General features: G+C 45.1%; 1 protein-coding gene across 1 annotated transcript; it reads right to left on the bottom strand.

The window, feature by feature from the left end:
• Positions 1-11,666: 11,666 nt before the first annotated feature.
• Positions 11,667-63,099, bottom strand: LOC8035109 (sterol regulatory element-binding protein cleavage-activating protein). Its single transcript, XM_042293784.1, has 29 exons — positions 63,083-63,099; positions 62,853-62,914; positions 60,933-61,083; positions 55,388-55,502; positions 49,885-50,042; positions 48,790-48,927; positions 42,668-42,744; positions 42,456-42,570; positions 40,611-40,798; positions 40,030-40,156; positions 39,388-39,536; positions 39,208-39,302; positions 37,109-37,207; positions 36,876-36,988; positions 36,545-36,698; positions 33,819-33,921; positions 32,670-32,865; positions 31,565-31,704; positions 28,004-28,251; positions 26,437-26,552; positions 25,642-25,875; positions 24,062-24,266; positions 23,422-23,510; positions 22,100-22,185; positions 21,878-22,008; positions 21,245-21,322; positions 17,835-18,047; positions 16,919-16,981; positions 11,667-16,019 (listed from the first exon to the last, which is right to left on the bottom strand). Exons 3-29 carry the CDS (start codon positions 61,079-61,081, stop codon positions 15,840-15,842), a joined length of 3,759 nt encoding a protein of 1,252 aa, XP_042149718.1. The 5' UTR covers positions 61,082-61,083; positions 62,853-62,914; positions 63,083-63,099; the 3' UTR covers positions 11,667-15,839.
• Between the last annotated feature and the right edge of the window lie 8,990 nt (positions 63,100-72,089).

Genomic DNA, 72,089 nt, shown 5'->3' with positions numbered 1-72,089 from the left:
GCGGCTACCATCCAGGCATTTCCAACTTCGCAGTGTAGAAACTGCTGTCGAGCGAAAATAATCAAAATAAACGAACAGCTGCACTGCGCGAAAAACCGTCTCTCACGACTCCTCAAAGCCCGCGTTTAGATTTTTTTTTTTTTTTTTTTTTTTTTTTTTTTGTGGTGGTGCTTACATGTTTAGTGTCCACTAGGGAGCCTTGTCATAGCCCGTTCATTGGACCTAAATCATAAAATTTATTGTGGTATATATATATATATATATATGTGCGTGCGTGCGTGCGTGCGTGCGTGCGTGCGTGCGTGCGTGTGTGTGTGCGTGCGTGTGCGTGTGCGTGTGTGTGTGTGTGTGTGTGTGTGTGTGTGTGTGTGTGTGTGTGTGTGTGTGTGTGTGTGTGTGTGTGTGTGTGTGTGTGTGCAACACAGGCACTTCCCACCATCGTACGTGGTCTCCGAGGAGGATATAAACGAACGTATGCAGATGAATGAACCGTACTTAATCCAATAAGTCAAAGAATTAAAGTTTTCAGAAACTCGCCGAAAGGCAAAATAACGAAGGAGCCAGGATCCTGGCTCCGTCGTTATTTTGGCTTTCGGCGGGTTCCTGAAAACTTTAATTCTTCGGTTTATTGGATTACGTGCGGTTCATTCATCTGCATATGTTCGTTTATATATATATATATATAGGGTGGTTCAAGTCACCAGGCTCGATCTAAAATGGACCGTAAAAATCAACGCCTGCACGTAGCGATCTAAACTTTTCTTCAAAGGTGTCTTCACAGGTCGGTTTTTTCTTGTAAAATTACAAAGCGTAGTTCTCTTTCTGTAAAAAATAAGGCCAAGAAACTTGCCAGGATCTACGACGGGCAGCGACGCAGACGACAGGGGTTCAGTAGCCGGGTGTGTTTGACGTTCCTAATGATAGATGGCGCTACATCCTTATCGCGACGGCTTGCGACCACCGTGGTTTATTAAAATGAACATAATCTTTTTGAAATGTGCTTTCAGTTAAAAAATAAATGCGGACAATTAAAAAAAAAAAAAAAAAAGAACGCGTCTGCCTAACGGCAGTGCTTTCGCTGCCAACGGATTTCGTCTGCGTGTCGTCTGCTTTCTTTCGCTGGTCGGCTGCACCTTCAGACGCTGCTTCCGACGCCATCTATCAATACGAACGCCAAACACGACCCGCTACTGAGCCCCTGTCGTCTGCGTCGCTGCCCACCGTAGACCCTGGCAAGTTGCTTCGCCTTATTTTTTACAGAAAGAGAACTACGCTTTGTAATTTTACAAGAAAAAACCGACCTGTGAAATACACCTTTGACGAAAAGTCTAGATTGCTACGTGCAGGCGTCGATTTTTACGGTCCATTTTAGATCGAGCCTTGTGACTTAATTGAACCACCCTATATATATATATATATATATCAGGGTGTAGAACCGGAACCGAACCGAACCGAAAACCGCAACCGAACCGGTATTTTTTCCGGAACTGAACCCGAACCCGAACCGTTATATTGTTATCGCGATGAACCCGAACCGGAACTGAACCGAACGGTTACCGGCTCATGTCAAAACGGTTCGGCAACGCGCTGTTGACAATGAATGTGCTATCAATGCCATTTGTTTAATAAGTGCCGTCAACTGACACACACCTCGCTTACATATTTTTCTTCTGCACTCAGTCTTAGGAATATAAACGCTGCATCCAGTGGCGTACCAACTTGTTTTTGAGTGGGGGGCAAACCAGACCCTCTCCCCCCCCCCCCCCCCCCCCCAAATCGAAAATTCGGCGCAACTTTTGTCCAACTTTTCTAAAGATTTGGCAATGATTCGGCAAAATTACAACGTTACCAGACTTAACATTGATATTTTGTTTTTTCTCACGAAAAAAATTTTGCTTCTTCTTAAAATAAATACAACTTGTAGTGCCTATTGAAAGAGTTATGACTAAATAAGGTGATATTCTAGAAGATAATTGTATCGATGTCGCTTTTGTGTGTTTACTTGTAATTTTGGTGTATGCTTCCAGAAAGTGGCGTGACAACGAGGTTGGGTGGTAGCCGGCACAGTCACGAATCACACTACGAGAGCTTTGATTTTGAGGCTTCATCAGCGCACGCCTGCAAGTGTGTTTACATTGTTAAAATAAAGGCAATCACTGCGTTCTTACTTTCTCTGGTAGTCGCCGTTTCGTGCGCGAAAACGGATGCAACGGTTGCTGAGCCTTCACCAGAAGAGATAACAATATTGTAAATATGCATGTTTTTCGATTTGAGTCACTTGACGTCAGCTTTGCATGAAAGTGCGCGTTCCATATTCGCAACGTGCCGTTTTTAACCTTTAAAATTCCGGTTTCTGGTGTTCGGACACACACGGACGTTTAGGAAGATGGGGAGAGTTAGGAATGGTCGGATGTGCAACGTCGACCACGTGTTTAACGAATATTTTTCATCAGTGTTTACTAACGAGTGCTTGGACTCCGTCCCCACTCTCCCTGAAGAGCTTTACGAGCGCATGCATCCTATTAACGTTAACTCCGCCGGTATTATAACATTGATTGATAAACTAAAACTTACTTCGTCCGCTGGAACCGATAACATCAACTCTAAAATTTAAAAGAAACACCAGTGTTATTTCGAGTGAGTACTTAAAACTTATCTTTATTCAGTCCTTATCTCAAAGGTGCCTTCCATCTGACCAAAAGGTGGGAAGGGTAATTCCCAGTCTTTAAACAGGGCAGCCGCTCTTCCGCATCTAATTATCGCCCTAATTCATTGACTTCAATTTCTTGCAAACTACTTGAGCATATCCTCTACTCCAATATCATGAGGCACCTATCATCCCATTTCTTTTCTTTAAACAGCAGCACGGTTTTCAAAAAGGTACACTCTCCGGCAATATGAAAGACCCACTGGGAGCGCGTGGCCGAGGCGGTGGCTGGCGGGGGCGCTGCGAGCCCTCCGGGCAATTCCATTCTGCTTCGAGGGGAGGACGCTCACTCGGGCTCAGATAAAGCGAAACGCGCTTATCAGTTTGTACCGAGTGCCGAATGAGCGTCCTCCCCTCGAAGCAGAATGGAACTGCCCGGAGCGCTCGCAGCGCCCCCACCAGCCACCGCCTCGGCCACGAGCTCCCAGTGGGTCTTTCATATCGCCGGAGGCTGTACTTTCCTGCGAAACACAACTCTGCGACTTCATCCATGACTTGCACACTAACCTTGAACCTTGAAATGTAAAAACTGACGCAGTTTTTTTTTTTTTCCAGAGCGTTCGGCCGTGTTTTTTTATCAACGCCTTCTTTCTAAGCTATCATCTTTTTGCCTCGACCAAATAACCGCTTGCATAGATTCGTGACTTTCTTTTTTCCCGTGTACAGGTCACGTCCATGAGGATCATGAATCTTCCTTAATAAATGTATCTCCTGGTGTTCCCCTGGGGTTCGTACTTGGGCCCTTACTCTTTTTAATATTTATTAATGACATCCCCATTGGGATTTCTTCAAAAAACCGCTTTTTCGCCGACGACTGCGTCATCCATAACAAAGTAACTTGTGTGCAAAATAATAACCAGCTTCAGGAAGATCTAAAGAAAATTAACAATTGGTGCAAAGAGTGGATTATGTCATTAAACAAGTATAAACGCAAACTAATCCACTTCACCAAGAAAAAAAAAAAAAACACTGTCATTTAATTACTTCTTGTACTCCGATCTGATTGAGACCGCTACTGTGTATAAATACCTTGGTGTAAGACTAACATCTGACCTTCCCTAAAATAACCACATTGAAGTCATTACTGCCGATTCATCTGGAACTCTTGGACTAAGCAGACGTAACTTAAAAAGGGCTCCACCCTTTGTTCGTAAGCTAACCTTGGACACGTACGTCAGACCAAAAATAGAATATGCTTCAACCATCTGGAATACCCATCGACTGTACCTCATCAATACCCTGTAGAGGCAGTTCAGAACAGAGCTGCTCGCTTCATTCCATCCACTTATGACTTTTTTTTTCAGTGTCTCAGCGCTAAAAACTGAACTAACCATGTCCTCTTTGCAGCTTCGCAGAAAAGTCTCTCAGCTGTGCTTTATTCACAAAATCTACTACCACATTCCCGACCTCAAAACCACTTTGTTATTACCCCCCCACCGAACATCTTCTCGCCTCAACAACGTCTGCACCATCAAGCACATTTCTGACTCTACTAACGCTTTCAATTGGTCATTCCTTTCTCAAGCCATCAGCCACTGGAACAGTCCCCCATCCTCCATTGTCACCATCTTGGACCCTGCTGATTTCTCCTCTGCAGTAAAACTACACCTTTCTTGGCCCATGTGATGGTGTGCGGGGCTAGGCAGATAGGTGAAAACCCTTACGCAGAGCGCCTGCCGGGCCAGACTTGTACGTAGTTCAACTACTTTACTCAAGTTACTGTAGTTTAACTACTTTTCTGGGTAGTTTAGTAACTTTTAATTACATTTATATTCTAGTAATTCGTAGTTTACTTTAACTACTTTTCCGAGTGACTTCCACTCAAATTACAAATTACTTTCTAATTTTAGTGGTTGTTTTGCCTATCAACACAGAAAAGATGTCGGAAGGTCAGCTGATATTTGCAGAGGGGGAAGCATGCGGAGTAGAAAAGGGGGGGATGGGAAGGAAGAAAGTGATTTAGATAGTCCAAAAAAAACCAAAATTTTAACGAGCCCCCCCACTGCAACAACACTGCTACGAGGCGCGGGGAGCGAACAGACACGACGCAAGAGAGGTCGAGTAACTGTGGGATTAGCTCCGAATAGTGGCGTTTCTTTGTATTCCGAAGCTCAAGGAGACTTGACGCATTTGAAGAAAGGGCTTGTCCCCGCTTCTCTCCAATGTAGGAATTCTTGCCCACTACAGGAGGTGCACACACTGCTCCTTTTACGGTGCAGGCGATAGAACCCCTAACAACGACGCTCACGCCGGATGGGCTGCTCGTGTATCACTCGAAGCGCGTTAACCCACCCCCGCGCCTGCGTTCACGCCGCTTCGCAGTGACGGTGTGCGGCTGCTAATTACAAATCTATTAACCCACCTAGCCCCCCCACCCCCCGTACACGCCGCTTTGCGGCGTCCGGTCGGCAACCCAAGCCCCGCTGCCCCCCATGCACTTCCGTAAATAGAGTCGATACGATTTAGTTTAGCGATGTTTCGTCAACAACATTCGTTTTTTTAGTGTTAATGGTAAAAAAGAAATGTAAATATCGCCAAATGCCTCGACAAAACAAAATGTTCAAGAAAAAAAATAAAAAGAAGTAAGCCGGCCCACACCATAAATAGAACCCCGGTCTGACACGTATGAGGCAGACATCTCACCACTAAGTTACGCTACCTCTTCGGAAACTCGCATTGCATCCGCTGCCTATGTTGACGGCGGCAGCGCCTATCTCCAAGCAAGCAAGCAAAACTTTATTTTGTGTAAGGGCCTACGTCCTGGTCTGGACGGCCCGTCCGGCCCATGTCTCGCGGATGGATTCCGTTAGGTTACCGTGTAGCCTTGTTCGTGGGGCAAGGCTCCACAAACCAGCCAATCCGGCGTGCGTGAGCACCGTTGCTAGGGTTTGTATCGCCTGCGCGTTAAAAATATGCCCGCGCGGGTCGGGGGGCAGTGCCCTTGGTATTCCTTGGGCGCCGCCGGCCTGTGTCTGCTCTGCCCAGTGGCGGCCGTTTCAGGGGGGGCAAAACGCATGCCTTGCTTCCCCACTCTGAGAACTGGGGGGGCAAGTGCCCCATTTGCCCCCCCCGGTTGGTACGCCCATGGCTGCATCCATGAATCTGGACAAACGCTGCATCCATGAATCTTGACATAGGAACCAGTATTGCGCCGGTCGCGGCTTGCACGGAAGAAAGAGAATTGGAAGGCTGTGCAAAAAAAAATAAAAAATCGCGTCACGGGATTTCATTTTCCTACAATCTCGTAAATCCTAAATGCTGCTGTGTGCTCATTTCATAACACGTTTCTAGAACGCGCGAGTTCTTGAAGCTTGCTTCCATCGGAATGAGAAAAGAAAAGGCTGTGGAGTTTGATAATAATGCATCCGGTTTCGTATAGGCACTTAGAAGCTAACATATTTGTGAGAAAGCGAACTCTTCTATTTTAATATTTATCCTATTACGTCCTTCTGGCGTTGCATTCGGTGAAGTGTTTTTCATATTCCGTATCTTGTTTAATGAAAACTTCTTTAAGGGTCTAATTTGAGTTACCGAAGGCGTTCAAATAAAGAAAGCTGTATTTTCTTCCCACTGTTCCTTCAATTGCTTACACGCCGAGGTGGCGGGATGGTTAGCGAGTTCTACTTGTAAGTGGGTTTGTAAGGAGGTCGCGGATTTTACAGCTACTGCGTCGGACCCAATTAGATGAAGTCCGAATGCGTAAACGTCGGTGAGGGAACCTTTGAGTGCACATAAAGAAACCATTCCTGGTAGAAATCCCTGAGCCTTACACTACGATGTATCCCGTTTCGTATGTGCTGATTTCAGATGTTTTATTTGTAATTTATTTTGATATGTTGCAATTTGTCATTTATATTTCCGAACCGGTTCGTGGATCGAATTAATTGAACCGGAACTGAACCGGAACAAAATAAATTTACCTGAACCTGAACCGTAACCGAACCCGTATTTTTTTCGGTTCGACACACCGATATATATATATATATATATATATATAGTGTGTGTGTGTGTTTTTTTTTTTATTTTTACACATTTGTTTAAAAAAAACGTGAAAGCTATACTAATGCGGTTTCTGCAGGTGGGTTATACCAACGGTGGGTTATACGGCCAGGCGGACATTATGTGGGTGGCTAATCTTTGCGATAAGTCGGCTAATGAATTAAAATTCGTTAATTAACTTTTTAATTACTGAAAATAAACATATGGTTTGAATTAGAAACTTGCTGGGCATCATCGAAAACCCCTAAATCAACTATTTTTAGGATATAACGCCGGGGCAGCATTTTACGGCGTTCTGTAAAAACCAGGGTGTAATAGCGAGTTCGTTTCACGGCACTCGTGCCCACGCGTGCCCACTCGCAGCGTGGAACGGGTTCGTTTCGGCCGGCACTCCACGAGTGGTTGCACTCTCCGAGTTCGTTTCAGCGCTGACACCCCACGCGTGCATGCACTCGCTGCACCGAGAAAATCGGGAGTGCGCCAAAATGCAATCCCGTCATGCCTCGCTCCGGCGGGGCCGGCGAGGAGCGGGAGCAGACGACGAGGGTTCGTCTGCTACGATGTGTCGCGGAACCGAACGGAAAAAAAGTAGATTTTCTGATAGAAATCGCGTCCCGCGGGCCACGAAATCAAAAGCGAGCTTGAATTGTGAGCGTCTGCTATTTCCCGAAGAAAGCAATTGACAACCCGTGATTTATTTGCAGGTTTTAAATCGCTCTGTTGCCGTACAAACGCTGAAATATACCAGTGTGTAAAGGAATGCTCAGAACAAACGTAACAGCGGCCCCCGAGATATCTATCACCATCCGTGTGCGGGGGAAAAATTTAACATTTGTCGACAAAACTCCCCCAGCAGAAAACTCTGACTGCCCAATAAGCACCAGAGAAAGCTAAAGATGGAGACTTTACCCGAGGATTGGGCAACATCATCATGTTTAACATTTACCTACGTCAGCTAACTTGCCCCGTCGTATTTTGTTCGAGAAAGCTCTCGTTCTCGACGCCCTCACCAAGGCTAATATCTAATCCACCTATAATGACGATCCAAATCGAAAGTCGCAGTTTTGCTGGATATTCCAACAGGCTAGTTTTAAGCCGTAACCTTTCAGTGGTTCACGCATAATACCATACTCAAACGGATCTAGCTTCTGTTCGGACAGCATCATCAGTCTTCTTCAGTGTAAACGGTTTTAAGAATTGAAAGATCGCAACCAGCTGCTTTGTAGACAGCTGGTTGCGGAAATTTACGCCGTCTGTAATTATCTCTACGGCAGCCGAGCTACTTGAAGTCATCGCAACTATAAACTACAGGTTGCAGCGACCAACGTTTATAGATGAACGTTGGTAGCGACTGCATTCTCGCATTCCCACGCATCACTCCGAACAGAAAGGCGCTAGTTTCGGTTTGAAGTCGGTACCTTTTCTACAAAATAGATGGCGGGAGCATTAGTCGTCTGCACTCGGTGCATTTGGCGAGTTCGTTTGAGTCCAGTTTTCCGTGCAACACTCCGTGAGTGCGATGCATTCTGGGAGAGAACTCGAACGGTGCCAGTGCGTGTGAAACGAACTCGCTAATAGAATGCTGTAAAATGCTTCCCTGGCGTTATATCCTTCCAAAAATGGTTGATTTAGTGGTTTTCGATGATGCTCTACAAGTTTCTAATTGAAACCGTATGTCTATTTCCACTCATTAAAAAGTTACTACTTCCATAAAGCCCTGCATGCAACACGGCGCGCGTTGCACTCTGGGAACTAGTTGGCCAGGGAAGAGGGTGGCATGGTTTCGGTTTCGATTGACACGTCGACAAGAGATGGTTTTCTAGTCCCGAGAGCGTCATTTGTGGTCTCTAAACTAACCTAAATGGCCAGGCCTCGAAGCTTTAGCACAAGCCTGAGACGTATAGCTTGTCTTAACACATGCTTGTTGTATTTTTGTACTTGAGCCTTCCTTTTAACGTTCCAATCGAGGTATGTGGACGAGCCTGTGCTGGGAATCTCGACGCTGCGAAGCTCGGGGATCTTGCTTGTATACGAATCAGCAAGCTGTAGCAACCAATAAGTATGCATACATCGAGCTCGCGCCTTTACATTAGTGTTGTTGATCAGGAAGTTTGTTTGTTTCGTGCGTCCATAGACGAAATATTACTTTTTGCAATTACTGTATGTCTTAATATGCCTGAGTGTGCGAGGTAAAACTCGGAGGCGCCATTGAAAAGCTCAATTTTGACACACTTCTTATCTCTTCTGTACTGACCCGCAGCACTGCACGAAGTGAAGTCCCCACCCGCTTGCATTTCATTAATGTTCAACATGCGAATGCACATAAAGTTATCCTGCAATCATATAGGCAAATTCGCACATACAGACCGTTTTGAAAAAGCGAAAGTCGAGCACTTGTGTGAAGAATGTCGCACCGTTCCCCAGAAGTGCGCCGGACGGGCATGAACCCCCATGCGCACCGCATAGGGGTTCATGCCCGTCCGGCGCACGGTGCGACATTCTTCACACAAGTGCTCGAACGAATTCAAAGCGCGTTTGACGGTTGCTAATAGACATAATATTTGTTTTGTGTTTGTTTTTTTTCCTGCCTAAGTATGCCGAGATAATTTCAGACACACCGTTCAGGCGCAGATCTTGGGCGTCAGTAAAAGCTCGTCCAAAAAGGCTTAGCGAGGAGTAGGGGACGCTTGTTAGGACCTGCGTCGTAGCTAGCCGGTCTCAGCATTTGCGAGAAATTAATCTTCTACCAGCATAAAATTCGAATGGGAGATATATGATGACACGAGGAAGACATCATAGTAACTTTTGTGCAGTAGTGAGGTCGAATTTATTGCGTTTCCTTAAAAGCTCATGCGTAAGCGCTGGGCGCAACTTTGATACCCCGTAAGGATGCGGCTTTCTTTTCGCCCGATGAAGTAACAAGAAACGGACGTTTGGCAAACAAAACATTTATAAGGCTCCTGATGAACAAATTTCAGTTCTAGTTCAGTAGTACTAGACGGGATTATTGAAATTGAGCTCAAAGATGCACTCGTAGGGTGAGGTGACTAAGCCACGTCTTACTACGTTGGCATACGCACGCACAATATCCGGTGTTTCGGGAACCAAGGAAAGTGCCCCGGTTTTCGTTTTGTATCGCTCGAGAGTGAGTCTATTGTACGTTCGTGAAAAGTCAGATAATCGAAAACGCAAGCAGCGCGTTCGGTCACGGAGTGATAGCATGAGGTGAAGCTGCTCAGTCGAAACCGAAACTGAGTGGCCAACTAGTTCCCAGAGCGCACTGCGTGGTATTTCGCCGCGATGGGGCGCGTCGGTTTTGGAAGTAGTCCAAAGATTAGCCACCCACATAATGTCCGCCTGGTCGTATAACCCACCTGCACAAACCGTATTAGTGTAGCTTTCAAGGTTTTTTTTTAAACAAATGTGTAAGAATAAAAAAAAAAAAAAAACACCCTGTATATACCGGGTGTTTTTGCGAAGACTTTCAAAAATCCTAAAAATTAGGGCGATTGAAAAAAGAAGAAACTCTCTTCGGGAACAAACTACCAGCCACGGCGGACGTCAGGAATTACCAAAAAGCTACTAATTAGCCAGATAAATAATTAAAACTTGTTAATTAACTTTTTAATTAGTGGAAATAGACATATGATTCCAATTAGAATGTTTCTGAGCGTTATCGAAAACCACTAAATCAGTCATTTTCAGAAAGACTTTAAGCGCTAGAGAAGAGTAGTAGCGCACTAAAATTACCACTCGTGAAGCAGGTACAAGGCTGGGACTAGATAAGAGGCGGAAAAATCGCGCGGGCGCCTTACCGCAACCGCTAGCCTTCTACCTGCTCCACGAGTGGTAACTTTAGTGCGCTACTACTCGTCTCACGCGCTCAAAGTCTTGCTGAAAATGACTGATTTAGTGGTTTTCGATAACACTCAGCAACTTTCTAATTAGAACCATATGTCTATTTTCCCAAATTAAAAAGTTAATTAACAAGTTTTAATTATCTGGCTAATTAGTAGGTTTTTGGCAATTCCTGACGTCCGCCGTGGCTGGTAGTTAGTTCCCGAAGAGAATTTCTTCTATTTTCAATCGCCCTAATTTTTAGGATTTTTTAAAGTCTTCGCAAAAACACCCAGTATATATATATATATATATATATATATATATATATATATATATATATATATATATATATATATATATTTTTTTTTTTTTTTTTTTTTTTAATTTGGGGCGTTGTTATCGCGTTTTAAAACACCCGACAGCGAGCTCCTGGCACTACTCGGCTGTGCGCAGAGCCGGGGATGTCGCGGAGATGTTCCGCTTGAGGAGCAGAGTATCGCAAGGACCTAAGATTTTTGACGCCGAGTATTGCCGGAAGCGAACGGTCGCTCTTGCACGAGACAAGGCGGGCGCAACATGAAGCCACTCAGAAGCGCGCGCTTGGGGGTTTGATTGACGTGGTGGTTGTGTCGTCTGCTTGCTCACGGCCACTTTGAAACTGCACTCTCATTATAAAAATAACACGATTACACGTGGCTAGGTGGCACACACAATCTCCCGAAATTCAAGAAGCTTTCTGGTCATCATACTACAGTGCAAGGTCCAAATTTCTCGAGCGCAAAGCGAAACATATGCCCAGTCTCAAACCCGGCGCTCCTCAAGGCGGCTTGCCCTCAAGATCGAAAGTCGAATTCGGCGCAGTGACCACTTCTCCGCCAATGATGAGCTCGCGGTGATAGGGCAACTGAAGAAGGTAGGGCGAGGGTAAGACAGGCCGGGGAGGAGGAAGCAGACGGAAAGCTAAAGAGAGGAGGTTTCCCCCTCTCTTCTCTAGCGTTCTGTCCGTTTCCTCCTCCCCGGCCCGTCCTACCTTCTTGAGTTAGTTTTTTAGTTACTCTAGCAGAACCCGAGCGGGGAAATCAAAATGCCTCCCCTTTCTCGGATGAAAGCGTATTGAAAAAAACTTTTCAGAAATTTATTCCGCAATTGAGAATCACATCACATTGTTTCGATACATACATACACAAACAACATAAACATTCAGTGTGAACCGTACCGCAGAAAGTGTTCCGTTAACGTGTTGAGCATCTTTATTCTTGCTATCACGAGGCAATATATGAATACCTGCTTACAATATGTGCAATCACAAAGGGCCTTCAACTTAAATTGCAGCTGTTCGAGAAATTGCGTGGTATGTATACCAAATGTGTAAAAAATATATGCTTTATGTATATTTACCACCGCTTACCATTATACAGATAGAGAACCCCTTCAACACCTCTATCGAGCAAAACTCAATTGGAATATAAATAAATTTCAACTCGATAACATGGTCGTCTTTCAATCACTTGTTATCATTTCCCTCTGGCAAAGGGATGTTCAACAGACGCCTCCTAATCTGCTGGAAAGTAAATAGATTACTTCAAAATGTGCAGACAAGTTAACCATCTAAAATTAAATATAATGGCAAACACACACATTTAGTGTTAGCATACCACCAGCAGTGGAGAGTTGTGGGTTCAAATCCCATGGAACTTACGTTTTTTTTTCTTTACAGGTCCATATCATTGCTTTTATTGATGTCTATTAATCTGCATGTTTGTAGCTTATCCTCATAAACATCAGTCAAGATAAAAAGTAATTAGTGAATACAATACTTTTTTAAAGGTCACTGTGCCTACATTGATAAATTAAAAAAGGGGGACATTGACAGGGTCCCTGAAATGCTTGTTACTTCATTTGACTCACGATAGTGGGTCGTTGCAAACATGCATGCTAATACCAAGAGAGTTCAATCAACACTGACATGGACATAAAATTTGTCCACGAAAATATTTTAATGTTTTTAAAAAAAGAGAATTGTCAGCCAGATGGAAAGATAACTTTGTAAGATGAGGGAAGATAAAATAACAATTAAGACAAATTAATCTTAGGAAAAAATTATTAAAATTTTAAGAAAACATTTTTAGCATGTGCTTGAGTCCAACTCCATCATTTCTTTCTATCCTTTTAGAAAAGCACACACAATAGCAAGGTTTGAAAACACGTACATGGATAGAGCATAAAGTTCACAAGTATGATGGCACTAGGCCTCTGGAGTCAGGCACATTCAGTTGATTTCATGCTCATTTTGCTTTGGTTACGAAAAAAAAAAAAAAAGATGAATATTTACAAAAACAAATTGTAGCTACATCGAGATTAGAACTAAATCAAACATTCTCATTTATGTACATTCAGCAAGGGGGAAGAAATACGAATAACCTACGATTGACAGCCAATGACAGCAGTGAGGTCGAGCAAATGTGCTGTGGTCTTTAGAGCCATAACTTAGACAAACTGCACACAGATCGTACATACAGATTAAATTATTAACTACAATCACGCATCAGCATGGAAAGAGACAATGCACTCTCAAGCTTCCTAAAGACGACAGCTAGGAAGATGTGGGGACAATCTTCTTGCAGGAGCTTCCAAGCTTTTGTACTGTCTTCAAGGAGTGTCGAAAATATATGCGGCATCAAGCTCTACCATACCTATATACAAATGAGCTAATTGCCTTCCCGGGATAGGACACTCGGAACTGACATCCAAGCGATCACACTCCTCTCTCAAGGCACTGTAGATCTTAGAGAAGTTGCAATGATCTGATGTTCTGGGAACCCTGTAGTGCAATGTAATTACTGTTGTGATCATGACCATTTGCCACAATTCTCTGTAGTCTCATAGGTCATAAGAGCCCAAATTTATATTCCACATTACTGGTGCAAATGAGGCTTAAAGAAAGAAGTGTATTTAAAAATGAATGCACAAAATCGTCTAACACCAATAAAGATAAAGGGGACACATACATAATTTTTGAAGTTTTTTTTTATACCGCAAATGTTGCGATGTGCAGTAGTTGTGCACCCAAGCTCATCAATGCTTTGGCCATGGCACTTCATAAATAAGACACAAATAAGTTCATCTAGCACAGTATCAGGTTCCAAGGTGATACCAATGGGGCACATTGAGAGCCATTTAAATATCTACATTCTGAATATGGAGTCACTCACTGTACATCAGTTTGTCCCCTAAAAAGTCTTCCATCCTCCATTGCTATGGGGTGTCAGCTTCGAAAATCACCCTTTTTGTAGTCTTTAGATGTTTGTCCTGGATGACATACGACAATCCCTAGGTAGTCCTACTTTTTTTTTTTGAGTACCTAGAAACAACAAAGCAATAGGCAAGAACAGATACTCTCTTCAAGACAATTAGAGGCAACAAACAAATGCCTCCAGACTGCCAAGTTTTGGGGATTTATTTCTTTCTCAAAAGGATGGTGACAATCTAAAGAAAATATAATTTATTATTTAGCAGAAAACACTAAAATATGGTGTCAAGCCACTACATAAAATATTTTTTTGCTGACGAGTGACATATTTGAGGACAAAAAAAGCAGTGAAATTGAAGTCACAGGACCAGTGCAGGGCACTGCAGCTTATGGTGAAAAGGTGTCGTACGATTTACTCTCCACAACTATACACTCAATTCATTTTTTGTGTTTTGGTGGCCATAATGATTACGTCCATAGATTCCATTACCTTTATTGATGAATATGTGCCTTAGATGGCCTAAGTGACAGAAAATATTTCATGCACTATGTTCTTACTGCTTGCGAAAGGAGGCGAGAGCAAATTTAAATATCCGATTCTCGACTGGCGGCTTTCACGTGCAAGAAAACCACAATTTGAAGCGCAATATTTTTTTTTTTTCTTCTGGGTAGTGGGCTTTTTGTGGTTTGTTTTAGTAAACGTCTCTCTAAGCTTCATTGCAAGTGACTGTTCTGCTCACATTCTAGCCATCTGTTCTGGTATATATGTAACTTCAGAAATTGTATGGAACCTCCATTAGAATACATATTACATTAAAGTTCATCACCATTCATATGTCATATGATACATCTTAGTGGTTACTGTTATCAGTATCACGGTGCCCAAAGTGAGGACAACATGTTACGGCTCATTTCAGCCAAGTTAAATGTTCATTTGTCTTCAGAACTAAAACTGGAGGACTTGTGAAACCAGACATTACAAATTCAACTGCAGCGATTCTGCAACACAAACCACTCATGATAAATTCCTGGTGTGCAAACTGCATTCGTTGTAAATTCCTGCACTGCAGCCCAGGTGTCTCGGTAATTTAGTATTAGGTTAGGGTTTGCCATTCACATTTGGAAAGTCCATTACAAAACCGTAACAGATTTTTTCATATGTCGCGATTATGATAGCCTGTTATGACGGAGCCATTATGAGTGGGCCACACTATCGTTTGAAAAGATTAAAATTCAGTTTACATCCATCAAATGGAGAAACAATATGAGTCAAACTTGCACACAGGGCTGTACATAGAAAAAGCATGCAGGTGAGCCAGCATTCACTCAAATGGTTCGCAACTAAGGACTACTGCAGTAGACAAGGGACCTTGTCCACACACTTTTCACCTAGCCTCCATACATTCATGCCCAAAGTTACCAACCCCATTAAAGCTGCACATTGTCACGTGTGACCGAGATCTCAGTCTTTTTCCAAGAAAACACATCACACCGATTCATCACAGGACCGACAGAAGGCAAAACAACAAGGCCATTAATTTATACAACGTCTCGCTAAAAACGTCCAAATCTAACACACTAGGAAGAGGGCAACTTTAAAACGGAAACAAATTGGAACTTAAAAACCACATTTTTTTTCTTAACACAAAGTGTATTTGTCGATCGACGTGATAGCAGTCGAAAGACCTGAAATGTCTCTTCACATGACTGGGCTCTGTACTCAACGGACGCTCTTGTTACGGAGATCTTTCGCTGGGAAATGCAAAACTCCCTTTGCTCGCAAGACGAAGTGGGGTCCATTCGGTGTCGCATTCTTGTCATGCTTTCTGCGACGTCAACCCGTCGGTCACGAGGGGTCCTGACCCCACTGCACCGTGGCCTCCAACCACTAATGCAGTAATAAGTTCCGGACCGGGCCACAAAGTGATTGAATCCACGGCCTTACAAGGTGCAATGCACAGCGTGACAGAGGTGTCTGTTCCACTCTTGCGCAGATACAAGCTGCTCTGGCCGACTCGGAAGATCTTTGGTGGGAAGGTGGGGCTAGTCAAACTTGGTGCTCAATGCTGGGAAGTACACCACACACAGACTGTGGCCATAGTCACACACTACCGCATCTGCGGTGCAGTGTACTTGGTGCACGGCAATGCCGGAGTCTCCGGGACCTAAAAGGACCATTTGGACGGCTTCGCCTTGATTCACGTCCCACAAGATCAAGTGGTCCTGCATCAGACAAAGAGATGGTACGATGAGTAAGATGAGGTAAGTAAGTAAACTTTGAGCGGTAAGGTTAGATATTAACCCCGCGATCCCTCCAGCCCAAGGAATTCTCCACTACGATCTGCAACGATTAGACCTAGGGTATAAAAAACTTTGCTTTTGAAAACCAAAAACAAAAAAAAACAAATATTACAAAATTTGATTGGGGCTAACTTGAACCAAGTTACCTCTGAACAAAAGATTTGTTCATCCAGAAAAATCCACAAATCGCCGCCTTGGCAAATCCGTGCTACGTACGGCCTCGACATAAACCCATCGTCGTTTGCAACGATTTATTTTCAACGTAACAACTGTGCAATGAACCGTCAATGTTAAATGACATAGTGCTTCTTACTAGTTACACTAAGCTAAGTTTACAGAAGAACCACTCTGCACTATAAAAAGTGACACCACGTTAAGCATGTGAAATAGTAAGTGAAGCACAAAAATACCTAATTCAAAACAGACACATAAGCTGCCAATAGATCGATAAGTTGAAAGCATCTGATCCAAGTGCCGTGCTATACTCCGCGACAACTTTTCTTGGCAATGCAGTGGAAGGTACGTCCCGCATCCCCTCTCCCATTTTGAGTGTATGCAGGCTTTCCTCTTCCCCCATTTCCGAGGAGAGGAGGAGAGCCCACACACACTCAAAATGGGAGAGGGGACGCGGGACGTACCTTTCACTGCATTGCCAAGAAAAGTTGTCGCCGAGTATAGTCATTGTGGAGAATCTTTTAAGCTGACCGTCTAGCTTGCTATCACCTTGAACATTGTTTGCTCAGACAACGTTCACTAGACTCTATATATTCCATGTACACACTGCTGGCACACCCACGGCGGACTAGATTGACGAAACTCACCTCCTTAGCCGTGACAACAATGTTGTCTGACAGAAGGGCCATGTTGTTGCACAATGTGTTTGCCTATTGGAGGAAAAGCGAAGAGTGATACATTAACTGCCACAAAACACAGCAATCAAGTAACATTAGAAATAACGTCTTGGAAGCCTCAAAGTAACAGTCGACATTTCTTTAAGAGACCTACACTCTTTGGGGGCCTGAAGAAGTTCTTAGCGAAACACCAGTTGCCACCCTGAAACTTCTAGATAATGCAATGGTTACAACAACACCTACCCTACTGTGCCATGTTAATTAGCCACACTTCAATTCAAAAAGGTCTCTTGATCCCTCACAGGTGCCTTCAACCTGGGCAATGGGCTCAACGTGGCACACAATGTCGACATGTTGTATCAAATGTGTTTCACAAGAGGACATGTTTTGTCATGTTTCCTAACAGGACATGTTGTGCCAACATGTTTTCACAACAGGAAAACATGTTGGTTATGAAACATGTTGGCACAACATGCTGTCTTCTTGTGAAACATGTTGGCACAGCATGTTGTTCTGTAATGAAACATGTTGGCCGAACATGTTTTCACCACAGGAAAACGTGTTGGGCCAACGTGCTTCATAAGAGGACAACATGCTATACCAACATGTTTCACAAGACAACATGCTGTGCTAAAATGTTTCATAACTGGACATGTTCCAAAACAAAAACATGTTTCACTAGAAAAACAACATGCCGTGTAAACATGTTTCCCAAGGGGACACTTCCCAAGAGGACAACACGTGCTTGCCAACACGTTTCACAACAGGACAACATGAAGTGCGTGAGCATGTTGTGCCAACATGACAACACAACCCAACATAGTCCTAATGTGACATCCGTGCTTTCTTGGCTGAGGTGTCGGCTAGCGTCACGCGGGGCGCCCACCTGGTAGAGCGTGTGCAGGAGGTGCCCCTGGCTCTTCTCCCAGATGCGCAGCCTCGAGTCCGAGCCGAGGGAGAGCATGTAGAGGCCCGTGGTGCGCAGGGCCAGCACGGCCCCTCTGTGCGCCGTCAGGCTGTAGGCACACGTGCCCGTCATCAGGTCCCAGACGCACACCACTCCATCCTGGCAACCGCTCACGGCCGCCGACGCCCCAGGCTAAGAAGACACGGTAGGGGAATGAAGCAGGAGCAAGATCTAATTGGTAATCCCATAAAAGGCGTTCCTAATCTCATTCAGTACACCGAAAATTCCCTACAGTTAACCTTTCTGCTATTTTAAAGCATGAAATGCTCTTTAACAGAATCTGTCCCCCAATCCCACAATTTGGTTTGTCCTCCGTGCATTTTCTGCTAAACTTAGCGGGGATATTGACGTCGCGTGACTTAAACACCAATTCAGTTTCCCTGTTAGATTTAGCGGGAAAATTGATGTGACGTGACCTATGGAGTAGTTCAGTTTCCCCGCTATATTTAGCGAGAAAATTGACCGCTTGTCCCATACACCAATTTAACTTCCCCTCTAAATCTGACTGGGAAATGGATGTCACGGGACCTATACACCAACTTAGTTTGCCGCTAAACTTGCCGGAAAAAATGACGTCGTGTGACCTTTGTACCAAGTTACTAGTTTCAGTGCTAAAGTTAGCGGGGAAATTAATAAAAATGTACGTTCTTCACTCCACAAAACAACTGTTTAACATCTTCTAAGCAAATTCAAATGATTACTCCTTAAATACTGTGTTTCATGCATTACAGGTCTTTGGGGCTAAATGTCACTGTGAATTTTTTTCACCTATTATTTATTGGCAGATACTGCTGAACCCATCTTTGGGATCGTGGCAGGGTGACAAAACATACCAATACAAAGCGTTCAAAATACAAAAGAGTTACACTTACTCAAAGCACAGTGTGGAAATAAATGTGCTTACAAATTCTTCGTTAGTAATATTTATCCACCCCACAACTACCCGAGGAAAAAAAATTGATAAATATTGATGTGCAGTTAGTAGGATGAAATGGTAATTTCCAGTACATAACATTTCCAGTAGGAAATGTTATGTACTTACCTACATTATTTTGATACTGCCCATTAATTAGACGGAATAAAAATCAAAGTCAGCATGTAAGGTTTTATATCTTGAATTAAACAAACCCAAACCGTTAAATACGCTCACAAACAACGTTGAAATATGCACTGAAATGTGCAAGCTGCATCTCTAAGAGTAGAATGGTTACTAATTAGATAGCCAAGCAAGCTTCATAGTGAACCTTGGAGTGTCATCCAAAGATAACATTCCACATAACTAGGGTTACTGGTTTAGTGCTATTTACTACTTGAAAGGACAAATAAATGCATGCTAAATATATGATTGGAGAAAAAACAAAACAAAAAAAACATCTGCTACAGTATAGACCACTTACAACGCAACCGCTTATAGTGCAGGACCGGGTATAACGCGGCTTTTTCAAACCACCGGTTCGCCTCCCATAGAACTCCATGTAATTGCATACCACTTAAAGGGGTACTCCACCGATTTTTTGAGCCGCCTCAACTAACTATATTTTCTGACTCCCCGGCCTTTACTCTCTCCGGTATGCTATTTAGAATCGCGAAATTCATAATAGTTATTGCGAAATCGGCAAATGAAAATGATGCAAAAACCAACATTCAAATATACGCGCGCTTTTCAGGGCCGTGACGTCAGTGGCAGGCAGGCTTGCCAGTCGAGCAAGCAGCCAAAAAATAGAATATGCCAATCATTTGTTCCGTGCTGGAGCGCGGGTACTGCAGCGAGCTTCCCAAGCATTCATTTGACACCATGAAACTGCTTCGAATCAGCTTAAAACAAAATCTACAGCCCAAAGAGTGAACCCCTGCCTTCCACTGACGTCACTTTTTCATTGTTGCCAGTAGAGACTTCGAGCTTGAAAAACACGGTGAGGACCAAAACTGTAAATTCAATAACTTCGCGAAAAAACAATATTTTGACCTAATATTTGGGATACTATTTTCCCGATGTTTGTTGGTTAGTTTAGCAAAATTTCAAGCAAATCGGAGACAATGAAAAAATCGGTGGAGTAGCCCTTTAAAATGCAGGCGCGCAAAGGGAAATACCGGTTATAGTGCGGTTTCAGGAGCAGCCCGCCGACCGCGCCGACTGATCCGCGCAGCGAGCACGCTTCCCTGTGCGACACCAGATAACGGCGCGAGCCGCAAGCGGCACTCGCGGGGCAAAGAGGCTGCTCGAAGAAGCGGGGAGAAGCGAAGAAAGAGGCTTCAGTTGCCATGGCGACGGAGGGACGCACGCACATGTCGTTCACGTGCGTGCTGTGCGTCCCTCCGCTTTATTGGAAACAACCGCAACGACAGACGAATTGCAGGTCGAGGAGAAGTGTTTGCGCGCGTTGCATGCCGGTCACGGGCCGGCTGCTTCTATCCGCAAACATGATGTCGGTGGTGAATCTTGTGATCGTTGGCGTAGACGGCGTGGTGGACGCTCATCGTTCCCCGTAAAAGCGCTATCCTTGGCTGTGAATTTTCGTTGTGTGTCGCTATGATAACCCAGCACGTACTAGAAGGAAAGATCCACCTATTCGTGCGGCGATGTCGGCGGCACTCTCAAGACAGCAGAAACGCCCGTGTCGTCGTGTTTGTTTACTTCGACTACAGTGGTGCTTTGTAAGCATTTGTGTTTTTGAACATCGCCCGGATTTCTTATTTGGAGCATTCCATGCCTGTGCTCAAGTTGAAGGTATTAATGGCGCGTACCGTATAAAGGATGCAAATTTTCACGCGTTTTCATCGCCGGAGAAAAGTGATTAGGGTTAGCAAACCTGAACGCTCGCAACGTCCGTCCGCAACCCACAACGCCGTTAAAAGGCTGCGCCAGGCAAAAGTCGCTCATTTCTTTTAAAATGTGTGACACACTTGAGAGAGAAGTGTACTAGTCTGGTGAAGTAAAGACTTTCCTCAAACTAAGCTTTATTTTTCATCTAACATAAAATAAATTCTTTTACAAAGGTAAGTTGTCTGATGGCATGTATTATGGCCTCAAAAATTGATGCTTTGGTTATAGCGCGGTACCTTTATAGTGTGGATTTTCGCGACTCCCGCGACATACGTTATATGCGGTCTACACTGTATTTAGCACTGTTTGCCTTAGCTTGCACTGGAAGTCGATAACGATGGAAAGCTATAATAATGCAGATGACAGTAATAGAACTGCTAGCTTTACTCAATGTAAACATCCTGGAAAGCTTATAGCAACCAAACGAGTTAAGCACCCCCTTACATGTCTACTAAACCTGATTTCAGTTCACCGCTCCTCATAGTCACAACAGTCAGGAACTCACCTCAACATGAATAGCAGAAATGCCACCGCTGTGCCCATGAAGAGTGTACACGCACATTGCTGTGTCGCAGCGGAAGACCTGTCAAACGGCAAACACGAGGCAATCAGCAATGTACATGAAGCAAAAATGCCACCTTCACTTAAAGGCCTGGCACACCTCTGACAGTTACACTGTTGCCACCAGGTACTATCATAATCACTCTAATGATAAAAGTATCTCTCTCTCGATAGTTACTTATTATTAATGTTACCAGTGTTACATTAAAAAACCAGACCGGAAGCAATGGTTACGACAAAACACCGCGACGCCCAGGCACCCATGTAACGAGCATCACGGGTCTCGAAACTCACAAGCATTCAAAACAACCCTGCTTTCCTTTTCCCCCAAACCGACAGTCAGAAACAAGATACGTACATTGCTTTTCGCATAAAGAACAAGTGCAGAATTCGCCCAACGGTGCTTCCCGTGGTGGCCATTCGCAAACGCAGAAGAAACAACTCTGCAGTTTCGTTACCCCAACATTTTTCGGAGTCCTTACAAAACTGGGATTATACGAGCCTCCGCTACGTGTTGACGGGGCACCGCAACGAAGATAATGAAGGCAACAAAATCAAGAAAACGAAAGACAACAACCTTGAGTAGCCGATCCAGACTGCCCGTGACTATCTGGCCCCCCTCGACGCACACTGCGGAGATTGGCTGCGTATGTGCCCGCACGCTGTTCACCCAGACGAGCTTGGCTTGGACGTCTCCGTTTTCCATCGCTTCGCATGAAGAGAAAAGGCAAAGTCAGACGTTGGAATCGAGACAAACCCGAGCCAAACAACGGTGGGCGAAAGAGGAGACCGCACATACCCGCTCCTCTGTCGGAGTGCCTGCGGTCGCAATGCATTTCCAGGTGCCAGCACTCGAGGACTCCATTTATTCGAGACGTGATGATCCTTCAAAACAATGGCATCGAACGACATGTGATGGGTTCTCGAATAAAACATATTCTGTCGATGAGTGAGGGCCCCAAGTTAGGCTAGGAAGTAGGCAAGACGTTCAAGATAATAAATTCTCCGATCGCCAAACTCGTAATCGTGTACATCAGGGGTTCTCAAACTTTTTGGTCTCACGGAACCCCAGGAAGCCTCAAAGACTGCCGCGGAACCCTCCCCGACATCCATATTTGCCGACCGAGAAGCAACAGATGCACAATTGTAGGCAATTTTGCTTGTGTTGCTTGCCATATATCCCCACCATATCAATCGCAATGTCAGTGCGAAGTGAGATGGAGGCGCTTTGCATGGTCCTGCTGCGCAGCCTGCGGCGTGGGGGGGGTGAGGAGAGGGGGTTGCAATTTGGGTGTTCACGGAACCCATGAGACCAGCTCGTGGAACCCCTGTGTTCCCCGGAACCCAGTTTGAGAACCCCTGGTGTACATAATGAATTCACTTCTCGCCGGTGTCCTTTCCACGTGACCCTGGGTGCACTTCCTTCAAATTACGATGTCACGAAGATCGCCTTGCTAAAGCAACCTTGCAGACCAATATTCAGCAGGGTTAAAAGATCTTACTCCTTGTCAACCGTTTGCAGCAAGAGGGCCCCTTTTGTGATCGCTCTAGAGAAAAGATAATTCATAATGGGCGCAATTCATAATGGGCACAAATTCATTCCTGGGAACCCCACAGAGATTGCATAGGTCTAACTTAGCTGCTTTCCGCAAATGGGAAAGGGGAAAATTCATGCCTCTTCCCTTTCCCATCTGTAGGCCAGTCTCACATACTTTTCGTTTCGCAAGTGGTACAGCTTTGCACGAAATGTCGTACAGAATAAAGTGATAAACAGCAAGATACAAATATCCCATAGACCTGCTTGACTTTTCTAATAATTTCCCACGAATTCAACGGCAATTTCAGTACTGTTTCATGGTATTTCAAACTTATTAAATGAAATAGTAAATACCACAGGAGCCACTAAAATATACATCACTCGCGTGAGAAAATGTAAAATGTGCAAAGATAAGAAAGTACTTTCACTATTAACCTCTGTTACATAGCCAAAAGCTGGATAAAAACATAAAAGTGTCACCAAATTCTTTACACCAGTATGCACACTACCACAGAAGCATTACCAGCAGCTCCAAAAGAACATCACTAGCGTTTCACCCCACTTCACCAACACAAGCAACTCACCGATGCCCCGAAACTGTGAGCGTCGTCACACCTTCCGCCGTGTTGTCTGTGTACACGCCACAAAGCCGACCAGTCAGCATATGCCACAGCTGCAATGCACAGACAGAAAAATCAACTCGAGCAAGAGGCATAGAAAATTGCTCCAGCCGATTCTTCCCTTTAATGTGTAAGGTTCATTAAATTCCCGGGCAAAAAATTGGCCCTCTCTCAGATACATCGCAAAGGCGCACTAAATGCGTAGCGTTTATAGGTCCCCCGTGACGTTCCACACCAGGAAAGCATGTGGTCAGGTGACATAACGTCAGTGTCACAATGTCACATTGTGATGTAACCTGATGTCCCGTGACCAAATAATTTGATGTCACCATGTCACGTCATGGTTTCACCTGATGTCAGGTGGTCATGCGACGTCACGGTGCAACATAAAAAACGTAACTTGAGAGTTTCTTCCCTCGAGAATCGCCACCGTTCCGGCACAGCGACCTGACGCCTACCGTTCTGGACAGCGTGACGTCATCGGCATGATGACCCCGTCGAGGCTACATCCCAGGTGTAGTCCTTAAAACTTTTCGAAGCTAGCCCCGTAGACGCAACGCACAAAAAAAATCAATCGGGTCACCGCAGCTTTTGTGGTTCTTACCTCCAGTCGCCCGTTCTGGCAACCGACCACCAGCCAGTGGCCGTAGCAGCCCATGCACCAGACGGGCTGGAACTCGAGACGTGTGGCCTTGGCATCCCCCGCCGCACCAACCTCTTCGTTACCGAGCTCGTGCTGAACTTGGTGCACACTTGAGTCTCGGTCCTCGGATTCCCGCGACACCGACAGCAGGCCGGGCTGGAGAAACCTGGACTCGGCGAAATGGACATGCAGTGAGCAGATTGATTTCTCTACGGTGGAACCTGCAGTCCTTCTTTGATAGGCGTGTTCAGCGTCCTATGCTACCCGTGCGTCAAAATTGGCCCCAAACGGCAACGAATTCGGTCGCAAGAGTCAGCATGTCACACCGTCGAACGACGCAATCACGGCGATCAATCGTAAAAGTTCCGTCAAAAAAAAAACAACAACTTAGTTTTCACCCACAATTTGCGAAGAAACGAAAGCGATAGCTGTAGCACGGTCGTGCAATGTGGGTGGAATGGTGCCGCCATACTCGAGGACGGAGGAGTGACGTGATTAATTCTCATAGCTGTTGTACTTGGCACCGTGGATGCCACTAATGACCGTCACCAGCGGTCCGTGAAGTAAGCAGGTAAGTGCGGTGGAAGTTTCTAAAACCATCCAACATTATGCGTACTAACTGGGTACTGCGAAAGTGGGATTTCGCAATAACGCGAGCAATGTCTGAAAACAAGTCTTTCGAGCAGATGACACAGAAGTTTCTCCCTTCTTCGCGCTGTTACTGCTGGGATGCCAGGGCACACCTCTCTTCCCTCTAGGCGCTGCGCGGCCGACGGGAAAAACCACTTTCCTGGCCTCGCGTCAAGAGTCAAGAAAACAAAGATTTTTCCCTTCTTCGCGAGTGTGGCGAGGGCAACGGACGAGGTCGAAATCTCTGCAAAGTGTTGTCCGTAAAGCTATCGCTTTGAAAGAAAAAGACGAGCAAACAAGAAATGAAAGCCGTTTACAATTCCCTGCAACGCCGGTTAGAGCGCAGCTTTTGAGGAGGAAGATGGAAGCGTACTGAGGGATAGGTGACTCCTTGAGGTCACGTGACCTCAGGGGGTCACGTGACTTCAGGGGGTCACGTGACCTTTGGGGGTCACATGACCTCAGTGGGTCACGTGACTTCTGGGGGTCACGTGACCTCGGGGGGTCACGTGACCTAAGGGGGTCACGTGAGCTGGGTGGGTCACGTGACCTCGCGGTTACGGCGACGGCAACGCCGCTCAAGCCAGAAACGGGCCCCTAAGAGCTGCGCTCTAAAAGCATCGCTGTCGTCGCGACGCCCCAACTTGTTGCTGCGGAAGCTTCCGTGGAACGTCTAGCCGAGATCGACCCGCAACACAGCGGGCGTTTGCCGCATTCGCCCACCGCCGTGTCGCCGCCAGGGTCGCGGCAGGCAAGAGCACGACACTCATATGATGCCGTCGGGCGGAAATCCACAAACTACAATAGAGGACGCAATAAACAGATCAGTCGGAGACGCGCTCGAGGCCACCATAACTTCAGCAACTGCTTTCCCGGATCGGCAAAAGTCGACGGTGGATTTTAAAGTATACCTCGAAAAGTCGTATCCCTTGCCGTGGTGGCAGTCCTCGGGTGTCAGCGCGGGTGACAGGGTGGCGGGGCTGCCTGGGTTGATGGAGAAGTCCGCAGAGTGGTCCCTGAAGTGCATGCTGCCGAAGCCGTAGTCACACGACTCGGTCGGGGAAGAACCGTAGGTGGAGTCCGAGGAAAAGCTGCCACTTGCGCGCAGGCTGTAGCTCTCCTGTTTCGGTTCTTTCAAACAGTGCCTGCGGAGGAACGAAGGGACGCCCCTGGTAAAGCGGTGCTCTTTGCCCCTGAAGGTCTAATGATTTGAGACGTTAACTGAGTATAAAAGCAGACGTGCCAGCTTTTAACTGCTCGGGTTGATCGCCATTGTTCTGCACACAAACGATCGTGCTAAAGTTTCGGAGTGTGCAGAAGCTAGCGTGGTGGTCGATTGGATCAACTAGAACTATGAATAACATTTCATTTTGTTATTTAACTCTATGAAAAACATTACAAAGCTAGAAATGTGAAACTTTTCATCCTGCGAAACTATGCATTCGCTTTAAAATCTGAAAAACTTTAAATCTCTTCACGCGGCAACTCAAAAAGATAAAGCCATAGGATACGCTGCCAGCAACTACTACTCTATTTCACTTTAACTGCGAGCGTAGCAGCCGCTACAAGAGCAAGCTCCAGGTTTTTAGCGTCCCTGACAAGCACACATGCTCACATAGTGCAATAATCAATCGGAGACACACGCTCGTGCTTGTAGCTTTGGCTTCACTCGCACATAAAGTGAAACAAAGTAAAGAGAGACGCACCTTCTTCTACTGAGGGTGCTAATGCATTCTCCAGTGTTTGCATCCCAGATCTTGATGTCACCATTGAGATCGGAGCTCACGATGGTGTTGTCTTCTGTTATGATGCATTCAACTTCCTAATGGAGGACAAGAATATAGCAAAGCATGAGCATTTACAAACAAACTACCATAGTCCTCCTTTTGTGTACCGTGTTAACATTGAAGGACCTGGATTTCAGTAAATGTCAAAAATGCAAAGCAAAAAAGCAAGAGTGACACTAAAGAAAATAAAAACTGATCTCACTGGTTGCTAAGTTGATGTTTTCTGATCCGGCTCGCTTTGTTATGGCAAGCTCCTATGCTACATGAGCCCAAAAACAAGTTTCTGGTTGTTACAACAGATTGCAGTTACAGGTAAAAGAATCACATGCAGGACAAAAATTTAGCAAGATAAGCATTTACAAACCAGCCTTCGTTTGTATACAAAGCCAATGAACCTGGCTTTCAGTCGATGTAAAAAACACGAGGTGAAAAGCAAGACAGGTGCTAAACAAAACTGAAATTGATCTCACTTGATGCTATGATGATGTTTCTTGAACTCACTTTGTTATGGTAGGCCTTTATGCTATACAAGCCAAAAAACAAGTTTTCGTTTGCAACAATACATCATTTCAGGTGCAAAAATCAGAGGCAAAGAAAAGAGCAGAAAGAAGTGCTTAATAGCATCATGCAGGACTACTGAGATACAAATGAAGCCCACTGGCACTGTATAATCCACAGTCATATTCTAGACTATAGCACCTGAAATGATAACAAAAAACAAGAGCAAAAAGTTAAGAAAGAATCAGTACACTAATGAACAAACACTGCTGCACTGACACAAACTTTCAAATAAAAAAAAAAAAAATCTTGAACCCGTATGAACTTTAACCCTTTTTTTTTTGGAAGCATGTGCGACACCTTTTGTAGAGGGACACTCTTATCACGAACAAAGGATTGCTGACTTTTTCTTTTTGTCTTTTAGAAAAGGAAGGCTATCATCGAAAATATAAGTAATAGAAAGTGCTCATTTGGGGCACAAACCCAGTCATTATTATCATTATTGATACCATTTTGCTTTGTTCATTCGCCATTCCGCAGTCATGAACTTGCGCCTCTCATTCTCATCTCAGTGAATCGTGTTTTCGGACTACGCCATCTTAGACGTTACGGCCCCGTCTGTTTTTCCACCACTGCAAAGTGTTGCTAAGAAGTGCAAAAGGTACTCCACTATAATGCTAAAAAAGAAAGCAGCGATTCTTGAGCTAATAGAAAGTGGCCAAGCACAAGTGGAGGAGTAACCCAAAGCAAGGCACTATTGAAGGCTTTTCTAAGCCCGCTTAGACGTAATAAAGGCAAGTTTTTAATCAGCCAATTTTTATATGACCACTCCATTATTCAGACATTTTTTCAGTCACTGGGAAGTCCGAAACATTGGTCGGCGACTGTGTATGAATGGGCCATTAACAGCGTTGCGTAGTGTACCCCCATGCAGATGTGTCGATCGAGACGCGACGACTGGGGGCGACGTTTTGCGCGGTGCCCTGACCTGAGAGTGCCCTCGGAGCTCGATGGGGTAGGTATCCATGACGAGGAAGGTGTCGGGGTCCTGGCACCCCGACGGGTACAGCGTGGACCAGGAGGTACGCCATTCAGCGTAGTTGCGGGAGCACATGCACCGGTACAGGGTGACGAATAGGTAGACGATGAACAGCACCGTCGGGATGGACAGCGCCAGCACCAGCGTCGCCTCGGCTCTGCTGGCCGGGTGGACCAGGCCGCCCCCTGGCGAGCTCTCTGCCGTGACGGCAATGCGAGTTAGACGCACGCGTAATTGCAGTTCCGCAATGAAGCGTCGACATTTTGCTTGCATAGACTTATAATCTTCAAGCATACTCTCTCATGTGCCTGAAAATTTGCTAAACACACCAATAAGCACAACTGAAATAGTAACCCAAATATTGGGCCAAAAATATTTTTTTTTCTTTTTTCCAGAAAGTTTTTGAATTTACAGTTTTAGTCCTCACCATGTTTTTTGATTTGAAAATCTCTACTGGTAACAATGAAAAAGGGACATCAAGAAAAGGCATGGGTTCACTCTTTGGACTAGATTTTGTTCCTAACTGATCACAAGCAGTTTCATGGTGTCAAATGAATGCTATGGAAGCTGGCTCCAGCATCCCTGCAGCAGCACGAAAATGCTGGGCATAGCCTATTTTTAGACTGCCTGCCCCACCCGCAAGCCTGCTGTCCCCTGACGTTGCGGCACTGAAAAGTGTGGGCATACTTAAAGGGCAACTCCGCTTCATTTTTGATATTTAGAAAACTATGTAGCCCTCTTCAGTATCATATAGGAAGACCCCATGTCAAATATTACAATCTAATTCCGTCTATATATTTAATAAACTGGCCAGCAAACCTCCAAGCGAGCCAAGTCGCCGAAATCTGCCAACTCTAGCGTGCGGCGCGAGGCGCAATCATTAGCACAGTCAATGCCACGGAGTTGAAGCAGCCGACATTGAGCCACTACGTCTGAGGCATGACTACGTCATTCTCACGTTTTGTTTGTTTTTACTTCTCAGAGCGAAATTGAACGATGACGTCATGAGTTTCTCTTCCCGCTGTTGGCTGACCGGGCGTTCACGTGATCACCGTAACGAGGATGCGCTAGTTTGCGCTGCCCTGTGCGCTTATCGGTCTGTTTCTCCGCTCCCCTTCTCTTTCGTCTTCTCCTCTTCCCCCTCTCCCCTGGGCCACCACCGTCCACGCCATGCGAAGCGACCTGCCCGCGTCGCGTGTCCTGTCCCTCGCCCCCCCGAACGTCACAAGACCACGTGGTTCGGCGTGACGTGGCCATAACCCTGATGACCCGAGACCAATGTTGCCTGACACAACCGAAGTTTCGGTTTCGGTATCAGCTGATGTTTAAATTAGGATTACACAAATAATATTCCACATTTCGCGAATCAGAAGACGTAGAGTTGTTTAGCAGTGCTTTGTGAATTTGAATAACATGTAAGCCTAAATCTTTCGGAATTGAGCGGAGTTGCCCTTTAAATGTTGATTTTGGCATAATTTTCACTTGCCGATTTCACAATAACGATTATGAATTTTGTGATACAAAATAGCATACCAGAAACGGTAAAGGTCGGTGATTCTGAAAATATATTTAGTTGGGGTAGCTCAAAAACATCGCCGGAATACCCCTTTAAGAGACTCAGGCTAAGAAGTCAGCAGTCCGACATGACTCTCTGGAGGCCCCAGAATTGAGCTGACCAGTTTTCTGGCAGTGCAAGGTAAGGGAAACAAAAGTAGCCACGATGCACCCTAGATAAAATATGTGGAGTAACGAATGATTATATCCAGAAATGCGAGGTCAAATGGTATCTTATACAATCTTGTGCGCAACAAAGACAAGGACAAAAGCAGAGAAGAGGACACAACAAGGCGCTTTTCTCTGCTTTTGTCCTCGTCTTTGTTGCGCACAAGTTTGTATAAGATGTCAAACCAACTCGCCCAAACAACCACTCTTGTCAAATGGTACTTTGCTCTGCAAGCAGGCCATTGGGGGAGAAACTATTTGCATTCAAGTCACAAGTTCAATGACTGACATACCTGAAAAAGCCACTTTTCGGCACTTGTAAGTGCAAGATATACGGTGTCGAGAATTGTATTCCGTCGATCGTGGAAATACGTAGTAGACGGAACATTGCGTCAAACAGAGAAATACACAGTTGAGTGACTTAAAAGTAAACATTTAACAGATATCTGCCTGGTTGGGAGTAATTAATTATTAAAACGTTCAAACACCAACCAAGCCCTTCTATGGGACCCTACGTTTCGAAGCCAATTCGGCCTCTTCTTCAGGGGTGACTACAGCTATGGCCGTTGAGGAGCAGTGTCCTTCTTTTTTTTCTTCTATGGCTGTACCTTTTCAATAAAGTGACGAAGCCCGTTCACATATGCGGACGGTAAAGCTCCGAGAGACTGATTGGTGTCCTGTGGCGTTGTTTGAATATGCCAAGATTCGAGAAACAGTCTCTTTTGGGAATTTGTCTCAATGTCAATGATGCATGCGTTGTCAAAGTTAATACAACGGCCCTTGATGTCGCTGAGCACTGTGACGTCAAAGGCCATCGTATTGACTTTGACGCTGAATGCACCATTGACGTTGAAACAAATCCCCGAAAGAGACTGTTTCTCGAATCCTGGCATATTCAAACAACGCCACAGAACATCAATCGGTCTCTCGGAGCTTTACCATCCGCATATGTGAACGGGCTTCGTCACTTTATTGAAAAGGTACAGCCATAGAAGAAAAAGAAAAGAAGAAAAGGACACTGCTCCTCAATGGCCATAGCCGTAGTCGCCCCTGAAGAAGAGGCCGAATTGGCTTCAAAACGTAAAGTCCCTATAGAAGGCTCGGTTGGTGTTAGAACTTTTTAATAACAGTTGAGTGACAATGCAAGGACAATACTTTTAATGCAAAAGCACTATTTGTCCCATGGAGCGAACCGGCGCTTTCAGCTTTTGAAGTCGTGCCAAACAGCACCTAAATTTCCCTGTCCAGTGGAGCGAAGCCTGTAGTCTGCAGCAGCAAATTGATGGACAAATTCCCAGTGGCTCCGTGTCGCACGTGCCCCATGGCTCGCGCTCGGCCGCCACTCTTGTGTCACGCGCTGCAAGGGCTGCGGCCGCTTCTACTCCTCCATGCGCCGAGGAACATTGCAGTGCCTAAAGCATCAATATTGTCAGCGGCCGCAACCTTGGCAGTAGCAAAACGTGGCCGTCCACGCCAGTGCACCGCAGACAAACTAAGGGAGCAAAAGAATGACATTCCTGCTTTGGCATTCACAACTCGTAAGAAGTGCTTAGGTGTCCTCGGTTTTTTTGTGCTCCTCGTGCCCAGTCGCGTTAACAAAGACCTCGAACAAGGTTGCAACGTGCCGCAGAAATGAGCCCTACAAAAAGGAGGATGCCAGGATTTCGCTAAGGGTCCAAGCCACTCCTTACATGAAGTAGTCTCTTGACCAAAACCTGGCCACTACCCTAGGTCCCGTTATCTACCGTCTTTCAGGCACTAAATGAGAAGGAAGAAGTGCACTATCACCTTGCTCCCCGTCAATGTTTGGTATGAGACGCCAGTTGGCATGGAACATGGTGCGGGGGTCGTCGGGATGACGCATCTCAACGGCTTTGCTGGCAGGCACGGGGATGGAAAGGAACACGGGCGGTAGAATGCTGATGTACCTGCAACAAAACAGAAGCAACAACGAAGCCGCGTAAAAGGCGAGCTGTGGCAAGGCTACAATGTAACCCAGCAACGAAATAGTTTGTCGCAAATCTGATTTGAAAAGCCATTAGAACACTTGTTATCAAATGGGGGTCCCTAAAGGCCTTCTTGGGGTTTCCAAAGCCCTTGACCGTCAGTCAAGTGAAGCAATGAAACAGTTATTCTATTGATGCTGACTGTTGCACAGACCTAAACAGACCAAACCATGTGTGCCGAGTGAGGAGGTTTGATTATTTTCCGTTTCAGGGCTTCAAAGTTGGTTCTCACGCATTTAGTTTTTTTTTATTTACCCTTTTGTAATAAAAATTGCCCCCCCCTCAAGGTGGATGGGGTCCCCCATCACTTCTGCCAATCTAGAAGGGGTTCCTAAAACATTAGTGGTTGAGAACCACTGCATTAGAACACCAAATAAAAGAAATATCATCTGTTGAAGGCATGACAGCACTAACAATACTAATATGCAGCACCTGTTCTTTTGCAGCAGGGGGTGTCAGTGCACCGCTTAACCCCCCCCAACTACGTGCGGTGCAACACCATTGGTCGAGCGGGCTAGGACGTCAAATCAACAGCTGCGCTCTGTTGCCGACACTCTCCCCCATGTTCTTGCTACAGTGTGGTCAACACTTGCACTTGAGTCTGTGCAGGGTACCCACAGAAAGGGATCACTTTAAAAATAAAAATGCAGAAAATCTCCCACACAATAACCCAGAAAAGGGAAACGATGAGATAATTTAGCAGTACAAAGTCACAAAGGACAACCGCAAGAATAATGAAATAATGTCTGGTAGAAAAACAACAAGAGACAAACTGTGGTTCATTATATAGTAAATTTTTCTACTGCATGCCCACAAGCTAAAACGAATGGCAATGAAACTCAATCTCAAACAAACTCGGAAAGTCCAACCCTGGCAAGACAGCATACCTTCCGGCCACCGAGACATTGTAGTAGCCGAACAGTGTTGTCCAGTGTTTTGTAGGAAGTTCTTCCCAGAGGCGGGTGTTTGTGTGGTGCAAGTTGGCGTCTACGTGGTGTGCTTGTGGCTGGTCCTTGGAGATGGAATCTTCCACGCCTTCCTCGGAGGCATTCTGCCCCGTCAGCATCTGGACGAACGGGTGGACTGCACCACAATGCACGAATAGAAAGCGTTAGGAACTGCCCGGAAAGATGCCTGGCAAGTAGGACACATTGCATGTGCTCATGCAACGGTTGCTTTTCTGGCCCGAGGGCACTTCTGTGGGCTGCCCAAGCTTACAAATGGGTTTAGATTAAAGGCGGTCCACAAAATTAGTTTTTCTTGCTAGCCAAACTTGGGAAATCTCAACTCAAATGAGTTTGGATTTTCCAAGTTCGGCTATGACGAAAACTAATTTTGTGGGCAACGGTCGCCATCTTCGCACATACCGAAATCGACATATTAAATTCAAGTGCGTCAGTTGGCAAGGCATAGCTACTGTTCTGCATTTTGAGGGTGCAGCAAAGAGGCTGCTGTTGTTGCTTTGGGAACTTGGAAAACATAAACACTGAAACATGTTGCTAACCGAGCGAACGTGACAGACAGTGTGTCATGCTGTGCGGTGGCTACACTCTAGCAACTTCCACGAAATGTTATTAGCACAACCAGAAAATTTAAATGAACAAAGACATTCGAGGATCAATAAGGCCAGTTGGTGGCAGACTTCGATTTTGCTATAAGCTGTGCATTCCTGTACTAGCAGACACTATAAAGTTTTAACAGGAGTTTATATTTCCCAAGTCTCAAATATCTTCAAGGCTCACAGTTCCTTCTACAATCTGACCGTAAATAAAACCAATAATAATCGGCCTTCAGTGCGTCTCCTCTCAAACCACAAGTATACTCTGATTTCATTAGTGTTTTACGAAATGACAAGGTCATTTAACACCAACAGGCTCAAGGTTATGCCTTAATCTTGGCTTCAATATCGTAATATAATTAATTTACTTCTATCTCAAACAACTGTCATTCATGCGTTCACCCACACTTCCAAGAAACTACCTAGTGCAATTTCCGCACAAGGACATTTCTTTAGGAGTGAGTGAGTTCCCTGTTACCCGATTCAGCCAGGTTGGGTCCAAAGTTGCCCGTGCTGTCGGTGAACTTTCCAACGATGCCCATGCTGTGAATCAGCACCACTATCCAAACGACAAGGCCCAGCTGGAAAGTAAAATACCACAGTCAGTGCAAATGTCAGCTTCAAAATTCTACTTGAGACTGAACTGCAGCATGACTAGAGCCCTAAGGCCATTAAAACAGCTACGCTTCAAAGTAATGACACATCGGCCACCTTCTTGCTTAGAGGTTGACATACATTTCACTGTTTCCACTTTTGCCTGCCTCCTCCTTTCCTATAGACCTTTTCACCCTCCGTGGCATGGGCGCTGCCATCTTGGAATCACGTGATGCGGCCGCCATTAGGTTGCTTCAACTCGTCGCTTCGCTCTCGCCTCCGCGCTACTCCGCGTCTTGGCGGATGCGTTGAATTCGTGTTTTTCGTCGCGTTTCACCGCGTTTCTTACCTCACTCTGTAACGTGTCGTCCGATACTTATATATTTACCGTGTAATTGCATTACATGACTATGTGAACAACTTCCGCAGTTAATTTTGTAACACGTTTTGACTATTTTTACCGTCGGCGTGCCAGCTACGCGGGAACAGGCTATGAGCACATGAATGAGCGTTAGCGCTCACGCACATTGAACACATATATGATTCGAAGACAGCGCAAGGGTTCACAGGACAATAACTTATGAGAACTCAGGCTTGCTTACTAATAGTGTCGGAACATTCGCAATAGGAAGCACAATGTAAGTATATAATGATCGCGAATTTGGGATATCAAGTAAGGTGACAAAATACTTAGTGTAAATAACCACGTGTTTCCTGAAAGCATCGCGTTTTGTATTCATAACAGATCGAAAACAGTGGCTTTTGATTATATAGGTGAAATCGTGGACAAAATAGGGAACGTTTAATTTTAATTTGTTGCTTTATGTAAGAAGTAATGTTACGTCAACGTCAGGGAATTTGTTTGTTGACAATATCACACGAATGTCTGTCCGATGTTCTTAATCCTGTCTGCTATATAAACATTCGCCTGATCAGTTTATTTATGAATTCCAAGAAACTATACTGTGCGTAATTAGGGAAATGTCTACAGTATTTTAATTGTCAAGCTATTTTGTTAAGATAACCCGTTTAATTCAATTAATTCATTTCAACCCAAAGGTTTTGACTTCCTGCGTAATAAACTGTCACAGACAGTTTGAGAGTGCCTGGGGTCCACAATATGTGACGCTGAAAAGTCTGTCTGCATTAAAATCGCACGAATGCAGTGTTGTCGACGGCGAATATAGATTTACCTTTAGCAGCTGGCGACGCCGAAATCTACGAAGCGCATCGGTTCAAACCAGTAAAGAGCTTTCTAGAGACGTTAATTGTGAGATGCCTGGCGCTCGACTTCAGTCATACTTACCAGAGATCACTTCTTTTGCGGCCTTTAAATCCATCTGGCAAATTTTACGGGAGAGTTATGTCAGGTATCACTTGAGGGGCCTGTCACTTATTTTATACCTTGAGAACGTTGTAAGCAAATCTCCATGTAACAAATAGTCTATTTCATCGGGCCAATATCATAAAATCTAGTTAATGAGTACTTTAGTTTCAAAAAAAAAAAAAAAAAACTTAGTCGGTTTAGGTTGGTCTATAAAATATTTCTCGAGAACTTAATTTATTTAAATAAAACAGGCCGAGAGAATAACATTTTTTTTTAAATATTACCTACGTCATTATAGGAGACCTCCAGTCTGTGAAGTTGGTGTACGAAACCCAAACTGTAAACTTGCCACTTCATATGTTTTTCGTGATTCGGCATATTTTTAATCATGTAGTGGACCTGCTTCTTCACTAAGCACTCGTGCATTATAGTCTGTTACAATATAAGATGAGCAGTCGAATCTCTGACATGAGCTCGAGCCCTTCCATACCACTCGGTGCACGCGCAGCCAAAGACCGACGGCAGGAAAGAAGCGCGTGCTGGACGCGGAGCTCCTCCAGCTCTTTATTTATTTTTTATTTCATCTAGAGCCCGGGGTACGGCCGTGGGCCACTTTAATCACCTCTGTGCACCAGAGCAGTTGTTGCACTGCCGAACCTGGCCGAAATTGACAATTATACGTAATCAGACGCATCTGGTGTTCACAAAAGTGCTCGCAATTTAGGCTAGAAACCACCTCCTGGTTCTCCAAGCGACTCAGCACCATTGTGTCTTTTGCTGTGTTGCACAAGGAAGAAATTTGTATCACAAAATTAAGCGAAAATGGCATGAAACAGCAACACAATCGCGTGCGCGTTGGAACCGAAACCAACCAAATTGAAGCAACCTCATGGCGGCGAGTGCACCAGCGCCCTCTACCCGACGGTCAGCCAACTACTGAAATGAAAAGGTCTATATCCTCTCCCCTTTTTACCTTGCCCCAACTTGGCTCCCCTCGCAGATTAGTTGGGGGAGCGCTAACAGGGTTATCTTCCCTGTGGAAAACCCAGGTTGTGCATCGGCCTTTAAAATGATCGTTGGCATTTGCCTGAAACTCTCTCTGACACCACATCTAGGCTCACGAAATTGCATTTTCGAATCGTAACTAATGCCGATTGCACTTGTTCTGCTCTAGGCAACAAAATGACGGTGCCCACAAAGGAAGCGGGGAATGGAGTGGCGATACTCCTAGCATAGCCTATTTAGTGTCTCTAGTCATGCCAAAAGACTCGAGCCAAACTTGCCATGAGCCCCCTCTGGATGAGACGCATGCGTGCCCAGAAGTAGACCAGGCGCAGGCGCTTGGGCAGTTTAAGGATGGGCGAAGTGGGCGTCGCAAATATTCTTGACATGGCCCGGTTGGAGCCGTAGGTCACCACGGGAACGCCATCCGACCTCCTGCCACGTGTAAAAGAATGCAGTAAGTTTACCCTTTCTTCACCCCCACAGCCTGATGTGTGGCCGTGTGGCAGATTAACCGTGCCACAACGGAAGAAAAATGGTTGAAGCAGAGCACTGCACTGGCTTTCAAGTCCAGCTGGTGCTACTTGACATATAATCCAAGAGGATACTCACCGTGACCTGTAAAGCACGCCGACTGAGTTCCTAGTGTCGGTGTTCACAAGATTCTTGTCTTCGCCAGTCCAGGTATTGGATGCCTCTGACCTTCCCTTCTTGAGGTCAAACTTCTGAGGCCAGCAAAAGAAACGGACAGCATTATGTGCTATAGTATGCATTTATGAAGTACCCCCTAGTATTAAAATGACGAGAGCAGAAAGCAGCAAGACCGTCAGGAACATGAAAGTCACCTCCTTGCGCTGGATGTCGATGGATAGTACGGTGGCAAAGAACACCATTTGCAGGAAGAAGTCCGAGAGCAGGCCAACAACAGCAAACATGCAGAACTCCTACGTGAGAAATGTGCAATTAAATGTTTAATGTATGCATACACCGCTCTCACAATTTCTTACTCCTCTTTCTGCAGCCAATTACAAGGTTTCTATTTAAGTTTCTACCAAACTTCATAAGGATTCACTGAAATATAAACTGTTCTAGGCATACTGTAGAACGCGTGGCACCAAACAGTCAATTTTAAGTAGTCGTACGAAGCTGTCAGAATGTTGGTAAGAATGCATCAAATTTTGTTCAGTTTCCAATTTTAAAGAATGCAGTTATCCTCCAAATCGTCAGAACCTTCCCGTTTCGTCGTATTTCGACAGTGAGCTCAGTCTGAAGCCCACAAACAAAATTTCTTTTGCTAAACATGCTATGTGTGAAGCAGCAGTTAGCACATAGTTGTTTTGTTTGTTCCGAAGCAGCTCACACGTGCGTGCAGGATAAGTGAAGACTTTATCATAACGAAACTATTCAAAACTACAGTAGAGCCTCGTTGATATGTTTTTCAGGGGACCGCGGAAAAAAACTGTATCATCCGGGAAAATATAACAACCGATAATGCACGTAGGGGTCTCTACATGAGATAGAAAGCAGTTCTTACACAATGGTTTATTTTATGTGTACTTACAAAACTGTTGAGGGTTCACACATGTTCACAAAAGCGCATAATATCTGCCTGCCGCTTCGAATTAATGTTAAGCAGTAAAAGCTGTTTCTCCAGGAGTTGCGGTCCTCTTTCACTCTCTGCGCAGTCGTGAACATTTACGTAGCGGCGCAATATGTCCAATGCAACATTTGCGTCCACAAACGTGGGCACGGCGTAATCGTTTGTTTCTTGCTCGACATCTTCATCACTTTTTTCGTTGTCGGCCGTTGTCGTCAAGTGATGCATAATTCACAGTAGGTGATGACGACAATGCTGTTCAAAGTTGACGGCGCGAGTTGGAGGTCTCTTGCAATATCAGATCTTTTCCAGCTAAGATTGCGATCCGCCGTCTGAAGGTGGATCACAACTCACCACTTCCTGATCCATTTTTCGGGCACCAATAAAGTTGTACTGACTGCCTGACTGATCATCTAAAGTATATCAAACTTCTCTTTAAAGGAGAATGCCTTCCTTTCTCGCGATGCCATGACTGTCGTCAATGGGTGCGAAGTGCTTTGAAACACCACGGTTCATGCCATTGAGCGGAACAGAAACTAGAAGCGCGGCGTGCATGTGGGTGCACCTCGTGCCAGAAAAAGAGAAGGACAGATGAAAGAGAGAGCAAGAGAGAACGAGCATTTGCTGCCTCGCCAGCCTCGCTCCCCATCCGAGTAGTGCTTCAAGGTCACACCCGGGCAAGATGGGAAGCTGCGGCAGAGCTCAGCAAAGCCCAGCGAGGAGACAGAGAGACGGAAAAGAAGGGGAAAGGAGTAAAGAGAAGACGGGCATCTGAGTGCCCATGCGTGCCGTGTGACTCGCATTACATGGTTCGGCTTTGCTCCGCTAGCTTCGTTTCGAAGCCAGCATGGCAGTGGTGCCCGGCGCGCCGAGGCGCCGCAGTGCCGACACTTTTGGACGTAACAACCGGGAAAGCAAACATAACCGGCAGGAAAATAATTCATGTATCTCTATGCAAGTCAAACGGGACCGGCGTTTTTTAACTTAACAGCCGGGAAAACGTATCAACGAGGTTTTACTGTGCTCCGCTAAGTTAAGAAAGAGTGATATGTGCTTTTCTAGGATAGTAGACCACATTCTATAACTAACTAAGATTACGGACTTTAAAAAAAGTTTCGTTATATGTAAATGGTGTTTGACACACAAACCCAACATTGGCATTTTTTATATTTTGTTCAGACAGAAAATCGGAATTGACTGAAAGAATTTTACCGTCCAAGCCGTTACAGATCAGCACAATCCACAACACTGTTAACCCTCGAGACGTGAAAGAAAAACACGAAAAATGGGTGGTTGCATGTTCATGGTAGCTCTTTCATTCTCTGCCAAACTATCACTAGAACTCACCTGTATGGCTGGCACAAACGTCAGGAAAGCAAAGGTGAGCAGTAAGAGTTCTGTCAGCAGGTTCTTGGTGATAGACCAGCCCTCCTTGCTTAGGCCTGCGCCCAATGCCACACTGCCGGTGAAACGTCGACCAACCGGAACAGCGGGCAAACCACGCCGAAAGAAGCAACCGACACTGACCTTGCGCCAGGCGCACCTTTGCACCCACGTGGACCGGAGTGGAGACCACCGACTTGGTGAGGACCAGCATGTTCTCGAGACCAACCACCACCACCAGGTAGGGCAGGATCTCACTGGGGAGGCAGGAGGAGCGGGGCGACACCAGTGGGCTGCACGGAAGCGGGGAGAAGGAAGGGAAGAAAAATAAGGCGAACATGAAGGCATCTCTTATGAAAAACGACAAGTTTCCTTTCACTGGGAATCTTGCCTACTAATATGTGTTGTAAGTCAGGCAGTGGAAGATTATCTATCTTCTGTCGTCTATTAGTTTTCATCCCTTCACATTAGGCAGGCATTTGTTTGCTATTTCATAGCAGTGGTTATAACAACAAGGGTTCAAAGATGTCTTCCGTCCACTTACGCTCATTGCATATATGTACAAGGACAGCACAGTGAGATTCACAGCTCTTGGAAAAGCCACTCATCTAATGTTTATTGCTTTGTGCAAATTGACCCAGGGAATTGACCCACCCCATGGTAAATTGCTGCCTGGACCTAAGGAATTCATTTGGCAATATACCCGCTTTTGTTTTGCACATATACCTGACAGAATTCTTACGTTAAACCTATCTTCATCACTACACAAGCTTAAAAAAGACATACCTCCCGTTGAGAGTAGGATTCAGGCCAAACCAGAGGCACAGCCCGACGGACATGAAGAGCGACATAACGACTGTAAGCACCGCGCTGACTGATATGGCCCACTTGGACTTGACCAACTCGATTTTCCCTAAAAAAAAAAAAGGCAGACCCGTTTGTAGGTCACATGAGAGAGAAAAAACCCTACTTGAAACGTAACAACCCTTGAAAAGTCAGAATGTGTGACAAAATTAACCCTTCCTCTCAAAACACCCACTATGTTATTAAAACAAAAAAACAATTGGGCATTAAAGGATTTTCATTTCCCCACCACGATGTCCCGCTTATCCCAATTCCATTTGAAGCTCTAAAAATCTCGCTGCAATTTTAACCCTCCCGCCCCCCCCCCCCCAAAAAAAAATCGCTGCAACTGCCAATAATGCATGTTTGACGCCATTTTCAAAAGGACCCCAAAATGCAAACATTTTGGTAACGGTAGAAAATTTGGCTTTTGTGATACGCCGAACTGAAAAGATTATAGAGGATTCTATTTTAAAGAAGATGCTCTGCAATGACGAGCACACCTATGCGCATAAAGCACTCACGGACGGAGAAGTAGATGTAGAAGAAGAGGACGAAGTATATCGTTCCGAGGGGCACAAACTCGGCTAGCGTGTGCTGGTACTGGAAGTGCACGTGCACAATCTCCTGCTGGTCCCGCTGCTGCGTGGAGGAGTTGTGGGAGTGGCTCGGGTACGCCTGGCGAAGCTTGTCTTCCAGGGAGTGAATGATGCTGCACAAAGGAGCGGGCCGTAAGATTGAAAGACAACCACTACGTCAAGCACCGACAAGATGAGAAAGGCAGGGAGGTCCTTCAGTTTTCCTGCTTCCAGTGGGAGCTCTCTACCTTCGATAATGCTTTGGTCTCATGTATGCTTCGAGTGTGAATATGTAGCCAAAGCACCCTAGAAGGCCACGCGTATGTGCTGAAAACCGGCCATTTAAAGGAGATGCCCGCTGTTCTCGTCCTACGAGTGACTATGGCAAAATGTGGATTCCGTTTTGACAGATCTGGAAAACAGCCTAGCACATTATACCAGGTTCCGGGCAGTTTTTCCTGCAGACTGCACAAGCAACTATAAATCAGCAATAGTCACGGAATGCCAGAAGAGAAGAGTGGGCGACAACAAAAGGAAGTGCAGCTTTGCGAAAGCCGAAAGCGTAAAAAAAGAAATACTGCTCTCATTGTTGCTTAACGCTAGATAAACGAGGTGGCTGATTGATAAGCCGTGTTTTTGGGGCCTTTGCTATCACCAAGTGTCACCTTTCTAAACCTTGACCACGCAAAATGTGTCTGCTCAAGTAACACGGTATTTGTAGAGATACTAGTATGCTCGTTATCATATGCATGATTTTGCTGCGAGTGTTCCCAATTGTATGCTGAAGTGGGCCCGATACAATTTTCGTGAGAGCCAATTGGAGCAATGGAGGCAAAGCACGTGACAACCCTCATTCACGGTACAGGGGCGAGAGCGTAACCCAAGCAGTTGGAGAAGAGGGGAGGGAAGAACCCTTTCTGGACTGTGCTTTGTGTCCCAGATGCTGCTTGTGTCGGCCTTGGAGATTAGCCTGTCACTCACAATTTGTACAAAAGCGGCTTTCAGCTGTCTTTTGCTTGTGGCTTCGACAGCACAGCTAAGGAGATAGAGAATAGTCACATGTTTCTCTTCGACATGCCGATTGGCTCACGAGGACTGTAGCCTTTGCTGTTTGCCAAGTCACGGTGAGGCGAAATGACAAATTACTTACTACTGATTAACGTGAAATCCTGTATAAATGCCTTCCCCCGAGAGATCGGCCATCCCGCTAATTATCCATAACATAGAAATTCAGAAACATTGACCACCCCCCCGATTCCCGTCGGATATCACGCAATGTCTGACGGGAATCGGATCAACCGTGCAATTTGCGGTGTTGGTACACGTGACAAGCGAGTTCGCAGCGGGCTCTTGCGTTTTTGTCAGTGGTCTCCGCGCGCGATACTGGTTCACGTGGCACGGAAGTTTGTGGCAGGTTTCCCCGTATTTATAGTACCAAGAAATGCGAAACTGCTGCATCCGCTAAATTCAATATCTTCTCCGGAGACGCAGGAGTTTGGAGCAAATTCCCACGTGTTTATCGCGGAGGGAAAGGCAAATTTGGCACGTCTGCAATCTGCGCAATCAGTTCCTGTGTCATGTGGTTTGCAGTGGGTGCTCGCGTTTATCATTAATTCTTAATAAAGCTTCGCTGTCTCATCCCCAAAGATAGCCTGCCTCCTGTTTTTAAACCATTTATCTCTTAATTTCAGGTGGGCATTCTTTAAATATTTTACAGTACCATTCCAAAAAAAAGTGACACTTGAAATTAGGTGTGGGTTTCTTTTAGGAAAAGACAAAGATTGAGCTTACTCGGGATCCCATTTTTTAAGGACCATGGTGACCGCAAACGTGATGACTCTCTGTCGGTTGCGCACGCACAGTTTCTTGATCCCAGTCTCTTTCCAGGGCACTCCAAAGAGGATTTCTGAGCAACGAACACACCAGAGAATCACTCTGTGAGGCTCCTGCAGCGATGCCACGCCAAGAAGAGCAAAAGAAAGCAGGAACAAGAGAATCCTTACCTCTTAAATAGTATGAATCGGATGTCTCGTCTTTCAAGTCGAAGATGCTCATGAGGATCTGGCTGTCGTGACGAAAACTGAAAATGAGAGCATTATTACAAGAAATAAGAAAGTGTGCCCAAAATTTAGTTATACAGCCCCTTTCTGTCTGTACTACATCAATTCCAAGGTAGGCAGTAAGCATTATGCATTTACAGGAATAAAAGTGGGCTCAATAGGGCACTGTGTTGTTAAGGTTGTTTGAATTCCTCTATCAAGATCAGATGCCAGCTACATAATCCGAAAGATGTGAAAAGATATTTCATCAGCATTATGGAGAGATCCAGGAAACTTGAATAGAGGAGATAATACCCTGATACACTGCCTTGAGGCATACACATTGAGGCACTTGTGTATGCCTCAATGTGGCATACACAAATAAATATCTTCATATGATTGGTTGAACTGACTCACCCACATGCCCAATACGTTCAGTACTTCATGACATCAAACATATTTTGTTTTGCGTGAGGGCCCCGAGTGTGTGAAGGGCGTCAGGGGTATGAGTGCGTGAGGGGCATGAGGGCAGTGAGTGCATGAGGGGAGTAAGGGCCATGAGTGCCCGAGGGGCGTGAGGGGTATGAGTGCATGAGGGCCGTACGGGCGGCGAGAGCCGTGAGGGCCTTGAGTGCGTGAGGGCCATGAATGTGTGAGGGGCGTGAATGCATGAGGGGCATGAGTGCGTTAGGGCCATGAGGCCGTTGAGTGCGTGAGGGGCATGAGGGCCATGATGCGTGAGGGGCGTGAGGGCGGTGAGTGCCTGAGGGGCGTGAGGTTCAGTGAGGGTGAGTGAAGGGCTGGAGGTGAGTGTGACTGTGAGGATGAGGGGCTGAAGATGAGTGTAGCTGTGGGGGTTGATGGTGAGTGAGGGGTTTAGGTGAGTGTGGCTGTGAGTGTGAGTGAGGGCAATATAAAACACTTGTGGGGGTCAGAAAAGACGTCCGTCGATGCAAATCAACAAACTTATCTTTATCACCACACAAAAACTGAAAAGCACATAAAAAGGGGCTCCGCTGAGACCGCCCTGCTACATCGTCGAACGCTGCCAGGCTCGTGCTGTTCTCTTCGAACCCGGAGCTCGGTGCCGTCGGTGCTGCTCGTGCCGCGCGCTTGATACGTCATTAGCTGCTGACGTTGCGTGAGTCACTGCTCTAAGTTCTCGCGCTTTGGCGCCACCGCTGTAAGTCTCGCGCTTTGGCGCCACCGCTCTAAGTCTCGCGCTTTGGCGCCACCGCTCTAAGTGTCGCGCTTTAGCGCTACAAGGGCTCCCCCCTAGAGGAGTCGCTAGGGCGATGTTGTGCCCAAGAGACGGAGCGATGATGCTGATGCTCGGTGGCTTGTAAGGATGGTGCCGACGGCTGGCATGAAGGCGGCCAATGTAGAGGGTGTAGGCTGGATGCGGACGATAGTTCAATGTGAGCAGGCTTCAGGCGGTCGACGCAGATGGTGTCATGCCGCCCGTTCAAATCCAGAAGGAAATACTTGTCGCGCCTTTCGAGGACCTTAAAAGGGCCATCGTAAGGTTGTTGCAGAGGCTTCCGGACTGTGTCTCGACGCAAGAAAACGTGTGTGGCCGAGGTTAACTCGTCGCATATGTACGTCGGATGACGGTCGTGCTGCCTTGTTGGTGTGGCACGCAGGTTCCGCATAACTTCTCGAAGCTGGGTGGCATAGCTGAAAGGATCGGGCACAGTAGAAGTGGGAGACGTCACGAACATTTCTCCTGGGAGACGAAGTGACTGTCCGTAGACTAGGTCTGCGGCAGTGCATCCCAAGTCTGGTTTTAGTGTTGTGCGGAGGCCTAGAAGCACGATGGGAAGAAGTGTGCTCCAGTTGTTCGGGTCGTTGTGTGCTCTTAGTGCGGCCTTTAGGGTATGATGAAATCTTTCCACAAGGCCGTTAGCAGCGGGATGGTACGCTGTTGTTCGAATTCGGGAGGACCCAATAAGAGTCATGATCTCGTTAAACAAACGAGATTCGAATTGAGCGCCTCTGTCGGTGGAAATAGATGACGGAACTCCAAATCGTGAAATCCAACCACTGACGATTGTCTTTGCAATGGTTTCCGCGCGGATGTCTGCGATAGGGAAAACGTCTGGCCAGCGGGTGAATCTGTCTATGCAAGTGAGCATGTAGATAAATCCGGCGGATGGTGGCAAAGGACTGACGATGTCCACGTGGATGTTGTCGAAGCGAGCGGTAGGTGTCTGTACTGTGGCGAAAGGTGCAAAGGTATGTGGATGAACCTTAGACAGCTGACACTGCAGACACGTGCGAGCCCATTCACGCACATCTTTGTTCATCCCTTGCCAAACGAAGCGTTGGGCGATGAGATGTTGGGTCGCCCGAATGCCGGGATGAGAAAGGTTGTGCAGTGAGTTGAAAATGGATCGCCGAAACGTTGGAGGTACCACCGGTCGGGGAGATCCCGTGGACATGTCACAAATTATTGTTGTGTTGCAGCCTGGCAGCAACACGTCACGCAGGTCAAGGTTGCTAGATGCTGATCGTAGCCTTGGGATATCTTGGTCGCCTTGCTGTGCTGCTGCTAGAGCGGCGAAATCCACAGCGGTGGGAATGGCGTTGCAGCAAGGTATCCGTGACAACGCATCAGCAGCCGAGTTGTCTGTGCCTTTGATATGGCGGATGTCACTTGTGAACTCCGCAATAAATGAAAGGTGCCGACTCTCTTGAGGAGAGAGACGGTTGCTGGTCGTTTGAAGTGCATAAGTTATCGGCTTATGGTCGGTGAGGATGTGAAATTGCCGACCCTCTAAATAATGCCGAAAATGTTTGATGGTGAGGTATATGCCGAGTAGTTCTCGTCCAAAAGTGCTGTACCGGGACTCGGCTGGCACCAACTTCTTGGAAAAGAACCCAAGGGGCTGCCAGTTTCCGTCAGCGAACTGCTGCAGTACTCCGCCTACAGCTACATCCGAGGCATCCGTCATGATCGAAAGAGGTGCACCAGCGAGCGGGTGCGCCAACATTGCGGCTTCTGCGAGCGATGACTTGATAGTTAGGAATGCCTCCGCTGCCTCTGGAGACCATGGTAGAGGTGTGGTGTCCCGCTGAGTTCCCTTTAGGAGATCAGTCAGGGGTTGGAGGACAGTGGCGCAATGCGGCAGAAAACGGCGATAGAAATTCACGAGGCCAAGGAACTCGCAAAGCTTCCTGCGTGATGTAGGCGTCGGGAAGTTCTTGACTGCGTCGACTTTGGATGGAAGAGGGCGAACACCCTTGAAGTCGACCCTGTGGCCAAGAAAATCCAGTTGTGAAACGCCGAACTCGCACTTGGCCTTGTTGATGATGAGCCCGTATTCCGCCATGTGCTGGAAAAGGATCTCCAGGTGTTCGAGATGCTGTTCGGCGTTAGCGCTGGACACCAGGATGTCGTCGACATAGGCAAAACAAAAGGTAAGCCCACGGGTGACGCTGTCGACAAACCGTTGAAATGTCTGGGCCGCGTTACGAAGGCCGAAGGGCATCCTCACATACTCGAAAAGTCCAAAAGGTGTTGTGATGGCTGTTTTCGGTATGTCACTTGGTTCCACGGGGATCTGATGGTACGCTTTGACCAGGTCAATTTTTGAAAAGATGGTTGCTCCCTCCAAGGACGCCGAGAAATCCGTGATGTAGGGTAGGGGGTAGCGGTCTGGAACGGTGTTGTTGTTCAGAGCGCGGTAGTCTCCGCAGGGCCGCCAATCACCTGGGGGTTTCTTTTGCACCATATGGAGGGGTGATGCCCATGGGCTGGACGATGGTCTGATGATACCGAGTTCAAGCATGTGCTCGAACTCGGCTTTCGCTATCTTCAACCGTTCGTCCACAAGGCGTCGTGGACGAGCATGAGTGGGAGGTCCGGATGTTACGATGTGATGTGTCACGTCATGCTTTACTGGTTGCAGAAAGTTGGCGGGACGTGTAAGCGACGGGAACCGTTGGAGTAGGTCTTCAAACTTTGTAGTGATTGGAATGCAACGTTCTGGGAGTGGTGAGATGGATGCTATGCCTTGGACAGCTAGGTGAGTGGTGGCATCTACAAGGCGTAACCGTTGCATGTCCACTAGGAGGTTATAGTTGTGGAGAAAATCTGCTCCAAGGATCGGGTCTGTCACGTCGGCAACCAGGAAAATCCATCTTAGCGGTCTTCTTAACCCGATGTTGAGGGTCAGAGCTCGTTCACCATACGTCGCGATAGCGGACTTGTTTGCGGCCTGCAAGGTGACGTTAGCGCGTTGCGGCTTGGTTGACATGGCCGTCACGGGTAGGACGCTTACTGCGGCGCCGGTGTCGACTAAGAACCGAAGACCAGTATTCTTGTCTAGTACAAAAAACAGACGGCTGGTTTCGGAACCGGCACCACTCGCCGCCTCTAGTGGTGGGTCTGGGCGTTTTCCGAGGCCGTGCATGGTGAAACACATTTCTTGACTTGCGCGCCGAAAGTGCGATGGTACCAGCACGTACCTCTTGAGGGCGAGGGATGTCGGGGCCTACGCTGTCGGGAAGATGACCTTGGTCGATGGCCTGCTGGAATGCGATCGGTGAGAGCGGCGATCTGTGCAGAGAGTCGTCCAATCTCCTTGTGGAACTCCTCTCGAAGGTTGTTGACGTCACATGGAGGTGTCACCACTTCGGCTGAAGGAGTCGCGGGAAGCGATGGTCCGGACTGGTTTTGGACGTGTGCGATGGTGGGCACTGCGACTTCCATGACAGAGTCCGCGAGCTTTGCCAGATCCTCAAGGTTGAGTCCAGCGGCAGCGGCGAGAACCATGCGGACACCTGTCGGGAGCCGTTGCAGAAAAAGTTCTCGCAGCAGCGCTACATCGAATGTCGGCGCCTTCTCACCCAACAGTTGTTGAAGGCGACGCAGTAGTTGTGTTGGCTTGCGGTCGCCCAGCTCCTCTGAAGTAAGGAGCTGTTGCAGTCGGCGCTGTTCCGACGACGTGGTCCTCCGTATGAGCTCCGCCTTGAGGGTGTCGTAGGGGGAGTCTGCCGGCGGTGTCAGGACCAGATCCCGAATTTCCGCCGCGATGTTCGGCGGAAGCGCTGCGATGATGTGGTGGAACCTCTGGACTTGTGATGTTATCCGGGCCGTGGCGAACTGGCTCTCCACCTGGGCGAACCAGATCTGAGGGTCCGCTGGCCAGAACTGAGGCAGTCGAAGGTGTAAAGCTGAAAGTCCGCCAGTGGAAGGTTCACCAGACTGCGCCATGACGACTGGAAGCGGTTGATGAGCTTGGCGCAGCAGGGAATTGGCTTCAGAGGTGCGGCGTTCCTCGGGTCACCACTTTGTGGGGGTCAGAAAAGACGTCCGTCGATGCAAATCAACAAACTTATCTTTATCACCACACAAAAACTGAAAAGCACATAAAAAGGGGCTCCGCTGAGACCGCCCTGCTACATCGTCGAACGCTGCCAGGCTCGTGCTGTTCTCTTCGAACCCGGAGCTCGGTGCCGTCGGTGCTGCTCATGCCGCGCGCTTGATACGTCATTAGCTGCTGACGTTGCGTGAGTCACTGCTCTAAGTTCTCGCGCTTTGGCGCCACCGCTGTAAGTCTCGCGCTTTGGCGCCACCGCTCTAAGTCTCGCGCTTTGGCGCCACCGCTCTAAGTGTCGCGCTTTGGCGCTACACGCTGACCTCTGATTATAAGTACCTCAGATTATAAGTAGTTGGGACACTAAAAATTTTAGCCCCATATTCCTCAAAGGGGCACTCAAACGGATTCTGAATTTTTCTATTTATGGTGATAATTCAACCTACCGGCTTTAAGCATCCTAAAATCCCAAAATTACACTCATGGATGGCCGATTTTCCTATTAGAAATCTAATCAAAGATTGTGACACGGCCTTCTTTTTGCGTCTTGGGGAAGACACTAGGGGGTGCCGTCGGATGGTGCTTTCAAACAACAAATACTGTATCACATCTGCTATACCCCAAGATTTGACATTCTTGTCAAAATATGATGCATGACGCACCTAGAAAGAGCAATAATGATAGTAACGTTCGGAATCGCCACGCAATTAACTAATTTCACTGGTAAACTTTTATGGAGGTGGTGGAAATTCAAGAATGCCTTACCTGTTGTAGTCCTGCTTCCAAACATAGGTTGGCGACAAAGTCAAGCAGCCGAACTGAGGCAGAGATGTCGCAGCAACCTTGTCTTTGGGCTCAGAGACTTGCATGCACATGTCTTGAAGGGTGTGGACCGTTGAATTGCTGAAGACCAAAAGGCAGGGGCAGAAATGAACAGGTAGTACCCTCTCTTGATACCGACTCGGAAACCAAAGCAGACCCGAGTCGGGACGCCGCAACGACGGTGACCTTTGTCTCCACTCCGGTTTTTTGCCAGCGTTTATACAACCGATTGATGAGATTGAGATGTCTGACAACACCACGCGCCGGCTCCCGTGTCGCAATTCGTTGCCCTTTCGGGAATTATTTCGATGCATGGGTCGGATGGGACAGCAAACACCAGCCTAAATCTCGTTCCGGGCACCATACCAAAATAAGGGTTTGTCATTTCTTTTAACATCCCTTTAATGGCGAGATGTATGAAAGTTACTTAAAACATTCATTTCTTGATATATTAACGTTTAACGAGATCAAATAAACAAATAAAGCTGAAATTAAAAAAAAAAATAGTTATGTAAATTTGCAGCATTCTTTCTTTCTTGTCTGTAGAAAACACCAGGCAAAAGTCAGAAAATGCGTAACTTCTGTCTGTAGAAAACACCAGGCAAAAGTCAGAAAATGCGTAGCTTCTATCGATCACTGTAAAATTTAAATATCTGCACATACAATATCCTCAAGTAAAACGGTCACCTATCGTGAAATATTAGTGGCAAGAGAAAAACACTCATTCATATTTTTCGCTGTTCCACCGTTCCCGGTCTCAGCGTATTTGTGCGCCAAACTTCTTTTTTCTAGTAAACTATTTGTGTATCTTTTCACTAAATGGCACTGTAGTTTCAATCTTCAAGACTGTTGCCAGACTAATAGATTCAGAAGAAAAAAAACATAATAAAACCAAAATTATTAAACAAAATTATTATGTGGTTTGTTGCCTCTAGGCAACACTCGTCAAAAAAGTATAAAAATAAACAGTTAAAAAAACCATTAATTGACATTCACTTTGCATGTTCTATGTCGTAAGGAAGAGGAAGGCAGCCTTGCCTGTCCACAAACTGGTGGTTGTTGATGAGTTCCGTCAAATGAAAGGACTCTGCCAACGGAGAGCGGAAGGCGTCCATGAGCATCAGACTTTGTTGCCACGGCGACACGGCTGCCTTCACCACTACCTGCTGCACGTAAGCCACCGGGGGTCCCTGAAACTGACGCGCAAAACCTTGTTAGTGGCGAACGCAGCAAGATTTGTGCTGCAGAGTCTGCAACTTCAATGTCGGCATTCATTAATTTGTTTACGTATCGCAACTTGTCGACGAGAATTACTGTTACTTGCAGCGATAACAGCAACAACACATGGATTTCAAAACTGGAACTGTATGTACGATCAAAGACAAAAATAAATGTGACCACTAGCGTGTTATGCAAGTTAGAGCAATACAAAAAGCCGAGAATTTAGATTATGTTACAAGGGCACCGTAACACACTTGGGTCATATAAGAAATCTCAAACAAAAGAGGAGCAGATCATCGATATTCCCCTATGAGGCTGGATATCACGTGGCCACGTGCACCTTAAAGACATTGGAAGTGCAAGTGTTTAGAAGTGCTCATCCCTGAAACACATGTCCTTGCGTAATTCCAAAAAGAGGGTTAAAAATTTGTAGCATGGGTTCATCGCACTTTGTGAAATGAAGCAGTAATTAAAATGTGAGCCTCAAATTTCTGACATTAATATTCATAAAAAAAAGTAGAGGAGAAAAGAAGAAAGAATCAATACTTTGCTGCATTTTCAGAAGCCCAGTATGGAGCAAGAACATTACCGTAGGGTCAATGACTGCATTTACCTGACCAAATCAATAAAAGTTCCCATTTTTTTTAGTAAAAATGGTAACATCTATTAGGAATCAAGAATGGCTGCTTTAAAGAGCTATGCTTTCTGTATTCCTCTGCTGCCTGTAGAATTTTAACACACAATACAATTATAACGATGAAGCTGCCAGACACTGCAGTCTCCCTTGCTGTGCCAAGAGGGAAAACGTTCTGGGTTCACAAGCAATGCAATCACATGCATCAGTGTAATTTCCAGAAAATTACGACCATCTGAACAGTGACATCATTCAGTCACAAATGTTTTGGCAGGTCACCATCGTGGTATTTTCCTTGGCCTAACTCCCACCCTGATATGAACAGATAGCGACCGGCATGCACAGGTGACCCTGCATTTCGCATTAGGGAGGAGGGTCCCGTCGACAATGCAATAAGGTTGAGGTGCCTCTCAAGATGAATTTCCAATGGAAAAGAATGCGGTTGGATAAGCGGCACCACAACTGATATCACTCTAAGATTTGCGAGGGGGTGAGTGCACCCTGTGGGTCTTATCAGAAGCAGACACAAATCTCCCAGACAGAGGGAGGAGGCAGCCAGAGGTGTTTATCAGGAAAAGCGGAAAACACGTAAACACACACGGGAAAACGGAAAACAAACAAGAAAAGAACAAAGGGAGTGGGAAAAAGTAATGATGAGATGAATGACTGAGGGAACCAACCGACAAAAAACAGCAATTAATATTAAGTGCAACCAACATACCGTAAACAACTTAATTTTTGCAAACTTTGCAATTCGCAAATATTGCAAAAGATTTATCATGCATATACCGCACAAGTTAATGTGATCGATGGCTGTTTGAAGGGACCACATAAATCCATCTCTTAAAGTAGAGCGCTAGGGTTTACTACGGAATTGCTTGAAGGTGGAGGAAGCTTTTGCTAAAGTTGTGGAATGATGGGCTTACCAGAGTAAATCACGAAAAATAAAAAAATACTGTTTTTCCTATACTTTGCATGCATACTTAAACAAATATTTTGTACCACTGTGGCACTTGTGTGGGTCAAATGAAGTGAAGAATAGGCACGCCAATTGCATTTTCTTTCCAATTCATTAATTTTTCTGTTGTAATAAAAGCAAGAATAGCCCAGAACGATTTTCTGATAATTTTCAGAAAAAAGGCTTAGCACTAATTTTTCCTCGAAAAAAACAAGGTTTTATCTCCTTTCGCCTCCGGAGGTTTTATGTATTTATACTATCAATTAACGAATGCTTCACCTTCAAGCGCCTCTGCAGTAAATCCCAGCACGATAAGTTAAGAAACCGATTTATGCAGTCCCTTCAAACCGCCATCAATCCCTTTGACTCACCCGGTACATCAAAGTCAATGTTTATTTTGGTACAAATGGTTTTAGTACAAATAAAAAGTATATTCAAGCGAGAGTCCCAAAGTTTAAAAAAAAAAAAAAAACTGTATAAAGGACCCTCTTTTTAAGACGAGGTAAGTAGGCGATTCACTAAATATATTGATACATATAGCTAATAAATTTTAAAAGGCGAGAAAATGAATGACGGCACTGATTGGTAATGCGCTTCCATTCATGCTAGTAATAATAAACAACAAACAAAAATCCCGCAATATTAGACATGCATTAAGGTGAAATATACTTTTAACACAAAAAGAAAAACTCCTAAGATAGTTGAAGAGCATGGGCTTGATATGATCCATGAAAAATGAGTGGCACACAGTTTGATCTTCAATGCTAGTTGAGAAAAGACAAATTAATGAAAAAAACAAATAGGAAGGAATCAGCACAGGACGAGTCAGTTTATTTCCAGTAAAGTTTGAGAGCGAATATTAGATAGCAATGGCTAGAGTAAATGTTCAAAAACTTGACATCGACGTTATACTTTCCGGTAGAGCGTTCTATGTTTTACTTGCTACATATGCAAATGAAAAAGCACCACAGTTAGCTCAGATTTGCAGAACAATGAGAGACATTGGTGCTCATGATCTGAGTGGTAGTCAGTGTTTTGATGCATTCGGTGTATTGATGGGCACTGCACAAGATTAGAGAGAAACTTGAAAGTTAGTGTGGATATACGGTGTTCTAGATGTTGTTGAACAGTAAAATTGTTTACTAGGCTATAACCTGAAGTAATGTGAACCTAGAATTGCAAAATACCATTGCTCTTATTGCAGCATTTTGGGCGGTTTGTAAATGTTTCAGTGGTGTTTTATATGTTAGCAAATACAACAGAATTCCATAAAAAATATGACTATGTATAAGGCAGTAATACAGATTTCAGGTAGTTTTTAAAGGTAGTATTTGGCATAATTTGTAAAATATTGGTATATTCCTGTATATCTTATCAATTAAGTGCTTTCTGTGAGCGTGCCAATTCAACTGATCATCGAAAATGAGACCGCCCCCTCGCAAAATCTTGTGCCCACAAAATCTTCCCAAAACCCAGACTTGGCAAAATATTGAGCCTATGAAAACAAGTTCTCTAGAGTACTCCAAAGAGTGAAGGAGCACAAAAGCAGGTTACAATATTAAAACATATAGCCAGGGTTCCTGCAACTGAGGTTACAATAATGAATAAAATAGCAAAATTAATCAACATGCCAGTAAAAAAGAAAAAAAAAGTAAGTCAGTGAGTGAGTCAGTTTTAACACAATGAGCAAAATTGGCTTAATTTCAATCATAGCCCTTTTTCAACAAAAACAGCACACTAATCTTGGAATCGGTCATAAGAGCTGAGAATTCCAACAACCAGATGCAATGAAGTGAGGCAGTTGTCCACCATGTAATCTATTTCACTGCTCTTCCTCCCTATTGCCTCCACTGCTACCAAAATGAAAGCATATAATGGGTGCACAGGCAGTAAAGAAAGCATGTGAAGAAGCTAAGAGGCAAGGATGTCGAGAAACATTAATTTCCACAAGCAATTTCTAAGTTTAATTTGCGAGATATTAGAGTCTCCTTTGCAGGAAAAACAGAATAATGTTCATTTTTGCCTGGAACAACCTTTTAAATGATTACTTCCTAACTCCAATCACAAGGAATAGTGGTGCACAGTTAATGCGGGAGTTAAGCAAAAAAAAAAAAAAAGCTCTAGATCCAGTACACATACATAACCCACCATAGGTGCTTGTATGATTTTGTATAACCATCACTCCTGTAACAACCCGAAATTGGGTTTTAAAAGTACCAATACATAAAATAAATAAACAGTTTACAGAACAGTATTAACCAGGAACTCATAATTCACAACCAGCTGGTTCAGACATTAAACCAGCTGCCTGTGAATTCAAAGAAAATATTAAAGTGAGAAATGTAAAATAAAAATCAATGAAAGATCAATCTCCATTGCTCGGACAAGTAACAATTCTACATGAAGAAAAAATAACTCTTTCCCAAAGAGAACCCATTAAAGCAGAAATTCGCAAACGAAACGCACAGCACGATTGAGAGGCAAATGCTTACTGCCAATATACATGAGGCCACGATAGAGATAAGATAGCGGGGTTTCAAGAGCGAACTGAGAGCGCAAGCAAAACCCCGGTCAGATTACCCGGTCTGGAATCTTTATGTCGCACTATGGGAAAGCTTTCCCCTAGGGGCAAGCTGAAGCACCTGAGGTGTGCTGCCGACGTTGGGAGTCAACCAATCAATGAGATCGGTCAGAGAAACTAACCGACGGACATGGGTTCGGAGGAGCTGCCACAGAGAAAGTCGCAGGATGCGTAATACTCTTTCGTAAAAACCTAATGCGTCGATAAAACAAACGACTGGAACCCCCATTTGCTATACTTGAAACCTAGGGGTCATCTTATTTCAGAACAACTGAAATGCCACGTGAAGGGTGCTACAACTGCCCTAAAAACGATACACGAAATGTGCAAAACATTTTTTTTATGCTTTTAATTTTTCTAATTTTTTTTTTTTTTTGTTGCTTTCTTATTTGTATTAGCTAGCGCCACTTGTGGTGAGGAACTACACTGGGGCGAAAACCACCCAAGTTTTCAGACCAGTAAGTACTGTATTTTCTAATGTATAAATCACATTCTTTTTCTTTTTTTAATCTGCGCCAGCACATATTGCGCAATGGGGCCGGTTTACACGCTTACGACCGAGTTCGTTACGACCTCTCGGGATATCATACGATGCTGGCGCCATCTTTGAGGCGGTCCAGGAAGTGCGTTTCACCAGAACAAAGGCCCTGCAGTATTTGCGACATCAGGTGTACGTGCCATTTATAAGAAATGACCGTTTATAACACTGTCAAAATTTTTTCCAGCCAATTGTGGAAAGAATGAAGCACGAAACAAATTGGAAATATGTGGAAATCACAAGTGCTCTACAGCTCGGTTGTGGGCAGTCCCCAGTGTGTGAACAAGAATTTATGTGCACTTCCTTAAAACGATCACAGACTTTAATCTGCACAAACTTGCTGAGGGATTATATTTTTCATTCAATTCGTCGGCGACACCATTGAAACTGGCTCTTGCTTGCACATACACTGCAATCACAATGCACATGTGCGGGATTATGAATGTGCTTTCACCATGCCGACCGTGTAAATATACAAGCGTGACTCTTATACCAGCTTTCTTGTGAAAACTGCCGTTCATAGGCGGGTGCCGCCGTTCACACGGCGGAGCGACTTGTAGACCGGAAAATCCGGTGGGTAGTTTATGTAAGGAGCGTGGTGGAACTCACCCAACGGGGCCCAATTGTCTGGGAGTCTTCGTCCAACTCGGCGCTGTACAGGGCGATGGGTGTGGAGAACTGCTGGGAGGAGCTGCCCAGCAATGGGATGTGCAACAGCGGGTAGCTTTTCCAAAAGAAAGGAACCAAAGAAACGGCGGCGGTGTGAGCCTCGTAATCATCCCTCTCTCAAGAAAGGACAGTTCAATGCCGAGGAGTGCAAGAAACCCGAGCTGCCAGCGAGCTTCCATTTCCAGACGCATAACCCCCCCTCCATTCTTCCTACTCTTCCCAAGATGGCATTTTTCCAAATTACACATTCATGTACACCATAAAAGCCCCGACTCTCCCCTCTGCCCCCTCCCCTGTACACTAACATTCAAAGTCATGCTTCCGCTCCGAATGAAAAAGGAAAACTATTACGAAGTCCTAGTTTAAAGAGGAAACTCTGCTGGAAATACTTGTCATAGATGTGGTAATTTAGACAACGAAAAACATAGAAAAGAGAAAAAAAGGCAGCAACGTCTACGATACAAATTAGGAGGATGACAGATGTCCCACGTCCATAAGTTCAACGTCATTTCAAATAAAAATTTCAACATCACACTTTCTTTGTAAATTAAGAAGTAGACTATAGTCCCAAAGTTAAGACAGTGGCTGCTATTAAAACTGGGGTGAGCACTTGATTGAAACAAGTTTGTGCGCTGTATTCAATACGGCATTGTCTCTTTGCACAAGAATGGGAAGCTGCTCACTATCTTACTTCTAGTATATGCTTGATGAACGAAAATCTATTAGACTTAAATTTGAGAGGCAAGCTCATGTACACGACTCAGTCATTAAAAAGCACAGTAAACAAAAACAGGGAAAAAAAAACACACAAAGAAAACAGGGTGGTTAACATGGTTGCAACTCATGATCAGCTGGTGGGACAGCAAGCCACAGTAAAAACTGTATTTTTTTCTTTCCAACTTCGTTACCTTCTTTCTTCAATCGCGGTCTATTTTATTAAAAAATTTCATCTGACAAAAATGTTTTTCTAATAAGGGCAATCTGTCAGGGACATCTACAGTGCATGCGGCACATGACTCGCTCACTTTTCAAAGTGGCGAATTTGACGTACTGAACTGTGCCGGTTGCGTAGCAGATTCCGGGAGAAGGAGTCAATAGAGTCGTAGGTCTAGTAATAAAAAGATGAAGAAAAAATATTTTCTTTGTTTTTAGTAAAGGTTGCTCTCGAAGTAAAAGCATGGACACAAAATGCCTTGTAGTGACACAGGGTTATCAGGCTCTTAATGTTAGCAAATAAACAGTACCCCAACAGCCCCTGGCAGGCTCCCTTCTTGAAATGAGGCACGCCACCACTTTATTAATCAGACCTGTCACTCTCTTTCCACTAAATTTACAACATATGTGTTTGATGATCCCGTAGTCCCAGTTGAGTCCTAATGTTTGTTCATTGGCAGTCCGCAAAAATGCTATCCTACCTTCTTTTTTTTTTATATTGTGCATAGAGCATTGCATCACATACTGAAAGAAGAAGAATTCAAACAGATATCTAGTTTCTGCTTCAACGAATATTCTGGAAAATATTTTTTGTCTCTATGCCAGAATTGGTGTGTAACATATTAAAATCTATCAAGAACTCCTTATCCTCCAGTAAGAATACCTTCCATGCATAAGCAAGAGTGCATCACAGCTGTTTCCTCTCCCAGTCCCAAACTGATATGTTTGAAACAACATGTCATGAAGAGCGAAATTGGTTGCTTCAAATTTTTGTTGTATTTGGACCTGCTTTCTCCTGTAAAAGCATTATGCAGTAACTGGAGTACCTCCAGTGTGGCGGTCAATTATAAAATACAAAATGGTTCTAAGACATCTCCATCCACCAATTTCTACTGCTTGCTAGTGCTACACATGAAATTCCAGCACTCGCATACTCCATACAAAGACAGTTATGCACAGCAAACATGACACAAATCGTACTCAAATTCTAAATGGAAATTTATAGGAGCAGCTGGCCCTTCATTATGTGTCAATATCTCCTGAAGACACACCTGACCTGCCTCGACTAGACTGGCATTTGCTTGGAATGCACAATTCCCAAATCAAGAGAAGAAAAAAAAGCATCCTTTATTTCTCTGTAATGCACTCTAGATAATGCCTGACAAGGGAGCATCTACAACCTACACTATCAACTTTCAATGCAAGCCTTTTTAGGAGATAAACTTCTGCAGGCAGCATGCCAAGTTTGATGGCCTTCCTACATGCCTCTAATTCTGGGCAATGCATGACAGCATATTTTTATTTCTTTTGGATCTAGTATTTTATATGCTAAAAGGAAGCTGAACAAAATGGAAAAAAATTCGATCATATTACAGCTTACTAAAGCAATTGTTAGCCTAAGCCAAACTTATACATATTATTCAGAACTTGGAGTTGCCTACAGCCTTCTTCACTTAGTTTGGGTATCAAAGAAAGAGTAGTTAATTCACTGAAAGCTCTAATATTTACGGCTGAAAACAGTACCATAGAATACCGCGCATCTGCCCATTCCACATTAAGCGCCCATTTCCAAATCTGTAAGATCTGAGAAAATATGCACAGTACATTTATATGCAAAATTGATGACCGGAAAAGCGCCCATCCCCTATTTTTTTGCAATTATCTCCAAAGTTTGAGCGGGCGCTTGCCCGATATTTTACGGTAGGTTATAAAATATGTAAGAAAAAGGAAAAAGAAAATTACTATTGGACCTGCACTGCAGAAAAAGCATAGTGTTTGCCATTATGGCATTTCAGACATTTCTAAAAAAAGGATTTACACTTTTCTGAAAAGGGCTCATGTGCAGAGGCTGTACATGAGGCCTTGCATGAGAAAGTACCCCTCAAAGTCACAACAACATGTAAATGCAGTCATGACATGTCAGCAGCAGCACCCATCAATAGTGCTCCGGCGGTTACTTTAAAACTTCTGAAAATATATCACCGACCCCTATGGAAGAACAATGCTGCCTGTTAAAAAATAAGATAACATTGAGTCTATGCTTGCTTTGACCTGAAACATAAAAGCCACAGATAAAATAACCACAACATAATTTTTTAGAAATACAGTGTAAATCTTAATTACATTATGAGTGAATAGAATCAATGTAACATTACTAGTGAGATGTGCAAGCCTGAGTCACAGCATAGAAGCAGAACACAGTGTACTTGCACCATTAGCTGTTACCCTCTGATCAGATTTTATAAACTAATTCAATAGGCAAGTGGTATGCTAGAAGCATCTGATGCTGCCTCTAACCCCCCCACCCCCCCCCCTTTTTTTTTTCCCCTTTGTTACAAGTGCTCTGAATAAGGTTCTTGGAGATGTTTAAGAAAATAATGCATGGGTTTTCAGTGATATGCTAAGGTGTTTGAAAGAAACCAAACACTGTAATATCTTGTAATGTCAAAAGGACTGGTCTTGTGTGATGATGACAAGAACTGTTACACTTGAAGTGGTGTTTCAATACAAATACCATAAAAGTTCTTTGGATTTTTTTTTTTTTTTTAAGAGCAATTTTTGCAATTGGCATTTTGCAGTTTTTACGAGGCTGTTGGTATTTACAATATAAAAAAAATGACACATGTTGATTCCGCTTTGTCATCACCACATAAACGTCAAACATGGTGTCAATTTTTTTTTTTTTTTTGTTCTTCCTGAACCATCACTGATTCTGAAGACATACTCTAAATTCAAAAATTTCCAAGGCCTTGAAATTGGCTATTACATGATAAAGATTTTTTGAAGGTCTTAAATGACCTGTGGCAAGTCTGTAATCAGGACGTCAAATCCATCCAAGCAAAGTATAGTAACTGAATCTGAGCCACTCTGAGGTCCATTTACACTGGGACACAGGGAATTTCTTTTGTCACGCATCTCGCAACACCTTTTTTTTAAAAGAAAAAATATATCTACTATGTTAAAAAAGTTAAAAAGAAATAAACAATGGGAGAAAGTTTACAGGAAGCAAGTGGAAAGCACTCCTCCAACTTTGCACTTTTAATACTAAAAAATGAAACACTAAAAACAATACTGCCATGTCTGTAAACCAGCGACCAATCTTGTATGAACAGAATTACAGCAATAAATAATTTTAAGTGGATCAGTATTATTACCGCCTTTCTGAGTTTTACACATGAGAGTAGATGCAGTGCAGCAAGTTAGATACTGAACACAACTGCATTTTGTGGAAGTGGATACTCTAGAAATCGCGCAATCGGGACAAAGACATAAAAGGGATGGTCTGTACTTCTACATTTCCTCCCTCAATGAGCCATCACAATTGTCAATATGCTCATTTTGCCTTTAATAGTAGAAGTGTTTGTAAAAACTGGAGTGCACAATCTCCTTCTGCAATAAGGTTTTGGATGACAAAGCAAACTCAGGGTTCAGCTTTTTTTTTTTTTTTTTTATGTAAGCTTACGATACTTTTGATACATGTGATTTATGGGAAGGACTATATTTACAACCTAGGCTCTTTTCAATCTGCTTGCACACAAGCAACATGATTAGGACAACAAACATCCATTTTGCAACAAAAAAAAAAAAAGAAAAGAAAAAAAACACGAGAATTGTGAGCATTGTGCTTTTAACCACAGAAACTACAGATCTATAAAGAAATTATCACTTTCAGATTAACATCACTCATTCCAACAAGTGCAGACAAACATGCTCCTGCTGTTGTGTTTCCACATGTCTCTCACAGCAGGTGTTTGGGGGAATAACGAATCCAGTTGTTCTGACCACAAAAATAGACCATGCTTTGCCGAACGCTCAGGTTCTGCTGAAATTTAGCACTAGCAGTTTTGATCAGAAATCAGAAGCAGAACTTACTGTTATCTCATTCGAAAGTTATAAGTGACTGAAATTTACAGTAAAAAAATCGGGTCTGTCTCCGGTAGCAGACACCATTCTGTGCATTTGAGGGCTTTGTTGGCCTCCATCTTCTGATTTGTTTACCATTTAGGAAAGTCAATCAAGCAACAACACAAACAAACAAATATATGCGAGACTTAGTCAACTATGAGACACATACAAAGCTCTTGCTTTATATGTGTCTCACTCCAGCATCACGTAGAGGTCGGTTCACACGTTTGCAATTGACTGCGTGCGGGTGCGTTGCATTTTCTTGTAACCTACGGTGGCACGCTGGCACCATATTTCAGGTAGCCCTGGAACTGCATTACACCTAGAACGAAGGTTTTGCCGTGTTTAAGAGATAGAATTTTCGCAGCATCTACAAGAAATGGTCGCTTAAAAAATTCAAAAATAATTCTGACAGGATTGTTAGAATTATTTCAAGCACACGGGGAAAGGGCAAAGCGATAAAGATTATGAGAATATATCCATAGATTGAGAGGACACCAGGGCAACCAATGTGTATTCTTGCTATAAAAGGTTACAAGAGATGCAATGCTTTCGAGCAGAGTCAAACACAATTGTGTGAACTAGCTTTTACAGATTTACAATTCAAATTCCACAACAGAGCAAGTAGACAGGTAATTGAGCTCACCAAGCGATGAGAAAGGTAAAGATGGCAAATGAGATGAGGGTGAGGGGATGGCTCGAACAGTACAGCCCATGCTTGTAGTAGATCTGTGCAATCCTGTCCTTGATGGTGTACGACTTGGCTGGGGACGATGTCACCGTGACGCCCTGCATAGCTGGCGAATTGATGCGGCAGGTCAGCCTCCCGCAGTCGACGGAGCAGCACGAGATCGAGCCCATGTCGCTTTTTTTAGTCTCTTGCCGCAAGCCACTGTAGTTTTTACAGCACAGTAACAGCACAGCCAAGCGGGAGCTGATTTCCAGGAACCTGTTACAGCATGCACTGCTATTGTAGTGCCTCTTATCCTACTCCTGGCTTATCACTCCATTACTTGCGCTTTCGCATACAAGCGTCGGCAAAGTGTCCCTTTTTATAAAGCAAAACCGGCAAAAGAACAACTTGGCACGCAGAGCTACGAGGGTTTGCAAAGCCGGCCGGCTGCGCTTTTGGAGGAATCTAAAACGTGAGATACACTGGCACTGATACAACGATGGAAATAATCTGGACAGCAACCACAAAAACACGAAATGGAAGCCTCGAAGGAGTGAGATAGCCCGACAGTGTCGGAACCCCGTGCCAAATGCTGAATGACGTAATAGCCCGCGATAGCCGGTAGCCCGTCATCAGTTGCTTAGATAAAGTGAAGCGATTTCAATGATGTTAATTTGGAATGCGCATGCATTTTGCCGCGGATTCTCACCGTGTGGGTACAATCTTCTCAGTTGTTGCATAGACGACCACAGCAGAAAATTTGTTGACTAGGCTTATCTAGCGGATTATCCCACATACCATGTTCTGCAGATAGAGCATTATGAAAGGCGTAGGTTCAAAGCTCCGGAAAATGCCTAAGAAGCATGGATGCGCTCGTGCCTTATTAGTCTTTTAGAAGATTGTTCCGATACCTCCGATAACGGCGCCGAACAATGATATGATGCGTCTGCAAAGGCGTCATTGCAGCATGAGTATAATTATGGGAGACATCAGAATGATCTACTAAAACTCTTCATTGAAAGTGCGAAGACTAAACATGGGATGCCTTCCTTGAGCTTGTGTTCATACCTGTGCTTATGAGGCATTTTATACCTTCTGCTACGCTGCAATAGAGCTGAAACTCAAACTGAACCACATCCCCTGAACACATTTACTCCCTGTAACCAAACGGGCACCATGCTGGGGGCTTTTATGGTGAATGCATTGAAGGAGAGGCGGTTATGGTGCCTTCTTGCATCAGACACTAAAGCAAACAATAAACAATAGGATAAACCTGAGTCTGAGATTGCGAGCTCGCACGGAAGCAGTAACTTGAAGCGCTACGATTGGGTTGCTTGGACTGGAAGGCAGTGTTCTCTCTTTATTTTCTTCTTTCTGCCTGTTCTCGGTTCTCGTAGTGTTTCTGAAGCGTGGTAAAACAGTGTTACAGGTTGTCGCATCGCCGTTAGACCACCCTGTTATCTCTCCGTCGTTCGTACACTTCGTTCTGTTGTTTGCTCCTTATTTTTAGTGGAAAGCTAGAAAGTCAGGTTGCTGTCACAGTAGTGGTGTACTCAAGTCGAAATGTTGTAAGGTCCCTGGGGTAAACAATTTTTCGCCGATCGGGGGTACATTAGAATTATTCGTTAAAAGCGGAACTGTTACTCGATACGCAAATATATGCCGATACGCAAAGGTGTGCCATTTCGACGAACAAACAATATACGTCCCGATTTCAGCAGGATTTCAGCCCGTGGTGAAGGCCTTACAGTTCCAAAGGAGCATTCGACTTTACTTGGCCGGTCATTTTACTTTCTCGAAAACAATTACGGGTACTGCCCCGCTCAAAAGAAACAGCGCTATAACTGCCATAACGGGGTATTTGACAGGAACGATCATCTAGAACGAGCTTACCTATTCACGCCGTTCACGCGATGAGCGGTCGAGAGTGGTTTCGCCTCGACTACGATACCGCACTGAAAGCCACAAATAAAACCAGTTCAGAGGAACATCCGATGGCGCACATTGGAGCGACGAAAATACAGAGTGTTTCGGGGTCTCTGTACATAAATGCAACTTAAAAACGAAGATTCATTCACAGGCAATGCATGTGGTAAACAACATAACTGCGACATGATGCGAACCATGGACGCGAACGCACAAGATTTCCCCACGCTGCGAGCTCGAAGCCACCTAGCGGCTCAATTGGCTCGATTCCACATAGTTGTGAGGAAAATTCGCCAGGGAAAACGGGGCGCTGTAGGCAGAGACGATTATTCTGAGGAGAGCGTTTATTATTTATCCGTTGCTTCAAACTTCGCAGCTTTTCGACGACCGTCAACTCAATGACGATATTTTTGCAGCACAAAATATTTACTAAAAGGTATAAATCTGAAAATATTGAAAATAAAAGGCTACTGTTTTGAAATAATAAGTAAGCCAGCTTTCGAAATGTTTCACTTACGCAGTCCAAAAAAGGTAACACAGCAGCTGTTAAGAACAATATTTATTTTAGGTTAAAGCGATTATACAATTTTTAATCTCAGTAACAATTTTTGGGTTCGGTTTCGGTTTAAAGTTTGGGGCGTTATTTGTTGTTATGATACCCAGAAACGACAGGAGAGTTCAGAAGTTCAGCAGGTGCGCTGAACTTCTGAACAAACGTTGCACCCTGTTGAAATTAAAATCAACATAATTAATCCATAACATAGTACACACACAAACACAAACATACGCGCGCACTCGCGCGCGCGCACACACACACACACACACACACACACACACACACACACAAAGAGGACGAAGTAGTTGAGGACAACGGGACACAGAAGTAGATATATACCGTCTTTAGTCAGTGATCTATTATAAACCAGACTCTTAGATTTGTAAAGGTAGTAGCATGACCCAGAAAAGAAAGCTTTATAATCCAGCCCATCTGTCCCAAGACTGCAGAAACTGGCCAAAAGCGCAACAGAAAGTAAGTTCCACTTTTGAACGAAACACAAACACGCACACAAACACACACACACACACACACACACACACACACACACACACACACACACACACACACACACACACACACACACACACACACACACACACACACACACACACACACACACACACACACACACACACACACACACAAAGAGATAAACTCACGTCATGTTTATTCTTTTAAATTACAACCTTTACTTATTTAGCCATACAATTTATAAACGCTGAAAGTCCAGGACTCAACAAAACGAACTTGGGAACTAATTCAATGGACCTTTTCCACATACCGACGGCACCAGGCGGTGGCTGCAGGAAATTAAAAATCGAGGAAGTATCCCACCTGCGCTACCAATCGATAATGGGAGCTACGCTACCAGTTTCTTCGCTCTCCGAGCAGCGGCGCCTGCCCAACGCGACTTGAAAGAGGGGCATCCGTGGCGCCCACCCAAACGTCGTGTTTTTCTTTCCGTCGACGTTCTCTTTTTGTGTAACACAATTATATATATGCTGCAGTTACGTGTTCTACTCGCTGATATACAAACTCCTTCCGAATTTCCTCGATTTTTCGTTCCGACTTCCGCCGCTTGGCATCGGGCGCTCGCGCGTGCGCAGAACGCTTTTCGGAAAAGGTCCATTACAGTAGTTGAGTCATTGTTAATGAATTTCTAATTTGTAACTTTGCACTTTTGAGTAATTTTTATTTTTAATTAATTACTTTCGAGTAATCTGCAATTGTATTTTCTTACTTAAAAGTAATTTACTAATTTTCAATTCGAACTCATTACTTCCGAGTAATTTGTAATCTTAAATAACTACTTCCCATTACTTTGGGATGGTTTGTAATTAATTGGGTGTCCCTTATTTTCGAGTAATTTGTGATTGTTTGCTCATCTCTTTCGAATGATTTGTAATCAGGTGTCCGTTACTTTCGAGTGATTTGTAATCGAGTGTCCATTACTTTCGAGTAGTTTGTAAGTGTTTGTCCATTACTTTCGAGTAATTTGTAATCACGTGTCCATTATTTTCGAGTAATATGCAATTGCATGTCCATTACTTGACGCTAAAAAAAGAACTCGGCCTTCCACTGCTCGCGGAAAGAAGGAAACTGACCAGACTAGTTTCATTGCACGCTTTGTATTATCTGGCCCCTTTAAAGAGAGAATTGTACTGTCCAGCGGCTCATCACATTTCTCCTCGTACAGACCATTCTCAGAAAGTTCATCTGGTAACACCAAGGACCAACCTTTTTAAATTCTCTCCACTGCAATTATCACTTTCAGAATGGAACTCTCTGCCAGAACATATTGTTACAATTCAAGACTGATCTGGATTCAGAGCTGCACTTGCTACTTTTCTCGATATTTAGCAACCTTTAATCCTGTTTTTTCCTTTCTTTGTTTGTTTTTGTTTGCTGCCAAAGCCCCCCCCCCTTATGTAAAGCCCTACGGGCGCTTTAAGGGAACAATAAATGAAATGAAATGAAAAAACTTTCGAGTAAAAGCATAATTAGAGTGGCAATTTAATTACCTTTTAGCCTCGGTTAAAGTAAAACCAATTACAATTACAGCTGTGCGGAGAGCAAGTCGTCTGCTTCTGGCGCAGAAGTTGCAGTGACGTCAGAACGACGGCGAGCTCTGATTGGCTTTGATTGAAAGAATAGTGGATATACCTCAACGCTAAACGCCTTGAGATCTATCCACTATTTTTTTTTTTTTTTCAATCAGCCAATAAGAGCTTGGCGTTCTGACGTCATCGCAACTCCTGTGCAAGAAGCAGACGACGAAGTAGTAGTAGTAGTGGTGAGAGAGAAAGGGAAGCTCAGAACATGTTGGTGACACCTTCTGTAGGGGGCGAGTTAGTTCCGAGTTAGAAAAGGGTTAGGGAAAAGGAAACAGAGAAAGAGGAAAATTGGTTCGAGCTGGTGAATTCCACTCGTAGATCTGGAGCGCTTTCCAAAATCCGCGAGGGAGGCAAAATTCCGCTCCGTGGGACCCGCTCCGTATCGACGAGGGGAAGATAAACTTGCATTTTTAAAGCGACCTCCCCCCCCCCCCCCCCCCCCCCCCCCCCCTTCTCCTTCCGCCGTTCAAAATGGCCGCTGCTCGAACTTGACCAGCCCACCAACGCCTCAGCCGGCTGATCTTTCCGACGACCAGTGACCGTGACGACTGTCACTGCTTAGCTGCAGAAGTAACACGCGACACAGGCCGGGCGAAATTATACGTACCGCGGCACCCATGTCACAAATAACGAAGACGTCCGCGTTCGGCACCGTCACATGCCTTTCGGCCACCTCGAAGCGGCGGGGCACGGACAGGGATTGCCAGCGTGGAGTTCAGATTTGTAGTACGACTTCAATAAACACAGATGTAACAAACCATCACTTGCGCGGTCGTTGCCTAACCACTTCTTGCTTTATTTCACGGGAAAACGCCGACGGAATGCAGCGTAAAAAGGTAAACAATCACTGGCTGCAGAATGAATAGGCCTAACCTTGCGTCTGCCTCCGGCTTTTCTGTCGTTCTTTTTTTCGTTCTTCCTCGGTGATCACAGATGTCAGCGCTTACGATTTGCCACGCTCCACATTCCCGGCTTTTTATCCCTGATCTACGCGAGGTAGAAGCGTTCGAGCCGTCACAGTCCAGAGTAAACAACCGACGCACCCGAACAGATCCAACTCCACCGACCGGCCCGCCCATGGAGAATAGAAGGGTAGGAGAGGGCATGACGTCGGCCACGTAGCCTCCACAAGCCATGCTCCCTTGACGCCTCGCCTCTTTCTCATTTTTCTCCTTACCCTCCTCACTTCTCAGGCGAACGTGACCACGTCACGTGACCGTAGCTAGATTTCGTCTTGCTGTGGGGTAATGGAAGACACCACAGTCTACAGGTTTTCTCGCTCAATTTAATCCAAGCGACGACTAATTTAATCCCGGGGTCACTCAATTTAATCCAAGTGCCATACAATTTAATCCAAGCGCCACACAATTTAATCCTGGGGTCAATCAATTTAATCCACAACATATACATATGCGCTTATTGTGTTCAGTGGTCGTGTTTCGCTTACACATTTGATAACTAAGAACAATTGTTTATACAATTATAATTTTTGGCGGGCAATTGATAATTTGATCACTAATGTGATTACTTTGAGTTACTAGTCCCACTATGGACGAGGCTTAATTGATATGTTGGTTACTCTTTTTAGAGTGAAGCTCTTAGCTTAGGCGCCCTTTTCCGGCTTGAGTGGCGTCGGCGTCGCCGTCGGCGTAACCACGCGGTGCATGATGGGTAAATTCCCCCACTAATTTTAGCGGAACAATTTCCCCGCTAAATCTAGCGGAACATTTTCCCCGCTAAATTTAGCGGAAAAATTTTCCCGCTAAATCTAGGGGAAACTTTTCTCCGCCAAATATAGCGTGACAAATTTTCCGCTAGATCTAGCGGGGAAAATTTTCCGCGAAATTTAACGGGGAAACTTTTTTGCTGTAGCGTGGAAAATTTTTCGCTAGATTTAATGGGGAAAATTTTTCGCTAGATTTAGCGGGGAAATTTTTCCGCTAAACTTAGCGAGGAAATATTCCCGCTAAATTTTGCGAGGAAACTTTTCCGCTAGATTTAGCGGGGAAAATTTTCCGCTATACTTAGCTGGGCAAATTTTCCGCTGAATCTAGCTGGGAAAATTTTCCGGTAGATTTAGCAGGGAAAATTTACCGCTAAATATAAGGGGAAAAGTTCTTCGCTAGATTTAGCTGGAAAAATGTTAGCGGGGAAAATTTTCCGCTAGAATTAGCGGAGAAAATTTTCGCTGAATTTAGCGGGGAAAATATTTCAATATATTTAGCGGGGAAAATTTTCCGCTAAATCTATCTTGGAAGATTTTCCGCTAGATTTAGCGGGGGAAATTTTCCGCTAAATATAGGGGGAAAATTTTCCGCTAAATTTAGCGGGGAAATTTTTCCGCTAGATTAAGTTGGGGAAATTTTCCGATAGACTTAGCGCGGCCAATTTTCTGCTAAATCTAGCTGGTAAAATTTTCGCTAGATTTAGCGGGAAAATTTTCTGCTAAATATAGCGGGGAAAATTTACCGTGAGATTTAGCGGGGAGAATTTTCCGCTAAATTTAGCCGGGAAAATTTTCCGCTAAATTTAGTGGGGGAATTTACCCATCATGCACCGCGTGGTTACGCCGACGCCGTCGCCACTGAAGCCGGAAAGGGGTGCCTAAGAGCTGTGCTCTAAAAATAGTAACCAACATATCAATTAAGCCTCGCCAACAGTGGGACTAGTAACTCAAAGTAATCACATCAGTGATCAAATTATCAATTGCCCGCCAAAAATTCTAATTGTATAAACAATTGTTCTAAGTTACCAAATGTGTAAGCGAAACACGACCACTGAACACAATAAGTGCATATATATATTGTGGATTAAATTGACCGACCCCGGGGATTAAATTGTGTGGCGCTTAGATTAAACTGTATGGCGCTTGGATTAATTTGAGTGACCCCGGGATCAAATTGGTCGTCGCCTGGATTAAAATGAGCGGGAAAACCTGTAGACTTCGACCTGATAAAACCTACCGGACGGAGCGCGCGCAAGCCTGCAAGGAGTCCTTCTACAATCAACCATCCATCTCACACGTGACACGTCACGCGCACCAATCGCCAGAGAGATCTGCGGTCACGCTGGGCACAAAATCGTTTAAACTTTTTATGACTAGGCTTCACCAATATTGCAACGTGCCCCCTCCTAGTACTTCTAACCTCCTTGGGCCCGCCGATCTCTCCAACCTCGCCGCGCATGCGCACCGCCGATTTAGACGGAAATCACGTGGCCGCTCTGTCAACTTCCGGAGAGATCTGTGAAATCCCGCAGAGCAAGTTCGGCGGAGTTTGGGGCGCTCCGTGGAGCGGGCGCTGCCAGAGATCTACGAGCGGAAGATGACCAACTTGAGCCAGATCTGCGAGCGGAATATGCGCGCTCCAAATGGAGCGCTTTTGGAGCGCTCGAGATCTGCGAGCGGAATTCACCATAATAAAGAGGTGGAGATGAGAGCGCGCGGTGTCGTCGGAGCGCAAAACTCTGATTGGAGTGGTTGGTGGGTTGACGCAGAAGCTTTATCTATGCTCGCTGTTCGAACGCCGAACTCTGGCGTTCCGCGTTCCGCGCTTGCGTTCGAACACCGAGTGGAGACAAAGGCAGCTAGCTTTTCGTCTACTAAGTAATCATTTCAACCAAAGCCGACGCGGCTGAGCGACTGTCAAAACAGCAGTTTCAGCGGGGGGACGCAGAAAATGTCCCACATAAAACATAAAAACCTTTCTCGGTAAAAATAAAAGAAGAAAAAGTGCATTTGATTTTAATGTATGCATTCAAATATGCAGTTACGATAGAGTAGCCGGTGTCGTTTTCAAGGCACTCAATATCTCCACGACTATCATTTCTCTCTCTCTGATCGTGACTCCTGCTGCACATTTTGATAATAATAAAGAGTTGGAGCCCCACTGGATTATTTCAATGCCTACTAAGCTGATAGGTTACTTTTACTTTAAGCTGCTGTGATTAAAAGGACACTAGGAATCTTGGTAGTGTGGCAAGATAATGAAACGACTGATTCGGACCTTGTTCCGGGCTCAGCTCTTACTTCATACCAATAATAAAGTAGGTGAGACAATGCAAAAAAAAAAAAAAAACTATTGTGTCAACATAATTAGTCAGTAATTGCACTGCTTTCTAAAAGTAATTCATAACTGAAAAAAAAAATACTGTTTTGGTGCCCTGCGTGTGGTTTTTGATGAGATCTGCGTGTTTTCAAGATGTTGAATGGTCACCATAGCTTGCCCGCATGTTGTTTCTTATTTCTTGTCATTATAAGTTCCAATTACTACTTTTGAAACAGAGTAGTTGTAATTGTAATGAAATTAGATTTCCGAAGTAATTTACGCGAGCATGGAGGTGTGTCAGCATCCACCGTACATCGCCGACTTATTCCCGCCCTACCACCATTTGTTCGGCAACGGCACCAAACCGATTGCTGGCTGACAGGGACGCCGGAAGAGGGGGGGCAGGGGGGGGGGGGGGGGGGGGCCAGAGCCCCCCCAAGTATTCTTATGCGGGGGCTCAGCTCCCTTGCCCTCATAAGAATAGTTCGGGGATATAACGCCAGCCAGGCGCTCGTCACGAAGGCATCACGTGCGTCCATGTTAGGTGCAAGCCACGGAGCAGCAAGGCACAGTCTTGTCGCACGTAGAGATTTTAGACAAGAACAATTAGTTTCGGGAGCGCGCTTTTTTTTTTTTTTAATCCAATGTCCGTCGTCCATCAGCACGGCGGCTACGAGGGTTTAGAGCAAGCTGGACCCGATCTGCCCGTGGCAAGGCCGGGGTGTGGCGCGCGGGGGCCAACTGGGGCTTAGCATGGGGGCCTCTAGAGCCCGGGGATTATAGTTTTGTTGGTGTTGTTGTTGTCGTAGCGTGGGGGATACTGCGACGAGACATGTGTGGCGCCAGATTGTCGCCTCGGACCGGACGCTTTCTGTCATATTTGACGAGCTTTGACGGTTGTTTTCGTTTAGGAAGGTCTCAAGATGTCCTTGCCGGCGACTGGTCCGGTCGAGAGCACGTGATGATCTCCAGGTTTGAAATTATTGGCTCTTCCTTTGAGAGCGAGGGAAAGTTAGAGTTGTGATGCGAAAAGCGAGAAATGAAATTAGCGGACTCAGAACCAGAGAGGTGGTCGTCCAAGTTGAATGCGTTTAGATAAACGTTGAAGTTTACGAGAAGCAGCGAGTCAGAGCATCATTCAACAACGTGCCCGCCACCAAGCTCCAAGATCATCGGGGCTGATCCTACCCTCCCAACGACATCGGGAGGGTCCAACCCGTCAGAGGCGTATGCAATCAGCGTCAGTCAGTGTCTCTTCGACTCCAGCATTACATGCAATGTCTGGCCATCCAAAGAAGATCACCAGCTTCTTCCTACCAGCCCCAAAGCGTACATGCCTAGGAAGCGGAGATTCTCAAGGTAAGATATTCCGCAGTTCTTCTTAGCTCATCATGAGTTCCGTTTGTGTAAATGCGTCAATTCAATCACACTGCTTGTTTCCTCGCTTTCCTAATTTGTAGACCATCAATAAAGAAGTGATCTCTGAAAACTTATTATGTACAGTTCCTTCTTGATGATATACAGTATTTAGCAATTAGGAGCACTGCGTAAGAAAATTGTTTTCTCATGCAGAAAATAGAAACCGCACAGGACCTAGTGAAAGGAACAAAAACGAACCCGCTAGGATAGTGTTTTCTCTCAAACGAAACTCAGATCGTAATATTTAAATTCTTTTTAATAATAAAAAAAAAAAAAAATAGTACATCATACAAAAAACGACAAAAAGGAACATGGCTTTAGCCCCCCCCACTCACGATATACTTCCGGCGTCCCTGCTGGCTGACATACATAACGTGGGCATATGTGTTTTATTGCAAGGTGTGTGACCTACTTTTTTAATACGCCGTCGCAAACCACACATTCTCCGAAATAACGGCAACGACACAACAAGAAACGACTGACTGCAAAAGGAAAAATTGCTACTAGGCTGCATGCATGTAGCTTTGACTGGAGTCACTAAATAGGCATCGACACCCCAGTCCTCGACTTTATTGCGGGCGCCGCCATCTTGGTGCTGAGTGCAGAGAGTGCAGTTTCTGCCCAGACGAAATGCGGGCAGAAACTGGGGGAGAGAAGGAGACGAAAGGGCGAGGGGACGTCAGAACGGCGAACCCTGGTTGGAAGGGAATTAGTACACACCATTCCAATATTTACATATACTCACTCAGTCCAGCGTGCGGTCTCTCAGCCCAGCACGATCATGGCTGTGTTCCAAATCTTACCCAAATGGATCCGAGTTACTCCGGCAGATCGTATCACGTGACAGCACAGATTGAAAAAACGCTGCACGCGGGGAGGTTTTAGAACGCCAAGGGTGCAAAACCCTTACCCTGGAGTAAGATCGAGTAAATTTTGGAACACGGCCCATGTTCGTCGCTTCGGAAAGCGAGCGAATCACGCGCCAACGAGGAAAATGGAACCGGCCAGGAGCCCCCTTTCGGAAAGGTCGAACGCTTTCGAACGTGGAACGCCGGCGTCCGGCTTT

The sequence above is a fragment of the Ixodes scapularis genome, unplaced genomic scaffold, assembly GCF_016920785.2.
Source record: "Ixodes scapularis isolate PalLabHiFi unplaced genomic scaffold, ASM1692078v2 PGA_scaffold5__190_contigs__length_132052651, whole genome shotgun sequence".
Taxonomy (NCBI): Eukaryota; Metazoa; Arthropoda; class Arachnida; order Ixodida; family Ixodidae; genus Ixodes; species Ixodes scapularis.
The sequence above is the reverse complement of the archived record's forward strand: the minus strand, read 5'-3'. Positions and strand labels throughout refer to the sequence as shown.

Bases quoted from the DNA above. Each gene is read 5' to 3' on its own strand.
- LOC8035109 (XM_042293784.1), bottom strand. From the start codon at position 61,081: ATGCAGGGCGTCACGGTGACATCGTCCCCAGCCAAGTCGTACACCATC. The intron at 39,303-39,387 runs GTCAGTGTCGGT...CATTGGGCGCAG, and splicing joins AAAGGTGCGCCTGGCGCAAG to GCCTAAGCAAGGAGGGCTGG. The intron at 32,866-33,818 runs GTAACAGGGAAC...ATTGTGGTGCAG, and splicing joins ACCCAACCTGGCTGAATCGG to TCCACCCGTTCGTCCAGATG.